The sequence below is a fragment of the Alosa alosa genome, chromosome 8 (assembly GCF_017589495.1).
Source record: "Alosa alosa isolate M-15738 ecotype Scorff River chromosome 8, AALO_Geno_1.1, whole genome shotgun sequence".
Lineage (NCBI taxonomy): Eukaryota > Metazoa > Chordata > Actinopteri > Clupeiformes > Clupeidae > Alosa > Alosa alosa.
Genome location: NC_063196.1, coordinates 11979968 through 12046119, shown reverse-complemented (window position 1 = coordinate 12046119; position 66152 = coordinate 11979968). Strand labels below are relative to the sequence as shown.

Genomic DNA, 66152 nt, shown 5'->3' with positions numbered 1-66152 from the left:
ACACCTGTTACAAATATCACTTACCAATAGGCTTGTTAAAAAAAACACACGCACACAGAGACAAGTAAACTACAGTAAAGAGAAGATTCTGCCAAGACTTATCAGTGTGTCAGAGGAGTAAACAAGGAGGAATGGTGAGAGATGTTGTACTGCAAATGAGGCAGAGTAACTAAGCACACCTGAGAGGAGAAATGTGTCTTTGCCACTTATCTCTAACTCCAATGACATTTCCAGTGGGGTCATAAACTGGGCATGAACTGGGGTCAAACACAAGGCATGTACTGTAGGCATGAGGCTATTCAAAATATTTAATAATTACTTAATTCATTAATTCATTCATCCATCCATTCATTCATATATGCATTATAGAGACAGTCTCCCTGGTTGCAAGTCAGGGTTAAGTGCCTTGCTCAGGGGCAAAACATTAGCAGGCCGGAATTGAATCCAAACCTTTTTAGCTTCCACTTCAAAGCCCAATTCTGCAACCACAATACCATCATCAATCCTTATGGAGACATCACCACTCAACATATCAAAACAATCCCACATAGGGATCTCTGGATTGTAAATCTACACCCTCAGAAAAGTCAGAGTTCAGGACAAGGGTCAGGAGTGTGTGACCATGAGAACGAAGAGCCACACACACCTCTTTGTATCACTGCTCACCTCTTTCAGTGTGTCAAAATCCTCACTCTCTGTTAGCATAACACACACACACACACACACATACACAATGTGTGAAACTGGGTTAGGGTTAGCCAAAGATGAATTATCCCACGCCAAATAATGGCTTAAGCTGAAATTCTCACAAATACCGTATAGCTATTAACCCATTTAAGCCCAATTTTTTCCCAGACATGCAAATATGCAAATCATGTGCTATTAGCAACCCTTTGAAGTAATCAATAATTATTTTTTTTTAAAACTGTAGAAAAGTAGATGAAAAAGTGAGATTTATTACCGGTCACAATTGGGATAATATGCGTCTACTCAATTAAAGCTTGCTCAAATTGCTTTTTTGTTAAAATAAAGTTATTCTGACAGGACTTTTCAAACTGATATGAACACTGAGACCAATGGCAATAATAAATATGAAAAATATGTAAACATTGTTTATTTACCAGGAGCTTCGGTTCATTAAAATAGAACCCTGAAAGTGTATGTCTGCGTGCGTGTGAGAGTTAGTGTATATGGTCTGCGTGTGTGTATCTGCATGGGGTGTGAGAGTTAGTGTGCATATTGTGTGTGTGTGTGCGTATATATATATATATATATATATATATATATATATATATATATATATATATATATATATATACATCCTCATCATTCTCAAGGTGCAACCAGGAAGTAAACAGCTCTGGTCATGTGACAATTTACTCAAAACATTTGTCACTGCACACATTACATTGAAACACTCTATTGTTTCAATATTTACTGAAAGAGTATTGGGATATTCCCCAGTTACAGTTTTAGAGGCTCATAAGTACATTTTTTTTTTTCGGTCACAATTGTGACCGATGGGGTGAAATGGGTTAAGTGGCCTTATTTTGGTAAGCCAGCTTTAAACTTACAAGTGAATTGATCATTGATTAATTTGCAGAGCTTGTGTGGAGATAGTATTTATGAACCTCCTTTTTTAAAGGGTTTCCTCCCCATATAGAAATCAAAGGCAATATCGAGGTCTCTGTAAAATGCAAAGACTTCTTTGTTTAAACCTCCTTGTCTGATTAAGGTTCACCTGTTTTAGGAATACTTATCACCCGGAGAGAAGAAATACTCTTTTCTGATTGGCTGGCGGGGTGGCTTTTAATTCTGAGTAACGGGACACCTATGAAGTAGATCTGGTAAAAAAAAGTTTAATCGCCGTTCCATATCAATGCTTATGAATAGTAACTATAACAACGATAGTAGGATGACGGTTGAGCCTGGCGGAAGGCTTCGCAACAATGGAATCAACTGTAAACAAGCTAACTGTCCATGCTATTGCTGTTATAGGGCCAACGAAAAGTTGTACAACAAGCTGAACTAGTGAGCTTCTTTTTAAACGAGCCGCAGTGTTTCCTTTGCTTTACAGTGGCAACTGGGTGATAAGCGGGATAACGGTCTTCGAGGTGTGTCCAGTTATACGGAATTAATGGACTCGGGCGGAGGCAACTCCCCTCCGCTGCGCGTCCGGGAGTTCTTTGCCCATCGCCCTCGTCCATTAATTCCGTATAACAGGACACCTCGGCGGCCGTTATCCCTTACTGTACATAAATCATGATTTGGACCAAAGATTCTAGAACAGAGCTCTGCTCTAGAATCTTTGATTTGGACTATCTGCCAAGACCATGGTACGCATTATGATCTGAATGTGTAAAATTTCAGATTTATTTTATTTTTATAAAACCGTTGCCTGTAAGCAACATTATACCATAATGGAAAACATTAAACTATGTAGGTTTTCTTATAGAATATATTTTTATTTAACCAAAGAAATAGAAAACAAAATTATGTGGTTTTTACCCCCTAATAGTATTTATTTTTCTCAAAAAAGTATCGTATCATACCCGTTCGTATTCACCCGTTGCCCACAGGTACCATTGTACCATTGTGAAACACTATCATAAACAAATCATAATATCTTCAAATCATCATGTAGATTATTTTAAATGACTGTTTATTAAGATTAAAAGTAGTAAAAAGCATTACAATAAGTAAAAAATCCCCTACATTCCCTCAATTATATCACGTATGGCCTATTGTGATTCCATTACGGTACATGCAGATTTTTTTAAATATTGTAACGTCAGTGTCTTCTGTACTGAGTGCTAGCCTCCCAGAATGCAATGTGTGTGAATGCTAGATTGCGTAATGTCGGTTTTAGTGAGTGTAATTATGTTTACCATGTCATGTATGTGTTAGCTTGTGTAGTCTTTCTTTAGGTTATACCTCATGTGTTTTACCCGGTGTATTGTATGTGACTACCCTGTTCGTGTATTGTGCTTGTTTTATTGACTTCCCTTGTGGTTCCTATGTAAAGGTGTTTTGGTGTGTTTCCCATTTCTGTTAATAAACCTTTGATTGGTCATCTGTGTGTTGCATCAGTTGTTACAATATTCATTATTTTATGTACATAAAATGATGGTTGTAATTTTTTTGAAGAATGTGAACTTGAGGGAAATTAGTGAAATTTACACTTCTCTATGGAGAAAATATGATACCCAGCCAAACGTCTGCTGAAAGAAGGGTCAAAATAGCCGCCTGTGGGGCATGTGACCACTATTTTGCATTTTCATTGGTTAGTATTGAGTTGTCCAGTTCTTAAAGAGGTATTTACTTCTTTAAGGGATGTCTCATTTTATTTCAACAAGGCAAAATAGCATAATGTTGCCTACAGGTAACACCGTATCATAGAGGGTTAAATCCAGAATGAACGTGTGTGAATGAACACAAAGGGCCCACATATGTGGTGTGTGCTACAGAGCCTACATATCATTTAATTCTTCTCATGTGACAGTAAATAATTTGACTTTAGATTTTACTATAAACATTTGTGCGATGTTATGACTTGTTCATGCATACTGCACTACTTGTTCATGCATTACATGCCGATGTGATGTCTAACTTGTAGCCTTTTTTCCCGGTAGGTTGTTCTGGTCGAAATCGCAATGCTTTGATTATTTGTACCATGATGCAGAGGTGCTGCTCCTAAACTATCCCATCCAGTTGACCATCTGCCCTTATGCCGAAACCAGCGGTGAAGATGAGGACAGGGACAAGGATGACCAGAAAGAAATGAACTAAAGTGTACTTGTTATGTACACCAAATCTAGTCTAATATATTCTCTAATTTATAGACCCCTTCGCAACGGTGGTGAAAACATAAACATTCGGGTGGGCGTGACGTCACTGGAGGCAGAAACAATCGTTTGGATAGTGAGGCGGCTATTTGAATAGTACTAGTGAGGCGGCTATTTGAATAGTACTAGTGAGGCGGCTAATGTCAGACAGTAATCTAAAATCTTTGCTAAAATGTGTAACGATATAACACAATACGTACATACACTCAGTGTACGTGATCGGGAGGATTATTTGAAAAAACTAAGGCTACATTATCAGATGGGACCATCCTGACAGACCCAATACAGTCAGTGATTGGAAAGACAGGTTTGCCATCAGTTGAATGGCCAGACATTAGCTTCTATTGAAAAACCGAGTGTCTACAGTAAGGAGAAGCTGAGGGTGTATAAATCATTGAATGCATATAACTATCTCCTAAATGGTCATGTCCAAGACTTACAATAGGCCTACAATGACATGGTGAGTTTTGTGTTTGCCGAACAGACATTTTACCGAGCCAGCGCCCGCCCATGTCACAAGGCAAAGATGTATTACAAACGTGCTAATTACCAACCATTTCGTTTGGAAATTCTAAAACAACAATGTTTTTTAATACTTCAAAATAACATTTGATAAATGAACTTCACATTTTTCAGTAGCCATAGGTGTCTAGATTTTAACAAAATCTAGTTTGTTTCTTACCGGGGCTTTTACTGCCTGAAATATCCAATTTTGTTTACCACGCTCGGAGTTAGTGCTGGGCCTTACACAGTAGTAGCCTAGTAGCTAATCAAGGATTTGGTTTAGCTCTTCGAGTCACAGTAAAATTTAATTTTTGGTAGGCTACATAGCTTATTTAGATACACTTATGGTGTGGCGCCATGCTTTTTAGGAATCCGCAGTCTTGGTTTGTATAGAAATGAATAAGTGACATAGGCTACATGTAAAGAGGTTGGAAATACAGGACGATTGGTAGGCTAATATGTGAGGTTCCGATACAAGGCTTGGGTTATCGTGAGACAAACGAACAACTACGTTCTTCCTGGAAACTGTAGCCTAGGCCTACTTATTTCAAATTTAACCGATGACTTTTTCGGTTCTGGCACCCGACAGCACAGCAAGATGAGACCATGATAACCTTTAGCCTCCCGAATTTGACTGTTCGTTTAGCTTCCCAGCTGAGGTGATGGTTTGTTTTGCCTCCAGTGAACGTAATGACGTAGGCTCAGAAGGTACCTATACTGTATGTGTAAATATGATATACATGTAAATATGGAAACAAATCTAGCCTAATATATTCTCTAATTTATACTGTATGTGTAAATATGATATACATGTAAATATGGAAACAAATCTAGCCTAATATATTCTCTAATTTATACTGTATGTGTAAATATGATATACATGTAAATATGAATGGAAACGTATGTATTTTCATTACACTTTTTATTTTTGAATCATGTTATGAAGGTTATTATTTATTTTTATTTGAAGTAAACTTGTCAATAAATTATTTTTCATGTCACTTATTTCTGTATTTTCTCTTGTTTCTAAGCTCTACAATTTATACGGCTATCGTTTTGTATGCACATAAGAAACAGGTGTCATTACTAACAACTATATCCCTAATGGTTTATGTTTTTAGTTTATTTTCCCCTTTATACCATGTTGTCTACTCTGTTTTTATCATGTACCTCCACACACTCAGCTGCCAAGATCACCTGAGTTCAATCCTCTCATCAGCAATAATAATAACACATAATAAAAATTAAATAATAATGATAAGTTACATTTATAAATATAGCACATTTCTCAAACTCAAGGTCACTTTACAAAAGACAAAAAACAACAATAATAAACAAAAAAAAGAAAACGAACCACAGGGGAAAGGGGGGCTTACCACTGTAATTACTGCTTTAACTCTGTGTTGTGGATCATTTCAACTCTGTTGTGGATGAGTTTATGTGGTATTACATTGCCAGTCATGTCTATTTCCAGTTTGATTTTGACTTTGGACACTGTTTTTTGGATTAAACCTTTGCATAGTGGAGACTCATCATCTCACACTTTTGTGTCGGTTTCTAAACTTTTGACTGTTTCCTGGTTTTCTTTTGCAGTGTCTGGAAATACAAAATTTAGATTTATGATATATTTTGTTATCTAAGATGTGTTTTACATAACCAAACTTCGTCTTATATGTGTGGTGGACAGGCTTGGAATTTCACCATTCTGGGGGCAAGGCCACTTGGCATTCAGTTGGGCATATTTGGTGGGGGGCACAAAGGCCACATGTCAGGGCACCAAGGCCAAAGTTAACTATACAGTAGTAGCATATAAAAATTATCAAAGTTGTATTTAGCCTATTCACTGCAGTAGACCTGCATCACTGTATGAAACATTACAAAAACATGAAACATAACATATTACATAGAACTGTAAATCATCTGATGATCTAATAATTACAGATATCTAGGCTATATATAACATTTATTTTATATTTGGCCTGCTATGAAATCATGTATTGAACAATTTAAGCACAGCTCAGCTTTAAGAAACTCAAATAGCCTAGATGCATGCTTACCATTTTGTGATCATTAGGCTAAAGCTACTTTCACAAACTCAGTCAGCTGTCCTCTGATTTACCAATATCTAGGCGATATTTGTAACATTTATTTTGTATTTGGTCCGTTATGAAATCATGTGGAACAATTTAACCACATTGTAAAACTTAAAGCCTAAATTTGGAGACATCCATGCATGTCGAAATTTACTGCAAATTCAAAACTGGATTACTCTGGAACGGCTAACTGTACAGGGGACTGTTTTACACCTTTGTGTTCGGTAAGGTCTGCTGTTTATTCTGATATGTGGTTTGTCATGTGTTAAAAGAAGGGTTCGTGAAGTATAAGAGATGAATGGGTAGGGAGATCATGGACGCAAAACCTTTAAATTAAATTGAATTATATTATTTACTTTTCTCGCGAACCGTTCAACACAGCAATTATCGGCTAACATCGTTTAAAAGCTGAGAAAAAGCTCTTTCATGTGATATTTGTGATGTCTGTGTGATGATGAGTAGGCTACTTCGCAAGTAGTTCAACTGAGAAGAATGGGTGAATTTGGACGCACTTTCTTTCTTGCGCTGTCACTTTCTCCACTGCATAAAAGACTAAATTAATTTGCGCTGTAAATGCTAAGATTATTTTGACAGGCCACAGGCTAAATAAAAATCGCTATTAGTAGGATGCAAAGCAGAATATTGAAAGAAGGGGGCACCAAGGCCACCGTGGCCTGTAAACCTCTGATTTCCAAAGGGGCATCACGGCCAACGCAAGGGGCTACGACTGCCATGGCGGATATGGAGATATGTGGGTCAGTAGTCAAAGTCAAAGTCAAAGTCAAAGTCAGCTTTATTGTCAATTTCTTCACATGTTCCAGACATACAAAGAGATCGAAATTACGTTTCTCACTATCCCACGGTGAAGACAGACATATTTTACCAATTTTAAGTCCACAGACAAACATAACATTCAAGTAAACAAAAAAGTAAGTAAATAAGTAAATAAGAGGGCACATATAATAATGAAAAATAAGAGCAGCAAAATTTTGTTGAAATTGTGCATAGACAGTCAATAAAAACTAGTGCAAAGTCAGGCCAATAAGAGGCTTGGGTAGTTCTGTTTGACCTGAGTAATAAAGAAAGTGGCATAGTGGTGCAAGTTATGTAAGAGCAGCAGAAGTGTTGTGTTTTCAGGACAACAACACCAAGTTGTAAAGTGTACAAGTGTGCAAGTGTTCAAGTGTGCAAGTGGAGTAGTGCAGGTGGCCATTGTGGGTCCAATGTCCAGGATGTTATGTAGCTGAGGGTGGAGGGGGAGAGGAGGGAGAGTTCAGCATCCTTACAGCTTGGTGTATGAAGCTGTTGGTGAGTCTGGTAGTCGGGGAGCGCAGGGCTTCTGTACCTCTTCCCAGAGGGCAGTAGATCAAACAGATTGTGAGCGGGGTGACTTGCATCACTCACAATTTTGGTCGCCTTTGGGGTGAGGTGGGTGGTGTAAATGTCCTTCAGGGAGGGGAGTGAAGCACCAATGATCCTTCCAGCTGTGTTCACTATGCGCTGCAGGGCTTTCCTGTTGTATTCAGTGCAGCTTCCGCCCCACACAGCGATACAGCTGGAGAGGATACTCTCAATGGTGCCTCGGTAGAATGTGGTCATGATGGCTGGTGGAGCACTTGCTCGCCTGAGTTTCCGCAGGAAGTACAGGCGGCGCTGAGCTCTCTTCGCCAGTGATGCAGTGTTGGTGGTCCAGGAGAGGTCTTCACTGATGTGCACCCCCAGGAATTTGGTGCTGCTCGCTTCCACCACAGCACCGTCCGATGGTCAGTGGCAGGTGTTGGGTGTGACCTCTCCGGAAGTCAACAACAATCTCTTTGGTCTTGCTGACGTTCAGCAGGAGGTTGTTGTCCCTGCACCACGTGGTCAGATGGTCGACCTCCAACCTGTATTGAGTCTCGTCGCCCTTGGTGATGAGACCCACCAGTAATGCTCTGTGTGTGTGTGTGTGTGTGTGTGTGTGTGTGTATGTGTGTGTGTGAGATGTGCTCATAGTGAGCATTCATTTTGACACAGTGAGAGGTGAGCAGCGAGACACAGCGTGGCTCTTGGGTCTCTCTGCCCTTACCTCAATGTGAAAATATCTTCTGTTCTCTACTGTTATGGCACTACATGTTAATCCTTTTGTGTCCATTGCACACATTCCCCATTCAACTGTTGTAATGGTTTATGCGGCTAGTGCATGGATATCACCAGTACAGTATATGAATAATGAATAAATAAAATAAAATAGATTCACTGTTGTATTTAGTTCAAAGGCATATAGCCTTTTATCAGAAAATAAATGATTGTACATGCTGGGGAAATGTAATCCTGTATGGACAAACATCAGTGCAGCACTCCAACAATCAGGCCTTTATGGTAGAGTGGACAGATAGAAACATATAGAAGCCATTTTTTGTCGACAACTTTCAGGCTACTGCACGCTAGCCCAGTTCCTTAACTCTGCTACACTACCACCGCCCTAGAGAAATATACTCATAGTGTTTTTGTTTTCATGGTAAAATATAATGTTCCGAATCCATATATATTCCCAAATAATGGGAAGGTCACACTCATATGTTCGCAAACCTTAACATCCCGATCTTTCTCCCCATTATATAAAGTCTGAAATCTGCCTTTCACCATGATATTGCTAGTATGCAATCTCCTCATATTTTTTTGCAACTATCTTGCTAAAAAAATATCCAGCTCTTCTTTTCTCATTTAGAAAGAAGCCAACTAAGAGTACAGTTTAGGTTCAAAATGTAATTTTAATGTCTTTCCTAATTTTAGTTAGGAAATAAAGAGCTTTTTTCCATTTCTGTGTCACCCTGTTTATTAAATTTAAATTTAATGGCTAATCCAAATACAGCATCCCAAAACATAACAATGTGAACATGGCAGGTCAGACTCCTTAGTATGGTATTTGACCAGGCATATAGATAGCACTACCTTATTATTGGACGTTTGTATATTCCATACTGAATAGTGTTTATTTACTTGTGTGACTCCAGACACTGCTGTGTGCTTTGGCTGCTGTTTCTTTGGCACAAATGCAGAGTATCGACAATGCCACTCCCCCACGTATGTATTTGTACCACCATGGTCTAATCTATGCCAGGAAACAAGATTGATAAGCCCACTTTAAATTTATGTATTTGGTTAGCCAGTTACATGAAATTCTTAAAACAAAAGCACATGGGACATGACAAGCTTTACCCCACATTTTCTTATGCTGATAATTGTCCTGTTTAAATACAAATATATATTTAATTTACATGAATTTCCTTTTTCTCTTAATAGCCATCTGCACTGAACCTGGATGCATGGAAAACATCAGTAAGTACCTTTTAAGCATTCAGAATGTCACTGTGTGTGTCAAAAATGGTGTGTGCGTGTATGTGTGCGGTGTGAATTTTGTACCAAAGATTCTGGAGCTCCACTCTGTGCATTTTTGTCATTGTGTTATTTGTTCTCCATTAGAGTGCTGGACAGACTGGATGGACCGTGACAACCCAACTGGAACTGGAGACTGGGAGACTGTCAGTGACCTGAAGACGGAGTACCCCAACGCTATGTGCCCCAATGCCACTGCCATCGAGGTGGCAACTGTGGATGGCATCAGCCTGAATAATGCAGGCAATGTGTTTCATGTGTGAGTGTTTACCGCAACTATCATGTATTACAAATTAATTTCTCATGAGACTTCACTCCAAATGGTTAAGAATAGTTGGAAGACAATATCAAGTGTGCTGCATAGAAAACTGGAGTGGAATCGAAATTAGCCCATTGGGGTATTTCTATGACATTAGCCAATGGAAGTTATTCCCATTGGTGAGGGAATTGTCATGCCTATGAGGTTGCTGTATAGGGTTAGTGTTATCAACTAATTATCTTAGGCCGCGATCAGACAGGACACGGTTTTGCAGCGAGATCTGCCTTTTTTATGTTGTTTCATATGCGTAGTACAGTAAGTGTTTTGTGCACGGCTTATGCGCCCACAGTGCCTCTTGTTTTGTGTGCCTGCTGCGCCTTGCGTTTCTGCAGAGGCACCCTGAGCGCCTCGATTTGAAAGTTCAATGAAAACATAGTGCACCTCGCGTTTTACAAGTGGCAAAGCGTGTCCTGTCTGATCGCACCCCACATTATTCAAAAGGGAATCTAGTCTGACCAATAGAGGTGGTGATAGTGTTTTTACTAAGCTCACACTATGAAGCACGAAAACACACACACACACACACACACACACACACACACAAAACACAAGTACTTGACATTGATTTAAGGATGCTATGCAGCTATTGTCCACTAGAGTGTGGTATAACTTATAACCCACTTGTTGAACACTAGGTAGAGTGTAACAGCAGCTAAATCACTACAAACAGTGCAGCATGCAAGACTATTATTATTTTTTCCTCATATGAAACAAGGGTACACCTTTGGACTGGAGACTTGGGATGTCTGCTCATAGCAGTGCAATATTAGTGTAGGCTATTATATGAATGTAATCACATAGTGTTACACGGTAAACCTTTAAGTTACAAGATCATGCATAATGTCTCAGTAACAGCATGCTGGACGATAATAGAGGTTTTTTTCTGTCACAGGAATGATCACATCACTGGGCTCATCTGTAAGAACGCAGATCAGGAGAGATGCTTCTGCCGGGACTACAAAGTCCGTTTCCTCTGCCACCCTCCATTCTGTGCTGACCTGCAAAACAGTATGTGAATCTGCAGTCATTTCTTCACATTAGTGATTTTTTTATTTTTCAAAAGATTTTTAATAAAGGTAGACAAGTGTTCATGGATTCAAGGTTAATCAACTCTATTAATTCACTTCACATCCCAGAGTTCTGTTTTCCCAAGGCGCCTGCCTGTATGTGAACCAGACGTGAACGGTAATGTGTTTCTTTTTAATAAACTGCCTGTACACTTACAAAGTTCTCAATGCTTCGGTTTACATGTAGAGACCCTCATTATGCTACCGTGTAAGTGTGGTGCTATTTTGAGCCTTGTTAGTGGTATAGAAATAGCAATTACTTTTTACTGTACGTCTGCCCCAAAGGCTAGCGTTAAACGTTAATTAGCGGTTTGCAATAAAACTGGTCACATTCGACTAGCATGAAAATAAATCCCAGCGAACGGTCGAACTCGGTACACGTGTTACTAACCCCTAGGTTCATTTTGCGCCAGAATTGTCCTTTAATATTGTGTTGTCAATGTGGTGCAAACAAACAAGGCTAGAGTAGGCCTATCAGCCGTATCCTTTGTGAGCAATAACTGGCAAAAGGACGTTATGAGAACCGTTTAGACTCTCTTAAAGTGACAATGCACCATTTATCAATACTTCAAGTTAAACATCAAATTGGCAGCATTTCTTTAAAATATACATATATATTATACACACTAATGCACAGTAATAGTGTGAATTATTGGCCTTTTGTTTTGCTTTAGTTGTTTTTTTTTTTTTTTGGGGGCAATATTGTTGTTGCATAAAAAATGGGTAGCTGTGCCCCTGCTCGTACCTATGGCCAAATTACAGCTGTGGCGATATCCTTTACCAAACCCACTCTCACTCATGTCTTCTGGCTTAAATAGAACATGTCGATTTATATGTTGATATGTTTATATGTGTAGCCTAGGCCAAGATAAAAAAACAGTTTCAACCCCTGGCAGTAAGGTAAATTCAAATAAAAAACAGTTTCCAGAGCTGCCAACCCTCACGCATTTGATTGGTGTAAAAGCGTGTTGAGCCAATCAAATGAATGAATCTCACTCTCAATGTGTGAGAGTTGGCAGCTCTGAGTTTCAACCCCTGGCAGTAAGGTAAATTCAAATCCAGCTGATTAGACCTGAAATGATCTGTTTAACCCATCTGTTTTTATTATTTTGCCCACGTGCAGTGTGCTGGACACCGTGGTTTGACCGTGACAATCCCGGCGGTTACGGGGACTGGGAGACGCTGACGGAACTGTGGAAAGAACACCCTGGTCAGATCTGCGCCAATCCCATCGCCATCGAGAGCAGGACTGTGGACACAGACACTCCTGCGACCATTACTGGTCAAGACTTCTCACAGTGAGTAGTGTTATTTTTCTTATTTTCATACAGTGAGTAGTGTTATTTTTCTCTTCAATTTTCTTCTCAAGTTACACATGTTTACTCCCCCCTCCCCCATACACACACACCATTTCATCATCCCAAACAAAGAACATACCCCCTCCCCACACACACACAGGTACACCCCTCTCCCCCACACAAACATACACACACACCAACCCCCTCCCCTCCACACACACACACACACACACACACACAAACAATAATACCTTTTTAATACTACTTTGAAGTTATTCTATAAAGTTGAGCTGGCTCTTGATCACAAGAATTTCATTACTTATTGAACTTGAACTTGTTCCCAGCTTTAATCAGCAATGATTGTAGATGGCAGAGATGGGTCTTCAAATGACTTTTGATAAACATTTGAAGACATTTGAACAACAACAGTTGTTTTGGCCTATGAAGAAGAGGGCAAAGATATTGACATTATGACTTTTTAATTACAATATAAGGTTGAACGCATAGAAATGGAGTTCATCACATTACATAGTGCTGAAGATATCATTTACGTCTTTCCTCCCTGTAGCTACTCTCCGACGGTCGGGTTTGTTTGCAAGAACGGGCCCAACCAACGCTGCCAGGATTACAAAGTCCGTTTTAGGTGTCCTTGTGTCTTTGGAAAACTGGCTCTTGAGAAGGACGATTCTGTATCCATTAGAGACCCATAAGGGCATGACTGCATGTTACAACATGTAAAAAATGGTGAAGCAATGATACGTGTTGATAAGGTTAGTTTTTTTTGTAAAAGCACTGACAGCTGTTGTTGTTGATGTCTCTTCAATTTTGCTGCTGTGATGGTTTAAACCTATGCAGAGAATAAAACTAACAAAATAAAACTGACACCCTGTTTTCATTTTCTTCCGGTTGCTCTTATTGAAATGATGTATTGGACAAGAGACTAGTAGTTGATTAGGATGCACTAGAAGTGTATGAACAATGCTATTTGACAAGTCAGACGTCCACTTGCAGTTTGGACACAGGCTGACTGCACATTTCTGATTGATAGAATGGGAGCAGAGTGTTTTATTTCACAAAAGACTTTGACCACCAATGAATGTGGATATTCCAGATGTCTTTGGTGTTGGAGTAATCACACCTGACTCTACTGAGGTCAACCAACTGAATCATGAGCTGTCTAGTTGGCGGTCTAACCTGTTCAGGTGAAGACGTTGCCCTTGGCAAAAAGACATGGATCATCGTCAGAGTGAGGAGTTTGTTTTTTTTCAAAATGACAGGGAGTGCCCAAAAGAAAATTTCTTGACTTGAAAATGTCTTTATTTTGTCTCACAACAAATAAATCAGCCCTTACTGATATCTCACCTGTTATTCCTAAATCCCCTTTAGGAGAAATGAGGAGCAATAAGAATAGATTGAGAGGAAAATCGGAGGAAAAAAGGAGTACTTCATGGCTGAAAAATCTCAAAATACCCCTTTGTTCTTCTCAATCTGTTTTTATTGCTCTTTAATTCTCCTAAGGTGGGTTTTGGAGAAACAAGTCAGATCTTATTTTGAAGTTTTTTTTCCTAAGGGATTATCAAAACAACGGCAAAAAAATTCACATACACCAAAAGCAAAGTCTATGTCTGTCTATTATGCAAAACCAAGAGTTGTGCCAGACCTTTGTGGAAAGTCCCAGGAGAGGCGCTGAGAGTTTAAGACGTTCAGAGCTTTAAGGGGGGATCCAGGGGCATCTTCCCCCAAGGAAATGTTTGAAATTCATTTTTACACAGTTTGAGACAGAAAGGGCAAGTCTAAAGTCAATCAATGAAAGTACAGTTAGCAATAGAGCAGAAAGATTGTTGATATTTGAACTCAACAGCCAAAATAGATCCCTCCCTTCAATGCTCCATAGGTTTGTGGGTGCAACACTGACTTAAGTTACCCTCAAATTTGCACTGAATGTAGAGAAACCATTTTGAGAGTTTTTAGACAGACATTTTGTGTAAATCAGTCTTGTGCAAAATTCCAGAATTTAATTGAAACTGGCTCTTAAATTCCAATTCAATTCTTTCATTTCAATTGAGGTAGCAAACAGGAAGCAGAATTGAAATTTGAATTGTGCACAACCCTGGTGTAAATGTCATTACATTTGAATATAAGAAAACATCAAAGTCATTGAGTCACACATCAAGTCAAGTTATTGCCTTCTCTGATTGATAAAGCAGGTTTGTAGATGTGAGGAGTGCTGCCTAGAGGACAGAGGTCAACTGAGACATATTAAAGTGAAGTGTAATCTGCTCCAATCATTTCTTACACCTTGTTCCCCAAATGATCAGCAGCAGGAGGCAACCTTTCCTCCACACCCTCTAGCCTTGGGTTGGGCATATTTGGTGGGGGGCACAAAGGCCACATGTCAGGGCACCAAGGCCAAAGTTACCTATACAGTAGTAGCATATAAAAATGATCAAAGTTGTATTTAGCCTATTCACTGCAGTAGACCTGCATCACTGTATGAAACGTTACAAAAACATGAAACATAACATATTACATAGAACTGTAAATCATCTGATCATCTAATAATTACAGATATCTAGGCTATATATAACAATTATTTTATATTTGGCCTGCTATGAAATCATGTAGTGAACAATTTAAGCACAGCTCAGCTTTAAGAAACTCAAATAGCCTAGATGCATGCTTAGCATTTTGTGATCATTAAGGCTACTTTCACAAACTCTTAGTCAGCTGTCCTCTGATTTACCAATATCTAGGCGATATTTGTAACATTTATTTTGTATTTGGCCTGTTATGAAATCATGTGGAACAATTTAAACACATTGTAAAACTTCAAGCCCAAATTTGGAGACATCCATGCATGTCGAAATTTACTGCAAAAACGGCTAACTGTACAGGGGACTGCTTTACACCTTTGTGTTCGGTAAGGTCTGCTGTTTATTCTGATATATGGTTTGTCGTGTTAAAAGAAGGGTCCGTGAAGTATTCCACCGAGATGAATGGGTAGGGAGATCATGGACGCAAAACCTTCGGTAGAATGTATGATTAAATTGAATTATATTATTTACTTTTCTCACGAACCGTTCAACACAGCAATTATCGGCTAACATCATTTAAAAAAAGCTGAGAAAAGCTCTTTCATGTGATACTTGTGATGTCTGTGTGATGATGAGTAGGCTAGGCTACTTCGCGAGTAGTTCAACTGAGAAGAATGGTGGACGCACTTTCTTTCTTGCCTGTCACTTTCTCCACTGCTAAAAGACTACCCAGCTAGCACCGTTACATTGCCAGTACGTTGCTGCAATGTAACTGAATGACCCAAAATACATTGCCACAACGTCGTATCCAACGTTGCCACAACATGCAAAGTGAAAGGTGAGAATTCGTAACCGCAATGTCACTCCCCAACGTTGCCAATCCGTCACTGCAACATTAAGTTACGTTGCAGCAACGTGGAATTGAAAGGTGCCGTTTCGTAACCGTAACGTAAGTTACCGACACCACCAGTCCTGTTTAGCAACGTTGCCACAACATGCAAAGTGAAAGGTGACAATTCGTAACCGCAACGTAACTCCCCAACGTCGCCACTCCGTAACCACAACATCAGGTGACGTTGCAGCAACGTGGAGTTGAAAGGTGCCGTTTCATAACCGCAACGTAAGTTACCAACGCCACCAGTCCTGTTTAGCAACGTTGCCACAACATGCAAAGTGAAAGGTGACAATTCGTAACTGCTCTTTCATGTGATACTTGTGAAATGGTTTAAGGTGAAATGGTTTAAGGTATTGACAACAGACTGAACAATTAGCTAAATGAGTTCAAGCAACTGAGAACTTTCTTCAGCCAATGGATTTTAGTGTTTTAGCAACTGAGAAAAACTGTAAGTACTCATATATTTTAGATCTTACATGTAATGTACATATACTGTATATATCACCACATATGTATTGTGCATACATTGTATGTGCATGGTCTCATATATACATATATATTGTAACATATATTGTGCATATATGTTACAATATATATGTACATATATCTTTACAAATATTACCAATACATTTCCCCATATACATCTGAATACATTATGGTGGATATTTCTAACTAATTTGGGGCAGACATGGCCTACTGGTCAGGACTTGAAACCGAAGGGTTGCTGGTTCGATCCCCTACCAATAGGTAAAATGCTGACCTGATCACGATGTTGTGGCACCATTCTTCATGGCACCAAATGGTAACGTCATCAGCTGACCAGTTCACAACGTTGGGTCAACATCACTCACAGTACTACATGGCAACGTCATCGGCTGATGTCGTGGTTACGTTTCCCACGGCATCAAATGGTAACGTCATCAGCTGACCAGTTCACAACGCTATCAACATCACCACAGGTACTACATGGCAACGCCATCGGCTGATGTCGCGGGTTACGCTTCCCACGGCATCAAATGGTAACGTCATCAGCTGACCAGTTCACAACGTTGGGTCAACATCACTCACGGTACTACATGGCAACGTCATCGGCTGATGTCGTGGTGACGTTTCCCACGGCATCAAATGGTAACGTCATCAGCTGACCAGTTCACAACGTTGGGTCAACATAGTAGCTGGGTAAATTAATTTTGCTGCCAGAATGCTAAGATTATTTTGACAGGCCACAGGCTAAATAAAAATCGCTATTAGTAGGACGGAAAGCAGAATATTGAAAGAAGGGGGCACCAAGGCCACCGTGGCCTGTAAACCTCTGATTTTCAAAGGGGCATCACGGCCAACGCAAGGGGCTACGACGGCCAAATTCCTACCCTGGCTATAAATAAATATTGTTGTCGTTAATATGAATGATGACGTTCACACATAAACTATAACGATAACGACATGAAGAACGATATCGTTGGGGATCACTTTCAGAGCGATTTTCAGAACGATAAAAAGCTACTAGCCAATCAGAACCCATTGAATTTTAACCGTCACATTCATTAACACAAGGAGACTTTGTTTATCGTTGTTCAGTGTGAACGCTTTTATCGTTATGGTTATAGTTATAGGGCTGTATTTTGGGTCACCAGCGCATGGCGTAATACTCGTTATTCACGCGCAAAGTTGAATTCGGTATTTTGCACGTTTATTGCGCCCAGGGGTGTGGCAATTAACAACCTAGGGAGGGGCCTAGTGCGTTGTCTAAAAATCGCTATCATACACCACCTAAACCTGGTCAGAAGTCAATGGCGAGTTGTTCATATGCTATTTTAAGAGCGCATGTCACCAGTCATATTGGCAGGTGCACGCCCCATCCTTCTATCATTCATGAACGCACACCAGCGCACATCCATGCAAAGCATTACAAATTGCACGATTACAATGGGAAACATAATTAGAATAAAGATATTACGAAATACTGTACATCTCATAATGAGTAGTTATTCACCATCATTTGCAAATTGGTAATGACGGTTAAAAGTGATTAGGGGAGAGGCGAGAGACACGTATGGAGCACAGCTGAAGACGAACTGTCACGAGATATAAGCAACTCCTCTGCAGGATAAATGTTGTTTTATTCAGTCATTTGAGCAATATTGGTAAGTGTTGCTTTTTCCAGCCAATGTTTTCGGTGGTAACCCATTGTCAGTCAATAGTGAAAGTAACTGCATATAACTGTCTTGTCATTGACTGACTCCTTGGTGAAGTTAGTTTCACTTTGCCAATGAGTTCAATTAATAGACGAGTGCAAATGCGTGAAGGCTATGCTAGGTTTTTAGTAAAGCATGGTTTAAGAATGACTATTCCATACGGTCTCGCAAGCAGCCTCCTTCAAATGCGCCGTTGAATGCCAAAATACCGATGCATTTATTTGACATATTGCGCGTTGCGCCGTTAAAGGGAATGACAGATGTCATTCTCATTGGTTTAAAATGATGTTACGCCCCAAACACACCCATATGCCTGATTAAAAAACCTAGGAACACCTTGTTGCGCCATGCGCTCCACGTTTGATGACGAAACCCCTCCCAATGTGAAATGGACATCCTACTAAATTTTAATAGACTTTTGACGAGTGACGATGTACTTTAGAATGTCATGATAAGGCCCATAGTTATCGTTCTTGGTGTGAATAGGACTTAATGCTCCTTTTGGCCATGTGGGGTCAAAGTCAAGTGTGCAGGTTGACTTTGTTTTGGACTGTCATGCCTCTTTTGCCCATGTGGGTAACTCTGTGTGCGTGCTTGATTAGTCACATGTCTAATTTTCAATTAGGGAATTATGTCCACCTGAGTCTTGTTTACCTTCCTATATAAACTGCCTGATCCTTTGTGTTTTGCTCAGTCTTGAATTGATACTCGATGACGGCACCTTGTAAGTTGAATGCTAGTTAAAGCGATCTGACTTCTGAGCTGTGGCCACCTACCTTTTTTTTCCCCTGTACCTTTTTGCCACTTCTCTGTTGGATTTGAGTGATTGATTGACTGCCTGGATTTTTTCCCCCTTTGTGCCTGGATTAAATTGGCAGCATTTCTTTAAAATATACATATATATTATACACACTAATGCACAGTAATAGTGTGAATTATTGGCCTTTTGTTTTGCTTTATTTGTTTTTTTTTTTTTTTTGGGGCAATATTGTTGTTGCATAAAAAATGGGTAGCTGTGCCCCTGCTCGTACCTATGGCCAAAATACAGCTGTGGCGATATCCTTTACCAAACCCACTCTCACTCATGTCTTCTGGCTTAAATAGAACATGTCGATTTATATGTTGATATGTTTATATGTGTAGCCTAGGCCAAGATAAAAAAACAGTTTCAACCCCTGGCAGTAAGGTAAATTCAAATAAAAAACAGTTTCCAGAGCTGCCAACCCTCACGCATTTGATTGGTGTAAAAGCGTGTTGAGCCAATCAAATGAATGAATCTCACTCTCAATGTGTGAGAGTTGGCAGCTCTGAGTTTCAACCCCTGGCAGTAAGGTAAATTCAAATCCAGCTGATTAGACCTGAAATGATCTGTTTAACCCATCTGTTTTATTATTTTGCCCACGCAGTGTGCTGGACACCGTGGTTTGACCGTGACAATCCCGGGCGTTACGGGACTGGGAGACGCTGGATCGGAACTGTGGAAAGAACACCCTGGTCAGATCTGGCGCCAATCCCATCGCCATCGAGAGCAGGACTGTGGACACAGACACTCCTGCGACCATTACTGGTCAAGACTTCTCACAGTGAGTAGTGTTATTTTTTTATTATTTTCATACAGTGAGTAGTGTTATTTTTCTCTTCAATTTTCTTCTCAAGTTACACATGTTTACTCCCCCCCCCATACACACACACCATTTCATCATCCCAAAACAAAGAACATACCCCCCCCCACACACACACAGGTACACCCCCTCTCCCCCACACAAACATACACACACACCAACCCCCCTCCACACCACACACACACACACACACACAACACAATAATACCTTTTTAATACTACTTTGAAGTTATTCTATAAAGTTGAGCTGGCTCTTGATCACAAGAATTTCATTACTTATTGAACTTGAACTTGTTCCCAGCTTTAATCAGCAATGATTGTAGATGGCAGAGATGGGTCTTCAAATGACTTTTGATAAACATTTGAAGACATTTGAACAACAACAGTTGTTTTGGCCTATGAAGAAGAGGGCAAAGATATTGACATTATGACTTTTTAATTACAATATAAGGTCGAACGCATAGAAATGGAGTTCATCACATTACATAGTGCTGAAGATATCATTTACGTCTTTTCCTCCCTGTAGCTACTCTCCGACGGTCGGGTTTGTTTGCAAGAACGGGCCCAACCAACGCTGCCAGGATTACAAAGTCCGTTTTAGGTGTCCTTGTGTCTTTGGAAAACTGGCTCTTGAGAAGGACGATTCTGTATCCATTAGAGACCCATAAGGGCATGACTGCATGTTACAACATGTAAAAAATGGTGAAGCAATGATACGTGTTGATAAGGTTAGTTTTTTTTGTAAAAGCACTGACAGCTGTTGTTGTTGATGTCTCTTCAATTTTGCTGCTGTGATGGTTTAAACCTATGCAGAGAATAAAACTAACAAAATAAAACTGACACCCTGTTTTCATTTTCTTCCGGTTGCTCTTATTGAAATGATGTATTGGACAAGAGACTAGTAGTTGATTAGGATGCACTAGAAGTGTATGAACAATGCTATTTGACAAGTCAGACGTCCACTTGCAGTTTGGACACAGGCTGACTGCACATTTCTGATTGATAGAATGGGAGCAGAGTGTTTTATTTCACAAAAGACTTTGACCACCAATGAATGTGGATATTCCAGATGTCTTTGGTGTTGGAGTAATCACACCTGACTCTACTGAGGTCAACCAACTGAATCATGAGCTGTCTAGTTGGCGGTCTAACCTGTTCAGGTGAAGACGTTGCCCTTGGCAAAAAGACATGGATCATCGTCAGAGTGAGGAGTTTGTTTTTTTCCAAAATGACAGGGGAGTGCCCAAAAGAAAATTTCTTGTCTTGAAAATGTCTTTATTTTGTCTCACAACAAATAAATCAGCCCTTACTGATATCTCACCTGTTATTCCTAAATCCCCTTTAGGAGAAATGAGGAGCAATAAGAATAGATTGAGAGGAAAAACGGAGGAAAAAAGGAGTACTTCATGGCTGAAAAATCTCAAAATACCCCTTTGTTCTTCTCAATCTGTTTTTATTGCTCTTTAATTCTCCTAAGGTGGGTTTTGGAGAAACAAGTCAGATCTTATTTTGAAGTTTTTTTTTCCTAAGGGATTATCAAAACAACGGCAAAAAAATTCACATACACCAAAAGCAAAGTCTATGTCTGTCTATTATGCAAAACCAAGAGTTGTGCCAGACCTTTGTGGAAAGTCCCAGGAGAGGCGCTGAGAGTTTAAGACGTTCAGAGCTTTAAGGGGGGATCCAGGGGCATCTTCCCCCAAGGAAATGTTTGAAATTCATTTTTACACAGTTTGAGACAGAAAGGGCAAGTCTAAAGTCAATCAATGAAAGTACAGTTAGCAATAGAGCAGAAAGATTGTTGATATTTGAACTCAACAGCCAAAATAGATCCCTCCCTTCAATGCTCCATAGGTTTGTGGGTGCAACACTGACTTAAGTTACCCTCAAATTTGCACTGAATGTAGAGAAACCATTTTGAGAGTTTTTAGACAGACATTTTGTGTAAATCAGTCTTGTGCAAAATTCCAGAATTTAATTGAAACTGGCTCTTAAATTCCAATTCAATTCTTGCATTTCAATTGAGGTAGCAAACAGGAAGCAGAATTGAAATTTGAATTGTGCACAACCCTGGTGTAAATGTCATTACATTTGAATATAAGAAAACATCAAAGTCATTGAGTCACACATCAAGTCAAGTTATTGCCTTCTCTGATTGATAAAGCAGGTTTGTAGATGTGAGGAGTGCTGCCTAGAGGACAGAGGTCAACTGAGACATATTAAAGTGAAGTGTAATCTGCTCCAATCATTTCTTACACCTTGTTCCCCAAATGATCAGCAGCAGGAGGCAACCTTTCCTCCACACCCTCTAGCCTTGGGTTGGGCATAAAGGCCACATGTCAGGGCACCAAGGCCACATGTCAGGGCACCAAGGCCAAAGTTACCTATACAGTAGTAGCATATAAAAATGATCAAAGTTGTATTTAGCCTATTCACTGCAGTAGACCTGCATCACTGTATGAAACGTTACAAAAACATGAAACATGACATATTACATAGAACTGTAAATCATCTGATCATCTATTTGGCCTGCTATGAAATCATGTATTGAACAATTTAAGCACAGCTCAGCTTTAAGAAACTCAAATAGCCTAGATGCATGCTTAGCATTTTGTGATCATTAAGGCTACTTTCACAAACTCTTAGTCAGCTGTCCTCTGATTTACCAATATCTAGGCGATATTTGTAACATTTATTTTGTATTTGGCCTGTTATGAAATCATGTGGAACAATTTAAACACATTGTAAAACTTCAAGCCCAAATTTGGAGACATCCATGCATGTCAAATTTACTGCAAAACGGCTAACTGTACAGGGGACTGCTTTACACCTTTGTGTTCGGGTAAGGTCTGCTGTTTATTCTGATATATGGTTTGTCGTGTTAAAAGAAGGGTCCGTGAAGTATTCCACCGAGATGAATGGGTAGGGAGATCATGGACGCAAAACCTTCGGTAGAATGTATGATTAAATTGAATTATATTATTTACTTTTCTCACGAACCGTTCAACACAGCAATTATCGGCTAACATCATTTAAAAGCTGAGAAAAAGCTCTTTCATGTGATACTTGTGATGTCTGTGTGATGATGAGTAGGCTAGGCTACTTCGCGAGTAGTTCAACTGAGAAGAATGGTGGACGCACTTTCTTTCTTGCCTGTCACTTTCTCCACTGCTAAAAGACTACCCAGCTAGCACCGTTACATTGCCAGTACGTTGCTGCAATGTAACTGAATGACCCAAAATACATTGCCACAAACGCCGTGATCCAACGTTGCCACAACATGCAAAGTGAAAGGTGAGAATTCGTAACCGCAATGTCACTCCCCAACGTTGCCAATCCGTCACTGCAACATTAAGTTACGTTGCAGCAACGCGGGAATTGAAAGGTGCCGCTTTCAGAATCCGTGAACGTAAGTTACCGACACCACCAGTCCTGTTTAGCAACGCTAAGCACAACATGCAAAGTGAAAGGTGACAATTGTAATCATAACGTAACTCCCCAACGCCGCCACTCCGTAACCACAACATCAGGTGACGCTGCAGCAACGGGAGTTGAAAGGTGCCGTTTCATAACCGCAACGTAAGTTACCAACTCCACCAGTCCTGTTTAGCAACGTTGCCACAACATGCAAAGTGAAAGGTGACAATTCGTAACTGCTCTTTCATGTGATACTTGTGAAATGGTTTAAGGTGAAATGGTTTAAGGTATTGACAACAGACTGAACAATTAGCTAAATGAGTTCAAGCAACTGAGAACTTTCTTCAGCCAATGGATTTTAGTGTTTTAGCAACTGAGAAAACTGTAAGTACTCATATATTTTTAGATCTTACATGTAATGTACATATACTGTATATATCACCACATATGTATTGTGCATACATTGTATGTGCATGGTCTCATATATACATATATATTGTAACATATATTGTGCATATATGTTACAATATATATGTACATATATCTTTACAAATATTACCAATACATTTCCCCATATACATCTGAATACATTATGGTGGATATTTCTAACTAATTTGGGGCAGACATGGCCTACTGGTCAGGACTTGAAACCGGGGTTTGCTGGTTCGATCCCCCTACCAATAGGTAAAATGCTGACCTGATCACGATGTTGTGGCACCATTCTTCATGGCACCAAATGGTAACGCCATCAGCTGACCAGTTCACAACGTTGGGTCAACATCACTCACAGTACTACATGGCAACGTCATGTCGGGGTGATGTCAAATGGTAGTTACGCTTTCCCAACGCATCAAATGGTAACGCCATCAGCTGACCAGTTCACAACGTTGGGTCAACATCACTCACGGTACTACATGGCAACGTCATCGGCTGATGTCGTGGTGACGTTTCCCACGGCATCAAATGGTAACGTCATCAGCTGACCAGTTCACAACGTTGGGTCAACATAGTAGCTGGGTAAATTAATTTGCGCTGTGAATGCTAAGATTATTTTGACAGGCCACAGGCTAAATAAAAATCGCTATTAGTAGGACGGAAAGCAGAATATTGAAAGAAGGGGGCACCAAGGCCACCGTGGCCTGTAAACCTCTGATTTTTCAAAGGGGGCATCACGGCCAACGCCAAGGGGCTTCTGACGGCCAAATTCCTACCCTGGCTATAAATAAATATTGTTGTCGTTAATATGAATGATGACGTTCACATAAACTATAACGATAACGACATGAAGAACGATATCGCTGGGGATCACTTTCAGAGCGATTTTCAGAACGATAAAAGCTACTAGCCAATCAGAACCCATTGAATTTTAACCGCCACATTCATTAACACAAGGAGACTTTGTTTATCGTTGTTCAGTGTGAACGCTTTTATCGTTATGGTTATAGTTATAGGGCTGTATTTTTGGGTCACCAGCGCATGGTGTAATACTTTCGTTATTCACGCAGCAAAGTTGAATTCGGTATTTTGCACGCTTATTGCGCCCAGGGTGTGGCAATTAACAACCTAGGAGGGGCCTAGTGCGTTGTCTAAAAATCGCCTATCATACACCACCTAAACCTGGTCAGAAGTCAATGGCGAGTTGTTCATATGCTATTTTAAGAGCGCATGTCACCAGTCATATTGGCAGGTGCAATTCCATCCTTCTATCATTCATGAATGCACACCAGCGCACATCCATGCAAAAGCATTACAAATTGCACCATTACAATGGGAAACATAATTAGAATAAAGATATTACAAATACTGTACATCTCATAATGAGTAGTTATTCACCATCATTTGCAAATTGGTAATGACGGTTAAAAGTGATTAGGGGAGAGGCGAGAGACACGTTATGGAGCAACAGCTGAAGACGAACTGTCACGAGATATAAGCAACTCCTCTGCAGGATAAATGTTGTTTTATTCAGTCATTTGAGCAATATTGGCAAGTGTGCCAATGTTTTCGGTGGTAACCCATTGTCAGTCAATAGTGAAAGTAACTGCATATAACTGTCTTGTCGTTGACTGACTCCTTGGTGAAGTTAGTTTCACTTTGCCAATGAGTTCAATTAATAGACGAGTGCAAATGCGTGAAGGCTATGCTAGGTTTTTAGTAAAGCATGGTTTAAGAATGACTATTCCATCCGGTCTCGCAAGCAGCCTCCTTCAAATCGCCCGTTGAATGCCAAAATACCGATGCATTTATTTGACATATTATTGCGTTAGCGTTAAAGGAATGACAGATGTCATTCTCATTGGTTTAAAATGATGTTACGCCCCAAACACACCCATATGCCTGATTAAAAAACCTAGGAACACCTTGTTGCGCCATGCACTCCACGTTATAGTCCATAGTTATCGTTCTTTGTGTGAATAGGACTTAATGCTCCTTTTGGCCATGTGGGGTCCTCAGTGTGCAGGTTGACTTTGTTTTGGACTGTAATGCCTCTTTTGCCCATGTGGGTAACTCTGTGTACGTGCTTGATTAGTCACATGTCTAATTTTCAATTAGGGAATTATGTCCACCTGAGCCTTGTTTACCTTCCTATATAAGCTGCCTGATCCTTTGTGTTTTGCTTAGTCTTGAATTGATACTCGATGACGGCACCTTGTAAGTTGAACGCTAGTTAAAGCGATCTGACTTCTGAGCTGTGGCCACCTACCTTTTTTCCCCTGTACCTTTTTGCTACTTCTCTGTTGGATTTGAGTGATTGATTGACTGCCTGGATTTTTTCCCCCTTTGTGCCTGGATTACTCTTACTTGTTTTTGGATACCTCTGCATAGCCTTAAAGTAAAGAACGTTTGATCAGAACTAACTCAACTGAATTTGTCTCTGCACTTGAGTCTTCCAGTCACTTGTAGCCTAGGGGTAAGGTTCCTGACTCTCAGGCAGGAGACCCAAATTAAATTTCCCAGAAATCCTTACAGAATAGACAAAGGAAGATCTTATTTAGACATTTTATTTCCTATGGGACAGAGCATGGGTGTTTTGATAATATATCATACGTGTTGTTTCCTCTGATTCAGTTGATATTAGGTAATTTTAAAATGTTTTAAACAAAAAAACAATCACAACGACTTTGGGAAAAAAATCCACTGCCATTGATGAAAAAAAATCAGCCAATTAAAAAAATAAAACTCTGGCAATTGGCATTGAAAGACTTTGAATATAGTTCATATAAATGAAAAGACAGCTATACAAATAGTCCAACTTTCTAATAAAAAAACAAATGTATTTTAACATTTTTTTTTTTTTTCTGATGTGCCTGTCAGATGACAATCTTCTCTTTACAATGTGAGTACTTTCCAGCATCAACTTTTTGTCCCTTGCTTTACAGAGGATGGGTGGGGCTTACATAGCAGGGACAAGACATACTGTATAAGATTTGCATAGATCCAGCTCGCCTGGGGGTGTCCTGGCCTGGGGAATCTGGGGTTCAAATAACTCCAAGTAATTCAGCAGCTAAAATGTCTAAACTGGTCCAACTCCCCTAATGGGAGGGTAGAGTGACAAAGGGTTTTTATAAACAAACCTGCCCTGAGATATCCTATATACCAGAGTTGACCAAAATTCCCACAGGCCTCTGCAACATTACCGTAATTACACAACAGAATCCCCTACCACCACACAAACACACACACACAGCTCTACAGGGAGGATCTTTGCATGTCCTTTTACGTGAACTGTCCTCTTTTGTTGGACTACAATCAGTACGCAACATGTGCAGAGTTCTCCCAAGACGGAGTGTAGAAACGTGACACACCCCTTTGTGAGGAGAATAAAGTCACGTCCAGTGCAAGCAACTCCATGCAACACGGGTGTTTTGACTGTATTGGCATAGTCTTACAGGTACACAGTCCTTTTGTGAATGATAGTCTCAAATGGCTAGTGAAACAAAACAATCTTGAGTTATAATATCCCAGTCTATTCAGAATCGCAGGGTCTTACAGAGGGTTAGAGTGTCCTTCCCATGTCTCAGATTTCCCTATAGCATACTGTATGCACGCAGTCAAGGGCAGCTTTCAGTGTGCTGGTATTTTTGTGACTCTGTGTCTGTGTTTGTCTTACAGTATGTTCAAACAAACAAGTAAACAAAATGTCCGAATGCATTTTTGTTACTAATCTCTGACTGGGTCACATGTGGATTCCTTTTACCTGAGTATTTTAAAATATCCTGCCTATCGCCTGCAGGTGCGTATGTGTGTGCGTGTTATGTGTGTTATGTGTGTTATGTGTGTTATGTGTGTTACATGTGCGTGTATTTTGTATGTGTGTGTGTGTGTGTGTGTGTCTGCAGCATATAAAAAAGAACGGCAGTCCACTCCATTTCACAAATACAGGGTGTCTTGGGCAGTACATGTCCACACAGTGTCCTTATTCTGACTTACAGGTAAGCAATTTTCTTTCTTATATAAAAGAAAATTAATAGAATAGAATAGCATAACATAGAATAGAACAGAATAGCATACATACAATATAATAGAACAGAATAGATAGTCTTTAATGTCAGTGCACAAATAATACAACCTAATTCGCAGTGCAGTGGTGTAGACAAGGGTTAGATATATAATTGATATTAGGTAAATAAATAATTGATATTAAAGATGATAACTAGCTAAATTAATAAACATGGATCTTTTAACACTGATGAGTGTTAAACACATTATTGCACTTGGGAGTCCCTTATTGTACACTAAGAGCACAATAAAAAAAATCTGTTATTTTGTCATTGCTCATTTGTTAAGCTCAAGTAAGGGTAGTGTAAAAGCCTTAATACTCTAGAGTGTACCAGAATATTACTCATAGACTGATATATTTACAATGTAACAAGAACAGTAATGTAGTGTAATTTTACTTCTGTTACTTGTGTTTCATATACCAGCATCTCAAATGATCAGGCCTAAATAATCGTGCAAAGCCCAGTTCTTTCCATATATTAGAAAGACCATTCTTATAGATTACTTTTATCTCCCCCACAGAGTATCTGAGATTTCACCTGCCTTTCACCATGATCCTGCTGGTATGAAATCCATCCCCTCTTTTTCCAATAGTCTTGCATTACACCAGTAGAAATGTATTTTAAGTCCGGCAAGTTATTTTCATTATTACAATAATCAAGTAAGAGTAGATGTAAGTGGCACTCTTGTCTTTTGTAGGATAACCTATGCCACTAACGGAGCAGGCGATTGGCAGCTAGTGTGACTCGACCATAAATAAAACATCCAAACTCAAAAATCCTTTTCAACTGTTTACTTAATATATATATAATAAATGTGTCAATATACAAAATGAAACATCAATGATGTCGTTCGAATAAACTAATTAGCTCTATCTCTTTTTCTCATCGTCAGTGTCGGTCAGAAAACTGTGTTGCCTTCTTAGCCTGACCGTCTCATGCAACCTAAGCACACGTATGCATCACATGACTTACGTAGCAAATCCCAGTGCACCTCTCCCCTGATAGATGAACTGACGAATATAATTAAAGCACTTAATAAAATAATAATTATACACAACTTAAATGAAGAATTTACAGTAGGTAAATACAATATTGTAATTAAGAAACAAATAATAATTTGCAACAAATAATAAACTCAAATTGGCTCTTACATATCCGGCCCCTAATTGTTTATGCAGTGGGCAGAACAATTACCAAACTATCACTCAATAAGAGCCATCAAACTATATAATCTTTCAAGTTACTCTAACATTGTACATATCACACAAGTTTAATCATCATCACTATTAGTCCAGTTCAACAGTCCTAGAGTCCTTTTATCCTGACTCTTGTATCAGGCAAAGCTTACTCACAGGTCGGTCAAGTTGGTTGGTCTTCGTTTGTACGATAGCTCGCCTTACCACACCTTTGGCATCTGGTAGAGTCTTCGTGATGCGTCCCATTATCCAAGAATTACGTGGAGCAGCCTGGTCTGCTATTAAGACGATGTCTCCCACTTGAAGGTTCCTTCATGGTCTTGATCACTTCTACCGATTTTGAAGTAACGGCAGGTACTCTTTGAGCCACCTGGCCCAAAACAGGTCAGCAATGTACCGCACCTGCCGCCATCGTCGTCGAGCATATTGGTCATTCTTTGAGAAGAGTCCAGGCGGGATGCTTGGTTGAGCTTTCAAAAGCAGCAGGTGGTTGGGTGTTAGGACATCTAAATCATTGGGATCATCCGAAGCCGGTGTGAGAGGCCTGTTGTTAATGATGGACTCCACCTCACACATGACAGTTAGCAGTCCTTCATCATCCAACCTCTGCTGTCTGACAATTGAGTTCAAGATCTTCCGTACCGTCCAGATCTGTCTTTCCCGCCGTCAGTTCTTCCAGTGCTTCACGTAACTCCCTTTCGGCACCAACAAAATTTGTCCCATTGTCTGAGCGCATGATCTTGGCTTGTCCTCTTCTGCATGTAAAACGTCGGAGCGCATTTATGCAGGAGTCGGTGTCCAGACTATGGGCAATCTCAATGTGGACGGCTCTTATGTTAAGGCAGGTAAAAAGCACTCCATACCTTTTGACATGGCCTCGCCCTCTCTTGACCTCGAAAGGCCCAAAAAAGTCAACTCCTGTGTTGGTAAAAGGAGGCTGATCCGGCATGATGCGGTCCAATGGCAGATCAGCCATCTTTTGCTCTCCCAACCTGCTGTTGAGTCTTCTGCAGACTGTGCATTTAGAAATTATGCCTCTGATTGCTGAGCTAGCTTGAGGGATATCCAATACTTAGTGCGCAGCCTGGATAGCATATAGTTGCGTCTGCAATGACCTATTTCTTTATGGATATGTTGCAAGATAAGAGCAGCAACTGTTGACCCCTTGAAAATAATTGCAGGGTGTTTCGTCTCCTCTGGCATGGATAATCTGGAGAGTTGCCCACCAACCCTAACAATTCCATCCTTCAGAAATGGATCTAATTTGTAGATGGAGCTGGTCTTTCGAACATTTCCACCTGTTTGAAGAGCCAAGATTTCCTCTGGGTAAGTCTGTAGCTGACTAAACCGTATTAGCTCCATTTCAGCCTCTTCCAGATCTTCTATGGCGAGCACTGCTGGTTTCAGAGTCATCTTAAACTTTTTCATGTGTGCTGTTGCCAGCAACTCATGTTGTTTAGAGCAGCTTTCTGATAATCTGATTTTGTCCTTAAACGCTTTTCTTTCCTCTCTTAATTGAAGCAGCATTTCTTTCAGCTTCAAAAGCCAAGCCACTGCCCTTTTCAGCCGTGCCCAATCTGAGTAGTGGGAAATGAGCATATCCAAAGCAGGCGCCTTTTCCTGAGCAATCTCTTCTACTCTTACTGCACAGGACTTGACCTCGGTATCCTCTATAGCTATGTCTGTTAAGTAAGGCAATTTGGGCCAATCCTCCTGAGACTGTAGAAGGAAGCTAGGGCCTTGCAACCAAGTCTTGCTTTCCACGAATTCCCTCACCTTCAGTCCCCTTGAGGCTTGATCCGCTGGATTTTCTTCTGACTTTACATAGCGTTATTGGGAAGGACAACAGTGATCCCTTATCGCTGAGACTCTGTTTGCGACAAAAGTCTTGAAGCGACTGTGTTCATTTCCAATATATCTCAAAACTGTGGTGCTGTCAGTCCAAAAGATTCTTGGAGTGACACCTGCAGCTCGCGTTGTAACATCTGGTCCATCCTTACAGCCACCACTGCGGCTGTTAGCTCCAGCCGTGGGATTGTTACATGTTTCAAAGGTGCTACCCTTGCCTTTCCCATCAACAGAGTGCTACTCTTCTCTCCTTTTTCATTTGTCAGGAGTAAGTAAGCGGCGGTGTAATTGTGCTGAATGCAAAGGTCCAAATTTCATCGACTTCACACACCTGCTTACTGTGTATCCCTCTAGCAGCTTTAGTTCCAACAACCATTCTTGCCATCTGCGTGCATGTTGGTCACTGATTTCTTGATCCCAGCCATACTTCTCATCACACAGAGCCATCAGGATTTGCTTTGCAGGCAGAATAGCTGGTGCCAAAAATCCAAGTGGGTCGTACAGTGCATTAACGACAGACAGGATCCCACGCCTTGTCATGGGCCTTTCGGGAATATTCAGCTGGAACTTAAAACTGTCTGTGTTTGTGCACCACTGGACACCCAGGGCACGTTCTAGGGGAAGAATGTTGTGACTTAAGTCTAAGTCTTTGACCTCAGTGGCTCGATCTTCTTCAGGGATGGTCAACAGAACAGCCTTACTCGAAATAACCCACTTCATCAGTTGGAAGCCTCCCTTAGCACAAAGTGCTCTTAGATCTCTCACAAGATCAACTGCCTGAGCCTCCAATGAGACTGACTTCAAAGATTCGGACCCTGCAACAGCTGCTCATTTAGAGAGACTCCTCTGTATGATGCTGTGCAGTCAAAGACTACGCAAATCTTCCTTTTCTTGGGGTGGTACACTCCATGGTGAGGAATGTACCACACCCTACCATCCTCAATGCCCAATGGTTGTTCCGTAGGGACCTTGACTGCATAGCCCTTCTCAATTACATCATTCATGAATGCCTTATAGTCCTCATGGAAGCTTGCATGTCTTTTCAACTTCCTTTTCAGGCTGATGACTCGCTGTTCTGCGATACAGTGATTGTTCGGCATTTTCATTGTCTCATCTTTCATAGGCAAACCAATGCAGTAATGGCCATTCAACAGTTTAGCTGAATTGGCCACCATAGACATGAATTTGTGGTCCTCCTGTGACATTTCTTCCTTTTCTTCACAGTCACGCTCTGGGAAGTCTGCATTGTACTGTTGACGTAACAGTTCCTCTATCTCAATGACTGAAAGACGGTTGACTGTGTGGCTCTGGCTGTCACATTGTTTTAGTGGTCCATTTACCACCCAGCCTAAGGCAGTTCTCACCGCATAGGGTCCATCCCCTTCACTATGTATAACTTGCCATGGCTCCATTGCCCTTGGGACATTGGTGCCTATAAGCAGCCCAACTTCAGCTTCGATGCAAGGTAAGGACACTTCTTTCAGGTAAGGCCATATTGCAATGTCCTCCTGTTTGGGGATGTTCTCCTTTTGTACTGGAATAAAGCTATGGGTAAATACTCTGGGCAGGTCAATGTAGGTATCCTCATCCACACCACAGACTTCTAAATCCGTCAGGACAGATGTCTTCAAAGCTTTACTATCATCTGCCCTATTACAGCCCATGGTGTTAAGAAGAATTTGAGTTTGTCTGCCCCTAATGTTCAGCTTTGTTAGGAGATCATTAGTGCTAAAGCTTGCTGTGCTACCCAGATCTATGAACGCATATGTTTCCACATATCTATGACTCCTCTCAAAACAGCTAGTGCACAATTTCCTCCGGCCCCAGTGCAGGCACATGCTTCCTGTTTCAGAGCGACACAGGCGTTGGAGATTTCTTTGACATCAGAGTTATCTTTTTTCTTGTCATCGGCAGACACACTGCCTTTTCTGTCAAAGTGCAAAATATCTGGATGTCTCTGAGAACACGTTTGACACTTTGCTCTCTTTTTGCAGTCCTTACTGAGGTGCCCTGGCGAAAGACATCCGAAACACAGACCTTTAGATTTTAAGAAATCTAGTCTTTCTTTGTGAGGTAGCTCTTTTATCTTTCTACACTCAATGAGAGCGTGTGTGTTATGACAGTAAGCACAAGGTTTCTGTAAAGTGAGAGCAGGAGCTTTCTTTATTGTCAAATCTTGTTCCTTTTCTTCTTGTGTAGCCATAACACCTGTAGCAAAGCTGCTGCTTCCCTTTTGGCCGCTTCTCATGGCTTTCTTGTCCCTTGGTCCCCATGGTAAACTTGTCCTTTCCTTCCTTGATCACATGAGACTTTGACATGCTTCCAAACAGTGGGTCCATTACAATTCTGGCCTGTCGCTCGATGTAATCGACCAGTTCAGAGAACCTTGCAGTCACTCTCCACTTTTCACGCAGTTTATAAGGAAGCTTGGAAAAAACAGTGTGCATATTAGTAGGGTTGTCCATTTCTTCCATGAACTCTAAATCACCCATGGTGTTCTTGCAGCCAGTAAGGAACAGCGCATACGCATTAAGAGCTTTGCCATCCTCCATCTTGATGTTGGGCCAATTCAAAGCTTTCTCCATGTAAGCATTTGCAATCTTTAGTTCATTGCCATAGTGTTTCTGCAATAACCTTCTAGCTTCTTTATAGCCTCTTTCAGGCAGCATATGCTCACAGCTACGGACCAGTTCCTGCGATTCACCACTGGTATATTGCTCCAGATAATAAAACATATCTTGGTAAGTATCAGCTTTGCTAACTACAGCATGTTCAAATGCTCTAATGAACGATTTGTAGGTGAGAGGATCACCTTTGAATACTGGAACCTCTTTGCGTGGCAGACTTGTTAAATTATGCTGTTTGACCAGCATTTCTGTAATGACACTTTGTTTCTGCAACACTTGATGGAGGTCTCTATCATCATTGTCTTTTTGTTTTGCAGGTTGTCTCTGCCTGTTCGACATTGGCTGGTATACCCCAGTTCTGGAACTCTGCAATCCTTGTCCTACTGATGAGTGCATGCTATCCATTTGTTCCTTTACCTTTGCCCTAGCAGGCCACTTAGACACATAACTGTTCATTCCATCATCCTCATATGTCTCTAACACCTTCAATTTTGCGGTGGATTCTGCTAGTGCTGCATCAACTTCCAACCTTTCTCTTTAAACTTAGCTTCTTCAAGATCAAGAGCTTGCATTTGTTCTAATGCAGCCGCTCGAGCAATGAGTGCTGCATGTTCAGCCTCCTCTTTAGCGCACACTGTGGATAAAGAGCTTCGTGAGGATCTTCCTGACCTAACTGAAACAACATCCATGTCTACTTTTAGGTCTGCAATCCATCAGATTAACTTGTGAAATGCTATCGCCCACATCCACATCATCTGTTTCTAGCAGGACATCTGAATATGTACTTGGAGCCTCTTCCTTACTTTCAAGCTGACGACTGACCCATTCCGAACAACTTTCCCCATATTCTTTTGCTGATGTTATTTTAGTAGCAAACCATTGCTGGTCTAATTTTCTCTCCTCTTCATCCATTAAAGGTATTAAGGCATCATTAAGTTCCACTAAATCTTTATGCAAATTCCACATATCACTCTGCAAAAGTGCACTCTGTGCTCTACCAACTGCACCCTTTGTCACTCATCATTTTTCATATGCTCATCAATTTCTTTCATTTTGATAGTGAGCTGGGCGAATTTTCCTTTCCTTGTTCCGATTAGCCTATGCAGTTTTTCTTGCAATGCCTTTTCAGTGGGCTTTGGCGCCCTCTTGAGGCTACAATCGTCGGGTGTTAATTCGTTTCCAGAAAGTTCTGCCTTCTTCATTAGTGCACACAATTCACTAGCAAGTGTCCAAAATCATTTTTTTTCGACAGCAAATGCTAATGTCCTTTTACTTCTTTACAGTGCAGAGATTCCCAAAATATTAGATGGTTCCAAACTTTAGTATTTCAATCAAGCAACGCGATCTTTACTGCATGACTCGGCACTTTTCTCTTGGCAATGGCAGCTACTATTAGCATGGTAAAGCTTCAGCTTTAGCTCACCTTTTCTTCCGACTTCTTTCACGCTTTGATGGTGTGCTCACTCGTTGGACTTCCACATCCTATTCATGCTCTTAACATGGGTTTCCTTCGAGTCTTCTTCAATCCAAGCAAAGTTTTCTGACTAATGTAAGTGGCACTCTTGTCTTTTGTAGGATAACCTATGCCACTAACGGAGCAGGCGATTGGCAGCTAGTGTGACTCGACCATAAATAAAACATCCAAACTCAAAAATCCTTTTCAACTGTTTACTTAAAAATAAATGTGTCAATATACAAAATGAAACATCAATGATGTCGTTCGAATAAACTAATTAGCTCTATCTCTTTTTCTCATCGTCAGTGTCGGTCAGAAAACTGTGTTGCCTTCTTAGCCTGACCGTCTCATGCAACCTAAGCACACGTATGCATCACATGACTTACTTAGCAAATCCCAGTGCACCTCTCCCCTGATGGATGAACTGACGAATATAATTAAAGCACTTAATAAAAGTATAATTATACACAACTTAAATGAAGAATTTACAGTAGGTAAATACAATATTGCAATTAACAAACAAATAATAATTTGCAACAAATAATAAACTCAAATTGGCTCTTACAGTAGAGTTTTTGTTACACGTCACATAGACAATGTATTGTATTTTGTATTTCAACCAATCCAAATACAGCATAGCATCCCAAAACAAATCATTGCGACCATAGCAGGCCAAATAAGCTTTTTACTATGGTATTGGTGAAGATGGTACTGCTTGGTTTTATCCCACACTGAATGTTGTTTTAAACTCAGGTGATGATTTTGTTTGGTTCCAGGTAGTGTGTGCGTTGGTTGCCGTTTCTTTGGCACAAATAAAACCTCTGCCGGAACTGATCAAGCCTTCATGTATGTATCGTATACCACCATGGTATGATCTATGCCTAAAAGAAAGTTGGTCTGCAATGTGGTCCTGCTGAAAGTAGTAAAAAGAAAATGACTGTTTCATTTTACTTTTGGATATGTAGTCAATTAATGAATGCCTTTTCACATATATAATGGGTTATTAAATTACATAAAGTACTTCAAATGGAACCATGGGGAACACCAAAAATGTTTTCTCAACCTACCAATCATTCCACGGTTAGTGTTGTTTATATTTGTGTTAACATTCATTTCTTTTCTTTCATCTTCACAGACATTGAACACATCAGTAAGTGATAAAACATGCAGTATGTGTGTGTGTGTGTGTTTGTGTAAAGTTCCACTCTCTGAGTGTCTGCACACTACACAGTGCGTAAAACATATACAAGAGATGTGCATTTTTGTCATTGTGTGTTATTATGACCGCCGCGCAGCGAAGCGGCAGTCATATACTGTAGGTTTAGTCAGATTTTTTTTCTTTTTTTTCGCATGCCCAAATTTCCGTCAGTGATTCCCGGGACACTGAAAGACCGGGGTACACGAAACTTGGTGGGCATGTAACCCCACATGGATAGCATGGAACCATCGTTTTTCGTTTTGATCTGTAGCCCCCCCGCTGGACTGGACCCCCCGAAAGGAGGATAGGGCAGACACAGTTTTCTGTGAATATCTCGAAAACCGTAGGGTTTAGGAGGACCATTTGTTTTTTGTATGTTGATCTCAAGGGGCCATGTCAACCCATTCCATAACCACTCATTTCATGTATAGCGCCACCTAGTTAAACACAAAAAAGTAAAAATGAGGTGTTGTAATTGAAGGTATCTGTGACCTAACATAGTCAAAACTGCACGAAATTGGAAGTGTAGGATCATTATGACACCCTCTGTATGCACGCCAAGTTTTGTGGAATTCCGTTCATGGGGGGCCACACAATAAATTAATTTATGTTACTATACACCAACTGACCTGTAGGTGGCCGGAGACAGTTTTCTGTGAATATCTCGAGAACCGTAGGGCCTAGGAGGTCCACCTTTTTTTATGTATGTTGGTCTTAAGGGGGCATGTCAACCCATCCAATTACCACTTATTTCATGTATAGCGCCACCTAGTTAAAAATTAAAAAGCAAAAAATGAGGTGTTTTCATCACAATATCTCTGGCTGACAAGGTCAAAACTGCACGAAATTAAAAGTGTAGGATCATTGACACCCTCTGAATGCATGCCCCCACCCCGCCCCCCCTGTGCTGGGCCCCCCGAACCGCAAAAAAAAAAAACAGTTTTTCCTAAATAACTACCTGAACCGTGGCACTGAGGATGAAGAATCTTTTATGGTATGTTGGTCCCCCCCCCCCGGTAAAAAATGAAAATGCAATATTATTCTGCTTTAATCGCCCCTATCTTCAGTTAAGATGTTTAGAACTGCATCAAATTTTATGTGTATGATTGACTTGGCATTCTCTGGGGGTATGCCAAGTTTAAGTAGAATTTCATCCATGGGGGGTCTAAAAATTAGGTTATGTGTACATTTAGTGACTGTACACTCATTGGCCTGTAAATGGCGGTGCACACATATACACATGCACACACACAGGCACCCACATACTATCGGGCATTAGAACAGCCGATACATAATTACAAATTCAGTAGGATTAAAAAGAAAGCCAAAATAAATATTCATCATCATCATGGCTGCATTTTCAATATTGGCGATAAGTAGTCGTTTGTCCACTAGATGGCGATCGTTGCAGTGAGGAGAATAATTTTGTTGGAAGTTAAAAGTGGGTTGGAAAAACAATGGACGCTTCCTACAAGGACTGTAATTTACCGCAGCCGAACATCTAATAAGGATAGGACGATGTTCACATGAAGTGTAATTCCCATTTCTTCTTGAAGCCGAAATAAATCTGAGGATGTTTATCGGACATGCTTGGTTTTTACTGCAGGTATGTTAATCTTGTAATATCAATAAGGACCTAGGTAATGTTATCGTTAGCGTTGGTTGAGTGATGGAGGCCTATTTGATTGCTTGCAAGCAAATTGATAGCAGCACTGTTTGTATCTTTCGACTGTCATTTATTGCACGTGCTACAAAATCATTCTGTGCAATGGAAGATTTACCAACGTTACACCAGTCTGATACAGTTTTGCCTATACATGCGTGAGACTGAGACGCCTGTTTATTTTGTTTTAAGTGCGTGCAGGGTGTGAGAGGGGAATCAATGTGCTTTGATTCCAGCTTGGTAGTTGTAGTCTGTGAAATTAAAAAGCACGTGTGTGTCAAGTATCCAAACAATGACACCTTCATTTCATTATGGCTGCTTTAGCAACACACCTTAAGCTACTGTGTAGTGGGTCCCATTTAGAAGTGGCTACTTCATTCGCGCTTTCCTTGACTCATGGAGCTGCGTGAATGTTATTACAACTTTTCGCCACGATATGGCAGTTTAAGTCCGCTTGATACTGTAAGGCGTAAGCCATTGGTTTCCCAAGGAGATTTTATTTGTGTCGCCAGCATAGCCTATTGACAATTTATGTTGTAAATAGGCCTACCTTATAATCCTACCTGTAGCTTAGGGAAGCTAACAGCTTTCTATTAGGATCTAGTTTGTTAGTTACAGTTTTGTCATAACTCCCTGATGCATTTTTGCATTTAGAATAGCCAGAGCGTGTATATCTCAATCGGAAAATTAAACAATATCGGGTGCCTATGGACTAGGCTGGGTGAACCCAGCCTGATCTGCCCGCTATTTATTTTTTGATTTCTTAAAAGATTGAGCTTGGTCTGATGAAAGCCAGACTAGCCATGGACCTGGAATGCAAGGGAACATGAATCAGCCTATATTTGCACGAACAATAACGGACAAAAGCTCTTCAACTTTGGCCCGTTAAAATGTGTATTCAGTCTAGCGACGCATTTCATCAAGGCCCATTTGGACATGTCAGTTATTTGCACCACTGGTTAGATGGAAAACAGCATTTCGTTTCAGACGACTGTTACTTAATTTGTGCATTGACAATAAAGTATTACATGAACTAAAGATGACTAAATTCTTATGTAGAAGAAGAAACATTCACAAAAAATCCATCCAAAAATGACCTTTGTTTTTGATAGCTGTTGAAAACGGCATGGAACTGACAGAGATGTTTTTGTTTATAAATACATAAAAAATAAATAAATAAATAAATAACATTATGCTGATACCTTTTGCTTTTCCCAAATACAATGTAGCCTACAGGTGTAAGTGACCTTTCATCAATCCAGTTGCAATGGATGAACTGTGATGAACTGCCCTACTTGTGATTGTTCAGAGATTTTAAAGGTTTTATAACAATGCTACATCTTCTTTGGCTATTCTACAATCTATCCACCTTTTCAGCACCAGTAGGCTACTTTCTGTGCAGCCGCACACACACACTCAGGCATGCCAAACAAGCATACAAAAGTTTCAAGAGTGGGGGATGGAGTAAAATATGGAGACAAATTGAAGTGTGATTTATTTTCACGGAACGGATGTACAGGACTGAGCGGCGGTCATATTTTGTACCGCTATGCGGTACATCTAGTTTGTTATGGTGTGTTATGGTTATGGGATTTGACAGACGCTTTGGTCTCCATTAGAGTGCTGGACAGACTGGATGGACCATGATGACCCAACTGGAACTGGAGACTGGGAGACTGTCAGTGACCTGAAGACGGAGTACCCCAAGACCATGTGCCCCAACCCCACCGCCATCGAGGTGGCAAGTGTGGATGGCATCAGCCTGGCTGATGCAGGCAACGTGTTTTATGCGTGAGTGTTTACAAGAGCATTGTAATACAATATATAATATAATGTAATGTAAGCATATGTATTCAAAAATAATACAATAATTTTCTTCGTACACCCCACCACAAATGGTTTGCTGAAAAGGGCAATGCCTTGTCTCAATTAAAAAACTATTGGAACTCCCCCTATTACCGTCGATCCTGTATTTCCGCCGTCTTGCGTGTATGTGGCACTTAATATCCATTTCTATACAACAAAGACGGCGGAAATACAGGATCGACGGTAAACGGACTCCTAAAGAAACGCAACCACCCACACCATAAGCGTATCTAAATTAGCTATGTACCAAAAAACGACATTTTACCGTAACATGAAGAGCTGTAAACAGTGTTGTAAGGCTGTGTGTACACAACCGCTTGGAGCTCCAGTGGCATTTTAATTTCATGACGACAATTCTCGGTCTAACCGTTCATGTGCCATTGAAACGGCGTAAGTAGGCGACCCATCAGGCCAGCACTATAACTCAGAGCATGGTAAACAAAATCGGATATTTCAGGCAGTAAATGCTCCCGTTAAGAACCAAAGCAGATATTGTTGAAATCTACACATAGACAGGTGATATTTTTGATATTATTTAACATAATTAAGGTGTGCTGAATCCAGCTAGCCCTGTTCCCAAGCTGAATTCTGAGTTTATGACCATCGAATTAGCATATACAAAATGGTTGCCAAAATGGCGATTTTGGGCACTTTCATTGGGCGGATGTCATACCATGTAAATTAATTCATATTGTTCACAGAAATCTCCCTTGGCCAATAGATCAAGGATACAGGCTGTGAAAAAAAGAAAAAAAATCTAGTATTATGCCTATGTTAATTACCTGAAAAAACCTTTGAAAAATGTAATTGTTAAAATGTTATAACTGAGCAGGCACCGTGTATTTGACCTAATGAGACTTGTGTTTTTTGAGGGTCAAGAAAGATGTGTAGTGATGATATGTAAAGTTTAAAATTGTGGCCTACTGGTTAGGTCTTCAGGCTTGAAACCAAAGGGTTGCCGGTTCGATCCCCGACCAGTAGGAAATATGTGGGTGGTGGAAAGGTTGAGCACTAGTCTCCCATACCCACATCCACGGCTGAAGTGCCCTTGAGCAAGGCACCCCTCACTGCTCCCCGGGCATCACTGTAGCAAGGCAGCTCACTGCTCCAGGTTAATGTGTGCTTTAATGTGTGACCTGTGTGTTCACTAATTCACGGATGGGATACATGCAGAGACAAATTCCTTGTATACCCAAGTATACTTGGCCTTAAAACCTGATTTACATTACATTTTACATAATTGAAGCGAATTTCTTGAATTTCCCCTGGGGATCAATAAAGTATCTATCTATCTATCTATCTATCTATCTATCTAATTAGGTTGGTAATGTATGTAGGCTCGGATTAAGTTACACAGGCCTTTACCCATTTCGGTAACACTTTACGATAAGGATACATGAAGTAATTCATGATTTATGTATTACTTCATTCATTAATATCTAATTAATCATCAGGAATTTACTGAGTCCATAGTTTGTCATTTGTGACCTCATACATGAACACATTACTAAAGTATTAGGGACGATGGGCACATCATTATGAATTAAGATGAATTAACCATGATCATGACTTTATTTTTCTGCCAAAAATGTGGTCATCACTGCTCAAATTCTCATAACTGTTCTCTAAACACATGTCATTATTCACTACTTTAGTTGAGGGGCCACAGACATGATGAATGCATGAGCAATTATCCTAAAATTCATGTAATCATGATCATGCTTAAGAAATCATAAATCACAATGATATACCCATCACACCTAATGCTTTAGTTGATGTGTTTTTCATACGTGAGGTCATCATGAATGAGAGTATGTGAATTCATGTGAATTCCTGATGATTAATAGGATATAAAGGATAAAGGAAGTAATGCATAAATCATGAATTAATTCATGCATGAATTCATGATAATTCATGTACCTTTACCATAAAGTGTTACCCATATTTCTTCATAACCTTTGTGTTAGTAAAATGATTGAATGTCCTGTGAATTAATAGCTAGATTAATAACTTTATAACTAGTGCAAGTTCAAGTTCAAGTTACTTTATTTGTACCCAGAGGTAGATTTTGTTTGTAGTATAGAGTGCTTCAAGAGAATTTGCCAGAACAGGAGCACAGAGGATGCCATCTTTACATCATAACAGACCAAATAGAAAATAAATGTTAAATATAGCCTACATATGTATACATATTAAAATCAGATTATGTGCTACACAGTATAGATCAAGTTGGACAGTAGCACATTTTAATCATGGGTAGTTGGACAGTAGCACATTTTAATCATTTTATATATCTATAGTGGCTGGTGAAAGAGTTGAGTGGCTTTTCCTTTTTTTTCGGGGGGATTAGTGGGTAGTGTCCCCACCAAAGCTCAGACGAAAGCTACGCCCTTGGAGGTGTCCATGTCGATGGCAACCTTCACCGGGACAACAAGGAGGCGAACATTTTGCCCCTATCCCACCCATAGTATTCTATTTATATTTATAAATGTACACACTTTATTACACTTAAACATAGCGATATTCTACTGATATTTATACTGTTCATACTGCACATACACTTATATATTTTCAGTACTCTGCACAATGACAATGAAGTTGAATCTAAGATAATCTAATCAAATGAAACATGTGACTGCTGGCCATCTTTCCCATTTGGAATCAAGGATATGATGCTAGCTTGTTAGTTAACGGTTGTTCATGGTTAGTTCAAAGGAACTCCAATGATTTTAAACTCCAAACATGTGTCTCCCCACCACAAAGAAGATGCTACCAATGAAGTCAGGCCACACTCTTTGCCAAAGAGGACCGTAAACATAGTCAAGAGTATAATCAGGTGATAATAAGGTTAATTAGCATAATACTAGTTTTTCATAGCCTTTACTTTTTATTTATTGCCCACGGGAGATTTCTGAGATGCAAAGATGTGAACAATATTAATTTATTTACATGGTATAATGATGCCCGTCCGAAGAAAGTGCCCAAAATCGCCATTTTGGCAGCATTTTGGCAGCCATTTTGTTTATGCTAATTAGATGGTCAAACACTCAAAATTATGCTTGGGAACAGGGCTAGTTGGATTCAGCAGTTAATTATGATAAAAAGTCCTGTTCCCAACTTTTACTAAGAAATGCCTCTAGACCCACATACAAGGACTTTTTCTTGAAATAGCACTTGTCTAACACCTATGGCTACTGAAAAAATGTAAGGTTCATTTAGCAAATGTTATTTTGAAGTGTTAAAAAACATTGTTGTTTCAGAATTTCTGAACAAAAGTGGTGATAATTGGGGGTGTTACGATTTATTAGTTGTTGCATATATTAGCTGGTATGGGTATTCAAAATTATAAACATAAAACATAATAAACACAGTAAAAATGTTCCTTATAATATATGTGGGAAGTGGGACTGGGGAAACGCTGCCATCACTAGGCACGTGTAGGAATAACAGGCCAACTAGGTAGGGGGGAAGTGATTGGCAACTAATCACCAGACACTGATGAATTAGGTAATTGATAGATTAGTTAATTGGCATGTCTATTTATACATCGGGGCCTTTACGTGCGGACTGTTTACTTCCGGTAGTAAGGAGCAGAGAATCAGAACGCTGGTGCTGCAGTGTGTCGGGTCCTAGGTTTGCGATAGCCTGGCTAGCGCCACCACTTCTCAAAGAGACGTGGTCTGGGAACCAAACGTTCATTTTCTCGTTTTTGAAAAAAATGCCCAGATCCGTTTATTGGGTGCCACGGATGTCTATCAAATGCGTCTGTGCATAGCTCATCATCGTCTTGCTTTCCCACCTGTTCTGTGATTGGTTCCCTATCTCGAAAATTTGCTCCATGGTCTCCAGGCTGCCTTAGCAGCGTGAATCAAATCGCGCGCAATGCAGCATGGGAACACCCAGGCTAGGTTTGCGAGGCGACATTATAAATCAAGAGGTAACGTCTCACTGATCTCTCATATTGGGCCGCATCGCTTCTAAAAGAGGCTGGCTGCATGTACAAGTTACTTACGTGCAAATAAATCTCCCACAGCCTGAACCGAGTCAGCATTCCGTCTGGGAACGAGGTGTAGGTGGATTTGAGGTGGATTGTGGACACTGATACAGACCCTTGGGCTGCAGCTCCGTGTAGCCACTGTTTTTCTCCTATTGAGTTCATGAGGGATTCCTGTATACTGTTTAGCGACTGTGCATGTGTGCGTATTTATATGGGATTGTGAGGGGGGATGTGGGTAATTTATTGGGCAACGTGCAATTGGTCAGTTACCAGCTATTGACTGGGGTTTCCTTGCGTTGGCATATAACATTCCATGCTCTATTCATATCATCGCTAGTTGCCTATTTAGGCGATATCTATTTATACTAACTCCAGGTTCGTGGTTGGAGTAGGTCAGATAGGCTACTGGTATTCTGTTGCTGATAGGCTTTAGTAACTTGGTCCATTGTTGATTTGCAGTGCAAATTGCCTGTGGTGTGATATTGGTGTTGTTTAACCTATTTGATGAATTATTTTTATTTCTTTAATTTCTTTCTGGTTTAGGCCTAGTTTGATTTGATACCGGTGTGCTGTGCATGACTAATGTTATTTCACCTGTTAGTATTGATTACTATTTGGCCTGTATTCCTCTCCTCCCATTCGCTGGGGAGTGTGGACGGTATTTAGGATTGCCTTTGCCTGTTTAGTCCAACAATTGCCCATTCGCTACCACACGCTTGTATGGGCGCAAATGATGTTTTAAGCTTTTGTCTAAGAATATAATAAATGAAATTTTGTATCATCATCACCTGTGCCTCCTGATACCCTGTCTTGAACATTATCCTACAGCTGGGGGGCTGAGTGGGTAGCTCCAGGGGTTCCTCTCTAGATATAGGGGGTGGCGTAGTCACTATCATAGTCAGTAAGGCCATATATAACAAATGTTTGCTGAGCTGGCAACGATACAGTTTAATGGTGGTTTTTTTCTGTCACAGGAATGATCACATCACTGGGCTCATCTGTAAGAACGCAGATCAGGAGAGATGCTTCTGCCGGGACTACAAAGTCCGTTTCATCTGCCACCCTCCATTCTGTGGCACAGAGAAAAGTATGTGAACCTGTAGACAACCATTCCTATTAGTCCCAGTCTGTGATTTTAAAATAGTACACCATTTGTCAAATTCTACATTCATCTGTGTTGTCCTTGTGGTCCTCTAGCTACCCGTCTCCTGTAGATGGGACATTAGACCAAATAAGTCACATACCATTCTAGCCAATCAACATGTTGCTCTACAGGTCTAAACATTGAGGAGTGTATTTTAACTGGCTATTGGAAACCTTTTTTCTGAATAGTGTATTATAACAGAAATCTTTATTTGTCCAAGGATTCTTTAAAGGGAAACTTGGCAGGATTAGCTATATTTCCCCCTGTGCTGGAGAAGTTGTGCATTATGCTATTTCAAACTCTGGAAAAAAAATAACAATAAAGCACATGGATTTGTTTACATTGTAGAACAATGTGGATGTTACAAGGTAAGAAACACGAGTTTAAAGGGACACCAGGCAAGCCTGATGCTTTTTCTCTACGAAACTTGCCCTCGCTCGGTCTGAAGCTCTTTTCCTTTTCTTTGAGTCTTCTGTCAAGGGTTTTCGCTGCTTCTTCGCCGGCTCTGCCATTATACACACGTTTGCAACAATCTCTAGTGTTTCATTAGCCTGCCTCTGTGCTGTAAACTGATCCTGCTTCGGTCGGCGGGTAGGATACACCGAACTTGCAAGTGGGATATTCTTCCAACAGGCAGTAGGGGCGGGCGAGAGAGCCTTCATTCGCCCCGTAATGAGTCATTTAACCATATACCAACTTCCGAAGATTATTGATTAACACAAAAACGTTGCCTGGTGTCCCTTTAAAACGAGTTTCTTGTTTCTCACTTCTCTTACTAGGACGGTAGTCCCAAAGTTGCAAGGTTGGTTTTCTGCCTGGGGACGCTAGGGGGAGCGGGGAAAGTCACCATTTTCACCGGAACAGGTCATTTAACCATCCAAATGATTTCTAAACGGGTTTATTAAGTTGAAATAGTTGCCAAGTTCCACTTTAAAGGGCGGATGTTTGCATTGATTCAGGGTCAATTGTTCAATTTCTTCACTGTTTTCTCGCATTTTGCTCGTAGTTTCTCTACAGAGCTCCCTCTACAGCTTCAGAATACACATTTTACGACACACCTCGCTAGGTCAGTCTGCCGTTTCCTCTTACCCAGTTCCTCCAACAACGGTGTACTCGCTTTGTGCTTCTATTCGCCAGCCAAGGGCGTCGTAGTGGGGAGACAAGTGGGAATAAATTACCCGGGCCCCAAGTGGGGGGAGGGCCCCTAAGGAGTTGAATTTTATTTTCCTTAATAATAAATAATTTCCTTAATTTAAAGATCTTAATAAATGTTATTAACTAATATAGATGCAAATATTTCGGGTAAATGCATCAGTTGATTGATGTATTAAATTGTGTTTCCAAGCCAACATTGTTTGAGGGCAGGCTCCCTCTCCCTTGCACGAAATGGTTCAGTCCGCCTTCCCCTGCTAGGCGCATTTTTTAAGTAACGTTCTGCCGAAGCGGCAATGCAGACGGTCACTGTGTGAAGATGTCTAAGTCTAAGAAAGCTAAATCCGGTTCCCAGAAAAGAAGAGAGGCAAGAAAGGGAGAAAAAAAGAAATGAGGGAAAACAAGTGTTAACAGCCTTCTTTCCCAAGAAAGGTGAGCCCAATGTGAAAGCAATAGTCTACAAATGAAATGAACTCCTGAAGGTTACAAAACACTTCAATACCACCGCGAATCATGATTATCAGTGCTAAAACAGCATTAACACAAAATTAGAAATAACATGATGCCTGATTTATAGCCTACCACAACATTTCAATAGCCTACTAATTCGAAAATTATTATGAGCTAGCTTAATTTAGTAGGCTCAATGTTATATAGGTTCATGAGGAAAGGCTGTCAAATTAGTAGCAAAGCTAACTTGTGAAACGCATCACACTCAGTTTCAGTGAGATCAACAATGAGTCAGGATAGATTGAACAGCCTTGCCCTTCTCTCCATTGAAAGTCAGTTGGCAAGAAAACTGGACTTTAAAGGGGTGGTTCAGGATTTTGGACATAGGACCTCATTTCCAAGTAAGCAAGTGTGATATTTATCAGTGGAGACCGTTTTCAACACGCTTCATCCAGTCGTTCTAATTGCAGAGTTCGCAGGTGCTAGGCTAGCGCAAGTCAGCGGTATGTGCTAGCCTGCCACTAAAAACAGTCTTACCCACTCCAAAGTACACCCAAGGCAAATAAATTATAACGCCAGACTATCGATGTAAATGTCTGCATTGATAGTTTTATTTCTAACATTATTCTATCCTTGCATTTCAACAATCGCAATACATTTTGAGGGACTAGTGTCTTAGCAGCGGCGGAATTATACTTGCTCCAGTTAGTAGTACTGCGCCAAAAAGTAAACAGTAAAGCGCACTCCAATGGGGATACCTAGTAGTAGCCTTGGTAATATCAGTCCGCCGCTGAGATGCAAAATGACTACTACCAACTTCAGGGAACAAAATATAACTATTGCAAACGCTGATGCGAGGGTAGTTGTATTTCTTACACTATTCTATCAACACAGACATTTACATCGATTGTCTGGAATTTGCCTCGAGTGTCCTTTGGAGTAGGTAAGACTGTTTTTAGTGGCAGGCTAGCACATCCCGTTGACTTGCGCTAGCCTAGCACCTCAAGTAACTCTGCAATTAGAACGACTGGATGAAACGTGTTGAAAACGGTCTCCACTGATAAATATCACACTTGCTTACTTGGAAATGAGGTCCTATGTCCAAAATCCTGAACCACCCCTTTAAGGACCTCATCAAGGATTTTGCCACCAAAAAGACCCGTCAGTGGGCACTAACTGGAGTGTAAATTTCAGTGTTTAGCACTTTGTGGAAGTCTGTTTTTTAATGAAAATGTTTTTTTCTTTCATTGAAATGAAACATTTTGTTAATGTGGCATTTTTCTTTAATATGCTCCTTGATAGATAGCTGTTCTCTTCAGCCAAAAGTGTTCAATTTGTATAGATAGCTGTTCTCTCAGTCAAAAGTGTTCAATTTGTATAGATAGCTGTTCTCTCAGCCATGGCCACCAACTTGTGCATAGGGCCCAGAATTTGGTGTTACGCCCCTGTCGCCAGCTCTGCCATGACATGACATGTCTGAGAAACTCTATCACTACCTTGTTATAGTGCCTGGCGTGTATGTGTGTAGTGCTGTAAAGCAATTTGTTACATCGAGAGATCGCGACACTTCTGACTCTGAGGTTGGCGGCCAGTCAGATGAAAGTTGCAAGGCTGATTTTTCCGCACACACCAGTGTCCTCCTCCAAGCTGTCTAAGGTCTCTCACATGAAGCCATAAAGATGTTTTTACTATCATCTGCCCCCTCATTTTAGCCATAGTCATAGCTCCCTAGCAAAGGGAGTTGTCCCCTCTAGCTTTAAGCATGCTATTGTCCAACCGCTGCTAAAGAAGCCCAGCCGTGATCCTACTGACTTTAAAAATTACAGGCCAATCTATGCTACCCTTCATTTCCAAGATCCTAGAAAAAGTGGTATTTGAACAGCTCTCGTCTTTCTTGAACAATTTTAATATTCTGGATACATTTCTATCTGGTTTCAGGGCTCCGCACAGCACATAGTTTTCCATGCTAAAGGTGCATAGGTGATTCTGGCTCCTGCACTCTGCTAGTCTTGCTTGATCTCAGTGCTGCCTTTGACCCGATTGACCACGTCATTTTACTAAAACGCCTGGAACATACAGTTGGCCTGGGGGGCCCGGTGTTAAGCTGGTTCACCTCTTATCTTGAAAAATCTTGCAGGAAAGCAGAGCGCAAATGGAAAAAAGAGAAGCTTCAGGTCTTCTATGACCTTTTCAGAGATTCTCTAAAGACCTACCAAAACTCTGTTAAAGCAGCAAAGGTTGAGTATTATGCTCAGCTTATCAACAATAATGCTCATAGGCCAAAAGTTTTATTTAATACCATTAACTCTATTATAAATCCTGCCTCTGCGTCATCTACTCTTGCTTCTTCAACAGAAATCTGTGAGAAGTTCCTCAACTTCTTCATCGATAAAATTGACAAAATAAAATCTCAAATCTCACCTCCAGATTCGGATCCCTCAGTGATAGAACTTTCACCTAGCTGCCTCCAACAGTTTCAGGCTATATCTTCCTCCCAGCTTTCTGAGGTTGTCTCCCATATGAAATCTACATCCTGCCACTTAGATGTTTTACCTGCACGCCTTTTTAAAGAAGTTTTTACCATCATCTGCCCTCTTGTATTGGCCATAATTAATCACTCACTAACCAATGGAGTGGTCCCCTCAGGTTTTAAACGTGCAATTGTGCAACCTTTACTTAAGAAACCTAACCTTGAGCCCAGTGACCTGAAGAATTATAGGCCTATTTCTAAATTACCTTTTCTGTCAAAGATACTAGAAAAGGTTGTCCTCTCAGGTTTCTTCTTATCTGAGTGAGTTCAATATATGTGATAAATTCCAATCAGGTTTTAGATCTCTGCACAGCACTGAATCGGCCTTGTTTAAAGTCCAAAACGACATTCTCTTAGCAGTTGATTCTGGATCTTATGCCCTCTTGGTGCTTCTTGATCTGAGTGCAGCATTTGACACCATTGACCATAACATCCTATTAAAACGCTTGGAGGATGAAGTTGGTCTCCAGGGTTCTGTTTTGCAATGGTTCTCTTCTTATCTTAGTGATAGATCATTTTCAGTTAGTTTAGGCAATTTCTCCTCTTCCTCTGCCCTTATAAAGTGTGGTGTTCCTCAGGGTTCCATTTTGGGTCCTTTTTTTATTCTCTTTTATATGCTACCCCTTAGCTCAATTTTTTAAAAAGTATAACATTCAGTATCACTGCTATGCAGATGACACTCAGTTTTACCTGCCTGTTAACACTAATGGCATTTGTTCTTTGGAGAATATTTTTAACTGTCTCAGTGACATCAAATGCTGGATGGCAAGAAATTTTCTTCAACTGAACGAAAGTAAAACTGATATAATTATTTTTGGCCCTCCAAGTGATGTTTCTATCTTGAAAAATGCACTAGGACCTCTCTCTGCAAACTGCCACAGTGAAGTAAAGAATCTTGGGGTTTTCTTTGACTCCTCTTTAAATTTTAATAAGCAAATAAATAGTGTGGTCAAAGGCAGCTTTTTCCATTTAAGAACCATTGCAAAACTGAAGCCCTTTTTGTCCTTCTCCGATCTTGAAACTCTTATACATGCTTTCATAACATCTAGACTAGATTATTGTAATTCATTATACAGGCCTGACCAACTCCACTCTCAACAGACTTCAGCTAGTTCAAAATGCAGCAGCTAGATTATTAAGTGGCTCTAAGAAACGTGAGCATATAACTCCTGTGTTGGCTAAGCTGCACTGGTTACCTGTGGAGCACAGAGTTAAGTTTAAAATTTTACTTTTTGTCTTCAAAGCCCTCAGTGGTTTGGCACCTAGTTACATAGGTGACCTACTAATTCCTTACAGCACTCCAAGATCACTTAGGTCTTCATCTCAGAATCTTCTCTATATCCCCAAAACACACCTTAAGACTAAGGGTGATAGAGCCTTCTCTGTTGTTGCCCCCCAACTCTGGAATAGTCTACCTGTACATATTAAGTACTCTCCAACCATTGACTGCTTTAAGTCTAACTTAAAGACTTTCATTTTATCCCAAGCTTTTAATCTACCTTAATACCCCCCACACACACACACACACACACACACACACACTCTTTATTCTTTATTTTATTTTTGACCAATTTGTTTATTATTTCAATTATTTATTTATTTTTCCCCCATGTTATATTGTTGTTGTACCATTGTCATTGTTTTATGTTTGTTTGTAAGCACTTTGGTTCAACTCAGTTGTTTTTAAATGTGCTATAGAAATAAAGTTGACTTGACTTGACTAGACTTATTTGAAAGATAGAACCTTCTCAGTCAAATTAGATGGTGTCCTTCAAGGATCAATTTTAGGTCCTCTTTTATTCTCTCTCTACATACTGCCACTTGGTTCTATCCTGCAGAAGCATAATATTCAATATAACTGCTATGCAGACGACACACAGTTGTACTTACCACTCACATCTGATGTAACCGGTTCACTAAAGATACTGTTTACGGTTTCTTCAACTAAACGGTAGTAAAACCAAAGTAATTTTATTTGGCTCTGTCACCAGTCTAAGTAATGGACTTGGTCCCCTGTCTGCCAACCTGCAGTGTGGTCAGAAATCAGTGTGGAAAGAAGTTTTATTGGACAACTCACTTAATTTCAACAAACAAACCAGTAGTGTGGTTAAAAGCAGTTTTTATCAGCTCAGAACCATAGCTAAGGTAAAGTCCTTTTTAATCTCACAATGACCTTGAAATTCTTATCCATGCTTTTATCACCTCAAGGCTTGACTATTGTAACTCCTTATACACTGGCATGACCCAATCTAACATTGCCAGATTGCAAATGGTACAAAACACAGCTGCTAGACTCAGGGCCGGGGTAAGGCAATCCTGTGCCCTGGGCGAAATAGGAATATGTCGCCCCCATATTCATAGACTGTGTGCCACTTTCGACTGTGTGCTACCTTCGCAGAAGCCCCTGGCTGCAGCGTGCAGATCGGTGCTGGTCTCAATGTATGTAGTTTACCTTTAATATTCAACGAGCTAAGTTGCTTGACTGTAATTGGCAAACAGCTAGTCGGTTTTGTCCATAACATTTCTGCATTCTGTAGCCATTTTCAGCTTCCGCGACAGGCAGTTTGCGCTTTTACCTCAGTGCGGCCTGTTTGTACATACCTTGCAATGATTATGCACGCATGCACGCACGCAAAAGTGTTCGTACATCTGGCCCTGAATATATTGTTTCTGCCCAACAGGGCAACTCTTTATTCAACTGTGATACATGTGAAAAACCTTCACATGCACATCTTAACATGTTCATCCAACCGGGTCCGTATAGGTACACTAAAACAATAACTGCTACAACACATCTGACGTTCTATTTAAACCAGATTTCCTTTCTTGTGCTCTCGTGCAGTGTGTTGGACAAAGTGGTACGATCGTGACAATCCCTCCGGTACGGGTGACTGGGAGTTGCTCACCAACCTGCATAATGCGAACCCTGGAGAGATCTGCGCCAATCCCATCGCCATTGAGAGCAGAACTGTGGACACAAACACGCCCGCGACCTTGACTGGCGAAGACTTCCTCCAGTAAGGGATTTTTTTATTTTCAAAATATAGTTATTTATGTATTTTACTACAATGTACTTCCCTTGTATATGTCAGCAAGAGTGTGAGTATTAATGTAAAATATATCTTGGAGTTTGAGTTTAAAACAGACAAACAAATAGTTGATTTTACCTAAGAAAGGCTTTTCAGGGCTGTAAGTGTAAAAATGGGAAATCATCCCATTACAGAGGGTAAGATTAATGTCTCGCTCTATAAGTACGATGACTGGCACATATCTATACCCCCACCCCTCTCTGTACAGCTACTCTCCGACGACTGGGCTTGTGTGCCAGAACGGGCCCAAACAAGACTGCCGGGACTACAAAGTCCGGTTTGGGTGTCCTTGTTGAGGAAGAACTGGCTGTTGGAAGGATGAGTCTCCCACTGAGGACCCAAGGGTTTGATTGACCATTAGTACATGCATTAAAGTGGACTTCCCACACTGGTGTAGCAGTGATCTGTGTTGATGAGATGTATTTCTGTAACAGCAATGACAGCTGTTGTTATTGTGCTGTCTTGATCATTTAAAAGTCAACAAGCATGTGAAGTAAAAATAAAAGTAGCATGAAAAAAAAACACGTTTGTAAACTTGTTTGTTTGTTGTGTTGTGTTCAAACTTCTCAAAGAAGGCGTGTTTATTATCAGAAAGGAAACATGTATATCATCTGTATTACGTGCGTGTAACAAGATATCAGTTGCTGTTGTGTGCACAAGTGTTAAGGGCTGTTCACACCAGGAACAGTAAAGATAACTATGGTGATAAAAGCTTCCACACTGACCAACGATAGGGAAAGTCTCTCCTCGTGTTGATGAATGTGATGGCTAAAATTTGATGGATTCTGATTGTCTGTCAGCTTTTATCATTCTCAAATCGCTCTGAAAGTGATCCCTAACTATATCGTTCTTCATGTTGTTATAGTTATAGTTTATCTGTGGACATCGTCATTCATATTAGCTAGAATGATAATTATTTTGCCGTTATTGTTATAGTTAGCGTTCTTGGTGTGAACGGCCCTTAAAGATGCCCTGCCACACAATCATTTTTACTTGTATTTTTAAAAATACATTAGGTCCATATGTGTTTGTGCTATGTCGTGAATGTGAAAATGAACAGCTACCTCCTCTGTCAGCTCTAGCCACTGAAAAGAAATAAGCGGAGACATCAGACCAATTGCAATAGCTCTTCAGTTTGACGTGGTTGATAAAATTGAGTTGAGGATCAAATGGCTTCAGTTTATTTTTTGGAACAATACCACAGGCTTTGCAAAAACGTTGCTGCTGAAGCCTGGAGCAGTATAGGCTACCATCGCGGCAGTCTACGACCAGTGCCCAGTCGTAAGTAAAACGTTATTGTCAACTCAAGTAAGTGCTATTGTTGTAAGAAAAATTGAGTACAAACAGACAGAGGCAGGTTTAAAAACATGGTGAAACGTTTATTGGTTAACAATGGTGTTAGAACTACGAGCTCAGAGGCTGCGTCTTCCCTCTGCATTTAAAGCGTAGCCCACCCTCTTTGATTGTGTCAAGAGGAAAGGACTCATCATCAAATGATTAATAGAGTGGTGAAGTCCCGCCCCTTCTACTTCCGGTCCATGGGACCTATCTTTCAAAAAATTATGAACGGGAGTTAATGGAGAGATTACAATTATTTTTTGGTCCAGTTTGAATTGTGCCACAAATTTCACATATGATGTGTGAATTTAAAAGATAATTTTTCACGCTCAAGAAAGTACTGTTGTTCGATGGACTTCAAAAGTTATGTTGGTTTTGTGCGATTCCACTCAGTGGACTACATCTCTCGTCTCGAACGATGTACGTCACCAACGTAATGAAATGATAAGAGCTGTTATGCTAGTTAACGGTTGCATCTTGCTGCCTGCTATGTCACTTAACAGTATGTAATGTACAGTCTATGGACGAATACAACTTACTTAATTAATTAATTAATCCTCTGACTCATGATATTTTCTTCGGCAAGGAAAGCCCAATTAAGACCTGTTGCTGGTATGCTTGTACAATCTAGTGTGGCTGTGAATGAGCTAACGCCACTAGCGACTGATGGGTTTGTAGTCGTTGGAATTACGATCTTTCACAATGTTGTAATTCAATAGTTACGAAAACAAACTGCAAATGTCTTTACATGAAAAATTGTTCTTTAAAATTGACAAACATCATATGGGTAATTCAAGGCACAAGTCAACCGGGACCAGAAAATAATTTCTTTTTCGCCATAGACTGCCGTTCAAATTTTTTTGAAAGATAGGTCCCATGGAGGCAAACGGAAGGGGCGGGACTTCACCACTCTATTGTCGTCATGTGTCCTCATGCGGTTCTCATGCTCGTCTAGTAACAATGGGTCACGTGAGCATTTGATTGACAAAGGTCACAAGAGCAGTTTGGTCGACAAAGGGTTTGGCATAATCAAAGACTAGGGTGATGATTAAAATGAATGTTAAAATACATACAGTCTGGAATTTCTCACTACACTATGTTATACAGGTTTAATAGACTTGCTAGCCTAGCAGGTTTTATGCCTATTTGGACAAGGCTAGCACTCGCAAGCCAAGTTCATGCAATGAAGCTAAAATTAGTTGATAACAGCTACCATCGCGGCAGTCTACGACCAGTGCCCAGTCCGTAAGTAAAAGGTTATTGTAAACTCAAGGAAGTGTTATTAGGTTTAATGCACTTGCTAGCCTAGCAGGTTTTATGCCCATTTGGACAATGCTAGCACTCGCTAGCCAAGCTAAGTTCATGCCAAATTAGTTGATAGCTGTCATGTTATGGACAAAACCGACTAGCTGTTTGCCAATTACAGTCAAGCAACTTAGCTCGTTGAATATTAATGAGAAGTGGCGCAAATCAAGCGGAGTCTTCCTGCAGGCTTTCTATACAGCTAGAATGGCTTTAAACAAGGTAACCAAGGCATGTTTTTCACAAAAAAATGTTACAGAATGTATGGTAGAACTTCAGACATTACCACAAAGTAATGAAATAAGTGTGGCAGGGCACCTTTAATACATGCCGACTCTAGCGTGGAAACAGGAAAGGGAGGCCACACACAGAATTTAAATCATAAGTACATTTATTAAAGAATAAAAATGTTAAAGGAACCATATGTCCCCCCCCCCCCCTACATACACAGCACATTGTCTTCAGGATCTTCTCCAACACACATCCTCTACATACTTACAGCACACTGCCCCCACCAACCCACACACACACTACACACACACACAGTCACTGCTCCACTCCCCTCCCGCCCACACACACATCTTCACTATCATCACTCACATACATCATACATACAGTACTCTGCTTGCAATAGTAAGTCCCTTCACCATACTTGCAGTACACTGCCCCCCCCCCCCCCCTACATACACAGCACATTATTTCATCAGGAAGCTTCTCCAACACACATCCCCAACATACTTACAGCACACTTTCTTATGCAGCCCTTATGCACACCCCTTGACTGTAAAAAATTATCTCACTTCTTTAGTCCACTTCCAAAAAGATCTTGGATATAGTTGCTCCCTCAAAACCATGAGAACTAAATCTTAATCTGAACCTTGGTTGAATGAGATTACTCATGCTGATAGACAAGAATATAGGAGGGGCTGAACACAGGGCTACCCTGCTGTCTTCAGCTAATTTTATATGTGTCACACTTTCTCTTCTAAAGGATTTCATTGGCCAAATTAAATTCCCTCCCAGACTTTGTCCCCCCTAGGCTGTTTAAAGACATTTTTGAGACTTTATAGTTTTAGTTTAGTTTTTTGTCATTCCACAGGCTCAAAGTGTTTCCTTTCAATTTCCACATGGTGGACTGTCTTGCATCAACAACCACATGAGCTGCATCTCTACTGGGTTCATCTTGTGCAGCAGCATGATTTCACGATATACACAGGGGTGCTTTATTTTATTTCTGATGCCAAATGTCAGAAAACCTCTATGGTGTGTGAGGCTCACACCCATTTTCTGCAAGCACAATCCCAAAAAGACATCATCGAGTGGGAACAGCTTCACCTTCTGGGCCGCCACATCCAGGCTCAACATAGTCTGCTGTGACATCAGATATCCACCGCCACTCGGAAAGGGTGGATAGAGCTTACTGGCTGGGTACATCTCAACAGGGACAAAGTACTTTGAGTTTCTGTCTCTGATGGGCAACTCAGGGTCATGGATGTATCCTACAAACAGGTGATTCACAGGTTTGTGGTCTGTCAGGAACTCAACCAGATTCTCTGTGTTTATAAACACGTCATCGTCACCCTTTAACACAAATTGCGTGCTGTTGCACATACGCGAGAACCAACTGAGGAATCCTACTTCCTTCCTGGTCAGGTTCAAGAATTTGTCCACAAAGTCCCACTGCAAGATGTCCCCATAGCGATTGCTCTCCCTCTGCAGCAGTGGCTGAAGGTCGTGACCCTGCACCAGGTCATATGAGCGCCCATCAGGAAGACCAGCTTAACTTCGGCCGACCCTGGATTTTACCTCGTGACCCCAGGTGTTCCGCACTGCAGCACGCATGTCGACATGCATAGCTGTGGACTTCCACGGCCAACAGTAGATAGAGGTCATCCTCACAAGGTGAAGGGGTCAATAGGATTGGGAATGTCCGGCAATGTCTGTAGCGTAAGAATTCCTGGTATGACTGGGGCAGGTGTGATGGAATGACCTCTGTGCTGTCATTGCCAGAGCATGGGGGGGACACTGGTGGTGAGGGAGTGCCACTGTTAAATATGTTGGACAACAGAGGGTGTGTGTGTGTCTGGTGGAAAGGTGATGATTTGGAGTCCAGTGGGACGACCACATAGTGGTACCTCTTGAACATCACACAGCTGAAGAGGAAGGCCACAACACAGACCAAGGCCCTACTCCAGCAGGACTGAACTCTTGTCATCTTCATCTTTATGCTGAGAGGCAAAGCAGATGATCAGGTCAAATGAGAGAGGCAATGACAACAAAACAATTATTTCTAAGTGGCCATTACCATGACATCACATGGATGTGTTAAGCACTACTGTGAAGCAATGCACATCCAGCCGCACATCACCGTGCCCCCAGTCATACATCATTGCTCCCACCATCAGCCTAGCTTAGCAGAGGTGGCCAGATCCAACTAGCTATCTCTCAAAAGTGTCAAAATAACTCCAACATTGTCCTATTTACATGTTGAGACTATTTACAATGTGTACAAATTTCAATCTAAAATGAGACACATGACTTTTCTAAGCATGTACAACTTAGAACTACATTCTAATTCAGGCAAAGCACTGCTAGTTGGGATTTGCTGAAGTAACACCGGATCTTTTCAGGTGCTACGTGCAAATCACTCCACCCAAGTTCTTTGCCTGAATGAGAACATAGAAAATCATGGTCTCATTTTACATTGGTATTTGTAGCCTATGTTGTAAGTATACAAGTCAAAACATGTAAATGTGGAAAATGTTGGAGTTCTTTTATCACGTTTGGGAGCTGAAGGCTAATTGGTTCTGCCCATCTCAATGAGCTATGCTAAGCTAGGCTAACAGTGAGTGCGTCATACTGAGTTACTGCATGCCCAGAGACGAGAAGGATATGCATCATCTTATCTAACTCTGGAGTAGACTCTGAATTAGCTAATTTCCCAAAATGTTGGCGTGTTCCTTTAATTTGTCAAGCAAATGATGGAGTACTATAAGGTTTAAATATTTCTAAGATTGAGGTACGCATATAGTCTGTGTATGATTCGTTCATTTGATTCAATTGAGAATCCAAAATGTAAAAAAATACTTATTTCATTATTTGTTTATGAATGTGATACAAACCTATTACAACAACACTTTGTTTGTCAGACTTTTAGATCAAAAGTAGAACACTGATTTTGAGATTTATTTTTCTGATGAAATTCCTGTGAAATTTAAAATGCAAGGAAGTACAGCAGATTTCAAAGACACAGACATTTTAATAAGACACTGTATTGTAAACTATTGTAATGTTTTTATAATGTACAGTATGTTGTAAATCATTTTGGATTTGGATCTGCCAAGCAACTAAAACCATATCCATTAATAGAATGAAGTTCCACTACTAGAACATTGCATTGGAAGTAGATGGTTCTATAGGATGAAAATAACAAGAATGTGTAGCCCCGCAAAGCCTATCTTGGGATTCATCCACCTTTCAAATCAGTAAGAAATTACAATCAATGATAATACACATATCAGCAACATCCACCTAGTGTGTGAGAGAGAGAAAGTGAGAGAGAGGCTGTGAAGATGTTTGAGTCCTATAATCACTCCTCTGGTATCTAATGGAGAGTGTCTGATCATTTCCTTTGGAGATAGAGTTATATGACCCAAAATGGTAAGAACTAAGTCCTGACAGAGGCAAAGCGTAACTTCTAGAATGGTTTTCCCATGTGACCTTCATTTAATTTAAGATGAACTTTTTACTGTCATAAACATTACCAGGATCTTCTTAATAGTGCTTTTTTGTGGGAGCTTGGGCAACGCATCCTCTATCAATTCATTATGTGAGTGACTTCCAGTTATAGAGAGGCTGAAAAGCAGCATAATAACAATCCTCCTGCAGCTGTGAAATGAAATCCGTAGAAATCTAGTCACAAACATTGCCTGCTGTATGTGTATCTAAAACGTTTGAAGATGCCTAGAAAGGAGAAAAAAACATCTCAAGAAAAACACCAAATAGCAAGACATTTCGCTGGAATCTGACCATGCTGATGATATGGGAGAAATGGGGCAATTCAGGGGATGGAAAAACGAGTCTCAAATAAAAATAGACAATGTATTTTCAATAATAAAAGAAATTACAGATACTGGAACATATATCAGGAACAGAAGACGTCACCCAGATAGCAGACGGGCATTGAAACTATGTAGAATCAACATTACATTGTCAACCATAAATCATTGAATCAATGTCGGATTTCGATGTTGATTTAACATCAGTTTGCACCCTCAGTTAATATTGAAACAATGTTGATTTATTAACTATAGACCAGCGGAATTATAATTGTATTTCAATTAAAATAAATATTGAAACAATGTTGAAATTACAACCAAACTAAAGATCAATGCGATTTCAATGGTATTTCAATTCATATTAAACCGCAGTAAACCACTATAAATCTGGCAAAATATTGGGAAATTCATACCCTGCTTTATCTACAGCCAGGATACATTTGGCTAGGCCTAGGTATGTCTGGTTTAGGCTACACAAGCTTGCATAAATAACCATTGACAACTTGTTATCAGTTTGAAAAGCAAGTGCATTTATTCACTCTTCTTCATTTATAAGTTCCCGTGTGCTGTGCTTCCCTGCCATCTATTCAGTAGGCCTCACGGTTTGCAGTCAGCCTGACCATCCAGTTGAGTGAAGCGGCACCTAACAGAAATAGAAGAAAGATATACAGTGTTAGATAAATATGTTAAACTGAAGGCTACTTACAAGTGAAACTTTAGAATAATCATATTCCGTCTATGTACATCGTAGCCTAACTTACAAACTCATTCATCCTTGAGCAGGGTCGGGACTGGGAACAAAATTCGGCCCTGGCAATTTTCTCCTGGACTGGCCCACTACTGGACCGGCGACCCACACACACACACACACAAAGCCCACCGATACCAAAATCCCCCTGATTCCCCCCATAAATAACAAACACACAGTATCATGCTGTAGCAACACTTCATAAACTGAACCCAAACATTTAGATTTGGACCTATAGGTTATTATATAATCAGTATCGTAATTTCTGTCAACTATGACGATCTCCATGCATGTTCAGTAGCCTATATTTTTCATTTAGTCAAGCAGTGACATGTGGTTTAATCAGTGTTGGGAAAGTTACTTCAAAATCGTAATATATTATGTATTACTTATTCAAAGTAATTCATTACATTATAATATTACTGTCTCTGAATTGTAAGGCATTACACTACTATTGTATTACTTTTACCAAAATGTCTGGAAATATTGCATTTGAAACACATATTACATGTTTCAGAAATACTACCCATCCCTGGGAACAGGCAGATTACATCTTTATAGTTAGCCATATGATGACATACTTAGGTTAATACTGTATTTCATCAGTTAGGGTGAAATACAGCATTAACCAAAATGGCCAGTAGCTGCACTGTGTAGCCTATCTTGACATGTCTTTAAGTTTTGGGTTACAATATACAGGTAGTAGGCTCTCTGTTGATTTTAATGAGTGTTTCAAATGCAAAATAGGCCTAAGCCTAAAATATTAAAAACACAGACATTTCTATCACAATTGACCAGACTTTGACCTTTTGTCTTCTTTAAACAAAATTCTGGCTATGATAGTTCCTTGTATTGCATCATGAGCCATCACTGCACCTATTGCATTCTACTGTAGCCTTAAGCCTAGCTCAGTCATTATGTTGTACCACATCACCCTCCATTAGAAGTGCAATGAGCTACATTAAGCATAATAAACTGCATTTAGAATTCCAAATCCATATTTCTAGATATTTTGGTAAAAGTAACTTAAAAGTAATACAATAGTGTAATGCCTTACAATTCAGAGACAGTAATATTATAATGTAATGAATTACTTTGAAATGACAGTAATAAGTAATACATAATATATTACGATTTTTAGTAACTTGCCCAACACTGATTAAACCACATGTCACTGTTTGACTAAATGAAAAATATAGGCTACTGAACATGCATGGAGATCGTCATAGTTGACAGAAATTACGATTTGTGCCAACATGTTGTAGAAACACAACCACAGCCTTTAGGCCTATTTGGTGCAAATCTTCTACATTGGTTGTAGTCAGCGATTCACATTAACTGTAGGCTATCACCACAAGTGTATACTAAACGTTTTTGCCCAAGTTTGTGTGCCGTCATCACATTTTGCAAAATTAGGCTACCTTAATTTACTAACCTACCAGTTGATACTTTTTACGTGCATCGAGATTGATTGTGCATCTAATGTAACACTTTCGGTGGAGATACTTCCACTTTCCAAGTTCCACTTTCATTGTCGTTTGTGAGCTAAAAGGCTACTATATGGGAAATACTTTGAAGTTCCTTTTGAGTCCAAACATGAATAGGTTTTCTTTAACCTGTGCTACACTTTTCCACCAAGTTGTGCGAAAATTGTAGGTACCGGAGATTTTTTATGTTGACAGACAAACCGCACTACAGTAGCCTACATGGTGCAGTAAATGGAAGCTCTTAAAGAGCGGCGCGTGCAACTTACGTCTATGAAAACAATATATTTATGGAATAAAATTAGACACCTCTGATTGCTGTTTACGGTTAAACTGCGATGATGTGAACACCAGCCAGCGGAGGGCACTTATATAGCCTAGGCTACCATGCATGGACTTCGTGGGCTATATTTCCCCACAAACCAAGCGGCTGCTTGGACAAATCCACTTGAGGGGTGGGGCAGGGGGCGCGATCGTAACACACACTGAACCTGTCATGAAGAGGCCAAAATGATTGACCTGTCACCCCCCAATCCAAATGGATGCAACTGCATTTATAGGCTAAGCCTAGGTCTACATGACGGGCCGCAAATAGGCTAAATAACTTAAAAAAAAAAAAAAACAATCCCGGAGGTCACCGGCCCACATATGGACCGGCCCGGTTGTACAGATTACCAGTCCGAGCCTGTGCTTGAGTCAACTTAGGCTAGCTAGCTGGTAAGTAATGGTTCACGTTAGCCAGCAGCACATCATCTTCAGCCTATCATTTTGACAGTAAAAGTTTAAACTCAACAAACATTTTATGTAAATCATATGAATATAATAAACTCTAACTTACTGACAACTAACGTTAAGGAAGGCCTAATTATAAATCAGACTGCCAAGTAACGTTAACGTTAACATAACATTATGATGAACTGCTAACGTTAACGTAAAACATTCATTTGACCAGCAACGATAACGTAGCTAGCCTAAGTTGACTCAAGCATGAATGAGTTTGTAAGTTAGACAGTAGGCTACGATGTACATAGACTGTAAACATGCCCGAATTTAATGTAGTACAATTTCACATTGAAACATTATCGTTAGATAAATAAATGCTTGCTTACCATTAAGGTGGAGCGGCGAACTTGACAGAGAGCTGAACACGGTTGGTCTGACTGAACCGTTGCTCAAAATGATCTCCCGCCGGACAGTTCAAACGTCGTCGCGCGGTCAACTAAAAATCCACTACTTTTCAATGACCACGTCAAAATTTCCCAGTAAACCATACATCCATGACTTTTTAATATATTTTACTGAACTATGTATCGATGCTCTATCGATTATGGCAATATAAACTATAAACCAATGTTGTTTCGATGTCTCTCTATCTATGCTCATGAACTGTCGGGGTTTTGTCAGGATTGTAATGCTGATTCAATGTCTATTTACCATTGAGATTTCAATCTCAACCAAAATGATGATTTGGATGGAAAATCAACATCATATCAATGTCACCTTGCTATCTGGGCAACTTTCGTTCAACTTCAAAATCGTTCATCTTTACCAAGGGAACCCTTCTCAGATAATAATAAATAATTAAAAGTGCCTTTAATGACACCCAAGGTCACTTACAAAAATAATTAATATAATATTAAAATAAAAAATATCAACTTATGCAGTCAAATCAAGAGAAATCCAGAGTTTGGGGGCAGTGTGACAGAACGTTCATTTTTGGTGTATGTAGACTAGAGATGCGCGGATGGGCTATTATTTCAACCGTAACTGCATAGCAAAACTTATCATCCATCCATCCGCACCAACGTTTTTTGACCAATTTTCAAAACCGCACCCGCCCGCCATCCGCTGTTTTTTTTTATGGGTGATGCTGCGCTGCTGACGTGAGGCTAGAAAGCTCTTGCCTGTTCTAGAAAGACTGATTCAATGCAGCAAATATATTAAAATGATAAAGTCCTACATTGGCTATGTTGTAGCCTATCCCCAGAATATCAGCAGCAAACTCAGTCTCTGTCTCGCAAAACAGTCTCCAAATAAAACGCACATCGGCCTGTAACCTACAATTTTATCATTTTAATAAAAAATGCAATTTGGTACGTAATTTCAACATGCTGCTATTTTGCCTACTAATTAATGCCTATTGTACTTTATTTTTTGCAAAAAAGAAAGAAATCCTTAATAAATCAACAAGTCATTCACATTATAGGCTACTTTATGCACTGCCATGTCAGGGTGGCACTATGACAAGCCTGCTCTGAAGACTCCCATTCATTTTGACTGCATGGGAAGAGAGCGCGTCTTTTTCAGACCGACAGCGCAATTCATTTTATAGCAGCAGGCCGATCGGTCAAACTATGGCGCCTCGATATTAAAGACAGGTCAAAGACAGGTTAAAGTCAGGGACATCCTTTTCCACTTTCAAAAAACTCCTGAAGACCCAGCTCTTTAGAGAACATCTAGCCTACTCTCATAGCAACACTTACAACAAGTCTTACTGATCCTAGCACTCACCAGCCGTTTTAAACTGACAAGTAACTGTTAAAAACAGCACTCACCGACGCACTTATTCTTACTGTACTCTAATGTTTTTTTTTTATTTATTTTTTATTTTTTTAAACTGTCCTAAAATTGTGAGAATTGTTCTAAAACTTACTGTTCACCATTTTGTTAGTCGCTTTGGTTAAAAAGCGTCAGCCAAATGTAATGTACACTCTTAAAAGTGCTGGGTTATTATTTTAACTAAAGCACTGGGTTAATGACATTTTTACTTTTTATTGGGTTATCATAACCCATGCTGGGTTATTGTTAAGACCCAGGTGCTGGGTTAGTGGCTGAGAGCACAAAAAATCATGTAATGCACCCAGTGCCTGGGTAATTTTAACCCTGTCATTGGTCATTATAATATAGTCTACCAGTTGGATTGACAATCGCAAAGACATGAAGACAACAGTCTTGTACCCCTGGAACAGTGTTCTAGAATATTTGATTGCAACCGTTGGTCCTCCACATCAAGCGACAAGCCGGCAGTGAAAGCTCGAAGGTATGTTGAACTTGTGTAAAATCCGTATGCCACAATTTATATGATGATATATGATATGATATTTGGTAGAATGCATAGACTAATCCGGTGTAAGCTAACTTTTTGAAGATCGTAACGTTATATTAAGGTTAACATTAACGGTGACGTTAACGTTGCTACACAAGCTATTTTTCAAGCTATTTGGTTATGTTAGCTGCTAACGTTAGCTGCTAACTTGCATACTGTAGGCCAACTGGCTAACTTAGGATAACACATAAGTAAACTCATTGTAGAAGTGTTTTTAATCAGATACTGTATTCTATGACGTCTGTTGTGGTTAGAAAGTGCTTTAACGGGATGTGTTTTCAGCAGTTAGGTAGGTAGAAGCTAGCTAGTTAGCGTTAACGTTAGCTTGCCACTTCGCTGGCCATTGCAGGGAGTCATCATAGCAGAGGTGAAGTTCGACACTTCTTTTGAATCTGAGGGACTAGAGGTGACTACATATTTGGCATTTACGTTCAATTTAAACAGAACAGAAACAGTAAAGCGGAACTTCAAGCGTAACTCTGCCAAAATGCAGCCTAGGGTGTTTTTGGGAATGTACCTGAATCAAACTTTAGTTTAAAACCATAATTACGTCCATTTTTAAGCTTCTATGAGTTGTCGTTTTCGGGTGGGGTGGCCTTTTGAATGCACTACTATTTTGATACATGATCGTGTCAAAATCTGTATTTTTAAAACACTAAGAAGGCTCAACACAACTTGAAACTTTGATCGAAGTATTATCAGTGTCTATACACATGAACTCGAGCATTGAGAACATTGTTCGTGTACACATAGTTTACTAAAATGAAAGGGTTTGTTTTTAAAATAGCGCTAGCGATTTGATGCGATCATGTATAAAAGTAGTAGTGCTCCTATCATCAAAAGGCCATTTCACCTGAAAACGACAATGCAAGCTTAGAAGTGGCGCTTCGGACGTAATTTTGCTTTTATGACATCCTCTACATTCACATGGCACAGTAGCCTAGATCACAATCTACATATTTGTCATATAATGTATTGATAACAAGGTCCTCAAATTGTCTATAAACTAATGCTCCGTACATGATTATCTGTTCCACAGGCAATGTTCAGCCCCACTCATATTCCAGATCCTGCCCAGTTTACAGCTGCAACACAGGTACACAGTAAAACCTTGACCATCATCACCCTAGCATCTATAATTTGGTTCTTAGCTGAAGTTCACTTTGGTTTCAGTCATGTGAAGTGGGAACACAATATATGAGCAGATATATCTAACTAGCCTACTATTCAAACATTGCCTTACATACTGAAATCCACTGCTTCATCAATCCCTTATTTAATCAAATATATCCCTGTTTTTTCCCTACATTTACTATGTGTGTCTGTTTCATAGCCATGCACAGTTACTCCCAACAGCAGCAATTGTTTTTTACTGGATGTATTGTACAGCTCAGCTGTGCTGTTGCCGTTTTCGTTGCTGTGCTGCTCAATAATGGAATAATAACCATAATTTAGGTCAAAATTGAAATCACAATTATTTAGCCTAAACCAGGAGTTCTCAACATTTTCTATCCCATGGCCCACCTAGACATACTTGTAACAAAACAGGGCCTGGTAAATAGCCTATTGTTAACATACTGTATGTGAATGTTAGCCTCTTATATTGACCTGGGTTAAGATGAGTTGCATGTGTGGCAATTACTCAGCCCACTGACTTTAGATAAACTTGACGTACTGTTCACTCCAATAATTTAGTTTTTCTTTATTTTCTAATGACACCGGATAATGACGAAGGACTGTTACAGCGACCTCCACACCACCCTCTTCCAGAGCTCCTTCAGAAGACTAACGATAGTAAGATATTTTACATGTAATGTATGTTATCATTTCATAGTGACAACTGTTAATTGGCAGAAGGAAGCCAAATATGAAGGGCTGGGCTCTCCTGAACGTAAGCTATTTAGCATGCAGATGGAGAACACACTGACACAGGCACACACACACAAAATACACAGCACAGTCCTATTCAAAATGGAGAATGACAAAAATTACAGAAAAAGTTTGAGAACCACAGGTGTGGGGTCACTCGTTTAGCTCTGTTAGTTGGACCTGGGTGATGCTGTTATTTGTGTAACGGGCCCTTTTTCTGTATTTCCTAGTGGCACAAGATGATTGGCAACAAGAGACACCCAGTGATGAGCTCTCCTGAATGTGAATTAATTAACACGCAGACACAGAACAGAGTCTGTAAAGCAACTTTGTAAGCAATTAAAGCTGTGTCACTCACAGACACT

General features: G+C 40.2%; 2 protein-coding genes and 1 pseudogene across 2 annotated transcripts; 2 read left to right on the top strand and 1 right to left on the bottom strand.

Annotated features, from left to right (window-relative positions):
* Positions 1 to 9318: 9318 nt before the first annotated feature.
* Positions 9319 to 13323, top strand: LOC125299323 (cartilage intermediate layer protein 1-like). The gene is made up of 6 exons (XM_048250564.1): positions 9319 to 9325; positions 9725 to 9760; positions 9905 to 10076; positions 11029 to 11144; positions 12327 to 12501; positions 13070 to 13323. Exons 1-6 carry the CDS (start codon positions 9319 to 9321, stop codon positions 13209 to 13211), a joined length of 648 nt encoding a protein of 215 aa, XP_048106521.1. The 3' UTR covers positions 13212 to 13323.
* Positions 13324 to 27528: 14205 nt separating this feature from the next.
* LOC125299411 (cartilage intermediate layer protein 2-like) lies at positions 27529 to 52404 on the top strand. The gene is made up of 8 exons (XM_048250683.1): positions 27529 to 27597; positions 28187 to 28227; positions 35570 to 35639; positions 35929 to 35943; positions 39274 to 39445; positions 44492 to 44604; positions 51636 to 51810; positions 52091 to 52404. The coding sequence occupies exons 2-8, from the start codon at positions 28216 to 28218 to the stop codon at positions 52176 to 52178; spliced, it is 645 nt and encodes a 214-aa protein (XP_048106640.1). The 5' UTR covers positions 27529 to 27597; positions 28187 to 28215; the 3' UTR covers positions 52179 to 52404.
* A 2813-nt stretch (positions 52405 to 55217) lies between these two features.
* The window catches only part of LOC125299754, a 28676-nt pseudogene continuing 17741 nt past the window's right edge, over positions 55218 to 66152 (bottom strand).

Coding starts and splice junctions, on each gene's coding strand:
- LOC125299323 (XM_048250564.1), top strand. Junction 10,077..11,028: donor GCAGGCAATGTGTTTCATGT/GTGAGTGTTTAC, acceptor TTTCTGTCACAG/GAATGATCACATCACTGGGC. Junction 11,145..12,326: donor CTGTGCTGACCTGCAAAACA/GTATGTGAATCT, acceptor GCCCACGTGCAG/TGTGCTGGACACCGTGGTTT.
- LOC125299411 (XM_048250683.1), top strand. Junction 44,605..51,635: donor ATTCTGTGGCACAGAGAAAA/GTATGTGAACCT, acceptor GCTCTCGTGCAG/TGTGTTGGACAAAGTGGTAC. Junction 51,811..52,090: donor ACTGGCGAAGACTTCCTCCA/GTAAGGGATTTT, acceptor CTCTCTGTACAG/CTACTCTCCGACGACTGGGC.